Source organism: Salvia miltiorrhiza, chromosome 6 (genome assembly GCF_028751815.1).
Source record: "Salvia miltiorrhiza cultivar Shanhuang (shh) chromosome 6, IMPLAD_Smil_shh, whole genome shotgun sequence".
Classification (NCBI taxonomy): Eukaryota; Viridiplantae; Streptophyta; class Magnoliopsida; order Lamiales; family Lamiaceae; genus Salvia; species Salvia miltiorrhiza.
The window spans coordinates 36,727,373-36,788,320 of record NC_080392.1 but is presented as its reverse complement, the minus strand read 5'-3'; the positions used below and the strand labels follow the sequence as shown (position 1 = coordinate 36,788,320).

General features: G+C 36.8%; 5 protein-coding genes, 2 long non-coding RNA genes and 1 pseudogene across 13 annotated transcripts; 4 read left to right on the top strand and 4 right to left on the bottom strand.

Moving 5' to 3' along the window:
- Window positions 1-514: 514 nt before the first annotated feature.
- Window positions 515-4,260, top strand: LOC130989357 (cysteine-rich receptor-like protein kinase 42). Of its 4 annotated transcripts, XM_057913317.1 has the most exons (6): window positions 519-1,480; window positions 2,062-2,175; window positions 2,367-2,717; window positions 2,790-3,024; window positions 3,112-3,256; window positions 3,335-4,260. In XM_057913317.1, exons 1-6 carry the CDS (start codon window positions 739-741, stop codon window positions 3,710-3,712), a joined length of 1,965 nt encoding a protein of 654 aa, XP_057769300.1. In that variant the 5' UTR covers window positions 519-738; the 3' UTR covers window positions 3,713-4,260. The 4 variants fall into 4 exon arrangements, with proteins under 4 accessions (XP_057769297.1, XP_057769298.1, XP_057769299.1 ...); XM_057913315.1 differs by having other exon boundaries at window positions 516-1,480; window positions 3,112-4,260; XM_057913316.1 differs by having other exon boundaries at window positions 517-1,480; window positions 2,367-3,024.
- A 10,152-nt stretch (window positions 4,261-14,412) lies between these two features.
- On the bottom strand, window positions 14,413-19,476 carry LOC130989356 (cytochrome c oxidase subunit 5C-like). Of its 2 annotated transcripts, none has more exons than XM_057913311.1 (2): window positions 19,323-19,476; window positions 14,413-17,823 (listed from the first exon to the last, which is right to left on the bottom strand). In XM_057913311.1, exon 2 carries the CDS (start codon window positions 17,800-17,802, stop codon window positions 17,620-17,622), a length of 183 nt encoding a protein of 60 aa, XP_057769294.1. In that variant the 5' UTR covers window positions 17,803-17,823; window positions 19,323-19,476; the 3' UTR covers window positions 14,413-17,619. The 2 variants fall into 2 exon arrangements, with proteins under 2 accessions (XP_057769294.1, XP_057769295.1); XM_057913312.1 differs by lacking the exon at window positions 19,323-19,476 and adding an exon at window positions 19,140-19,272.
- Window positions 19,477-22,316: 2,840 nt separating this feature from the next.
- LOC130989355 (putative pentatricopeptide repeat-containing protein At3g01580) lies at window positions 22,317-24,077 on the top strand (annotated as a pseudogene).
- Window positions 24,078-24,846: 769 nt separating this feature from the next.
- Window positions 24,847-26,711, top strand: LOC130989353 (chaperone protein dnaJ C76, chloroplastic-like). The gene is made up of 6 exons (XM_057913310.1): window positions 24,847-25,005; window positions 25,127-25,288; window positions 25,361-25,550; window positions 25,720-25,826; window positions 26,140-26,341; window positions 26,428-26,711. Exons 3-6 carry the CDS (start codon window positions 25,379-25,381, stop codon window positions 26,550-26,552), a joined length of 606 nt encoding a protein of 201 aa, XP_057769293.1. The 5' UTR covers window positions 24,847-25,005; window positions 25,127-25,288; window positions 25,361-25,378; the 3' UTR covers window positions 26,553-26,711.
- Window positions 26,663-28,581, bottom strand: LOC130989352 (sirohydrochlorin ferrochelatase, chloroplastic). Of its 2 annotated transcripts, none has more exons than XM_057913308.1 (6): window positions 28,423-28,581; window positions 28,063-28,280; window positions 27,631-27,692; window positions 27,377-27,487; window positions 27,165-27,257; window positions 26,663-26,938 (listed from the first exon to the last, which is right to left on the bottom strand). In XM_057913308.1, exons 1-6 carry the CDS (start codon window positions 28,455-28,457, stop codon window positions 26,834-26,836), a joined length of 624 nt encoding a protein of 207 aa, XP_057769291.1. In that variant the 5' UTR covers window positions 28,458-28,581; the 3' UTR covers window positions 26,663-26,833. The 2 variants fall into 2 exon arrangements, with proteins under 2 accessions (XP_057769291.1, XP_057769292.1); XM_057913309.1 differs by having other exon boundaries at window positions 28,063-28,193; window positions 28,423-28,518.
- Window positions 28,582-32,106: 3,525 nt separating this feature from the next.
- On the bottom strand, window positions 32,107-33,064 carry LOC130990848 (uncharacterized). The gene is made up of 5 exons (XM_057915078.1): window positions 32,934-33,064; window positions 32,727-32,847; window positions 32,583-32,635; window positions 32,396-32,513; window positions 32,107-32,280 (listed from the first exon to the last, which is right to left on the bottom strand). Exons 1-5 carry the CDS (start codon window positions 33,062-33,064, stop codon window positions 32,107-32,109), a joined length of 597 nt encoding a protein of 198 aa, XP_057771061.1.
- A 121-nt stretch (window positions 33,065-33,185) lies between these two features.
- On the bottom strand, window positions 33,186-33,735 carry LOC130989351 (uncharacterized). Its single transcript, XR_009090574.1, has 3 exons — window positions 33,522-33,735; window positions 33,390-33,450; window positions 33,186-33,310 (listed from the first exon to the last, which is right to left on the bottom strand). It is a non-coding gene; the product is annotated as an uncharacterized LOC130989351 (long non-coding RNA).
- A 19,773-nt stretch (window positions 33,736-53,508) lies between these two features.
- On the top strand, window positions 53,509-58,150 carry LOC130989350 (uncharacterized). Of its 2 annotated transcripts, XR_009090573.1 has the most exons (3): window positions 53,509-53,589; window positions 54,006-56,907; window positions 57,700-58,150. It is a non-coding gene; the product is annotated as an uncharacterized LOC130989350 (long non-coding RNA). The 2 variants fall into 2 exon arrangements; XR_009090572.1 differs by having other exon boundaries at window positions 53,514-56,907.
- The last annotated feature ends 2,798 nt before the right edge of the window (window positions 58,151-60,948 follow it).

Below are 60,948 nucleotides of genomic sequence, written 5' to 3'. Positions count from 1 at the left end.
TCAATAATTTATAGGTAATTAATCCTAAAAAAATTTAGGAACAACTTTTAAATCAAGGTTATTACTGTTTATACATCAATTTTCTTCCAATTTTGAATTTTAACATGAACATTCAATTTTTTAATTAAATACATGAACTATAATATTTAGTCGATTTTGAAAACCGATCTCAATTTCCTTTAAATTGGATTTGAGATGGCATATCTAAAAGATGAATAAGACTCATAAAGAACAGGTACGACGTCGTACTGAAGTGTCGTTGATGAGTCCTGAATCTTTTTCAGATATGTCACCTTAGATTTAATTCCGATGAAATGTGGATTAGTGTTAAAAATCGAATAAGTGTTAAAATTCGTGTATTTTAAGAAAAAAAAATTAAAATTTATATTAAAATTCAAAATTGAAGAAAAATTGATATATCTAAACAGTAATAAGAACCCTTTAAAATCAAATGTGAACTTATTTGGTACTATAAATGATCTAAAATGACACATATACACAATAATAAATTATGTAAAAATGACTACACCTTTTTCTAATGAATGCGTTTCATCACAGTGCGAAAACGCAACTCCTCTTTGTTGTCCCTACAACTACCCTTCACTGCATCTGCACTAATTCTTCTTCAACACAATCATCAAACCCATCAACTAAATCAAAATCAAAATCAAACTCTCTCTCTACAACTTCTTCAACTCCCAACGCAATTCCGCGAAATCCACGAGATTTGCTGATTACATGCATTTACTAGCATGGATTACCGCTCTAATCTTCGTCGCCATCAATTTCCTCCCATTTTCCCTCTCCGACCCGCGAATTTCCGAGGCCCGCTTCTTGTGCAGCCTGGAGCGGCCGCCGGCGAACGCCAGCGCCTCCTACATCCCGCTCTTCGTGAGCGGGATGGAGGTCCTCTCGCAGCGAGTCACAGCAAACGAGTGGGGCAGCTACGCCGTGAACTCGACCAACACATCGATATACACCCTGGCGCAGTGCCACGCCGACCTCTCGCGCGACGACTGCCTCCAGTGCTACGCCGCCAGCCGCACGCGCCTCCCGCGCTGCCTCCCCGCCGCCGGCGGACGGATCTTCCTCGACGGCTGCTTCCTGCGCTACGACAGCTACGCCTTCTTCAACGAGAGCGTCGATCCTGATTCCGACGCGGTGAACTGCAACTCCACGGCGCCGAATTCCACGCTGCCGGAGGCGGAGTTCAGGAGGAGGGTGGTGGAGGTGATCGATAACGTCACGGCCGGCGCCGGGAGGTTCGCCGCGGTCGGGATCGGCGGCGCGTTCGGATTGGCGGAGTGCTGGAACACCGTGGGCGCGGAGGGGTGTAAGGCGTGTTTGGCGAAGGCGAATTCGGAGATTAGGCGGTGTTTGCCTAGCAGCGAAGGCCGCGCGTTGAATGCTGGTTGCTATCTGCGCTATTCTACGCAGAAATTCTTCTCCAATCAGTCTGATGCATCAAATCGTGATTCCGGTGAGTTGTTTTCAGCCAAAAATATTAATCGAATAATTCTCAGATGGCACCGGTGTTTTTCCACCATTTTTATGCTTCAAATCGAGCTCAATATTAAGATGATTATGGAGCTCAATACTCGTGAAGTTTGATCTAATTTTTGTAATAATAACACCACCTTCAATTTACAGCAAAATACAAATTGAAAAGTGATTTATTACCGAACAAATTTATAAATCGTATAGCCTCATTTTATTTCTCTTATTATGTTGGAAGACGAGTATGGAGTTTTCTGTGTGTTTTAAATTCTTAATGCTGTTTGAGTTTCTAGTTTGTCTTCCACTGTTCATTTGGCTTTCTATTATTGGTATTGATTAGTACTATGTCAACTATTTTTTTGGCTGATTATAGTTTACACTTCTATCTTGTTTTGATCAATTGTTCATTGTATCTTGTTCATGTTTGGCGGCTTCGAAAAGGTTAATTCCTTGACTTCTAGTATTGTAGAGTGATTTTTTTATTTTTTTTTAATTAATTCATGAGAAATGTCTGATCCATTGCATTCAAACAGTTGGTCAATTTTTGATTCTGGAAAACTTCAGGTGTTTCTAGAAGAGGAGTGATCGTCGCCATTGCTTTCTCTGTGGTTGCTTTCTGTATGCTCTGCCTCTTTGGTGGTCACGCCGCTTATCGAAGATGGAACCGACGTAAACAAGGTATTTTACACGATGTAGTTAGTTAGAGGCGTTTACTTTTGAAGATTATCCTAAATAAATTTTAAAAAATAGTATAGGCTAATGGTGAGATTAGAGAAATCGTAGTAATGAGGATATAAAATACTCAAATTGTGTATATTATCAATTGGATGGAAGAGTTGATATATTTGATTTCTACTAACAAAATGCAGAGCGTTATAATCTGGGCAAGATTTCGTATTCGTACAACAAGTCGAGCTTGAACTACAAATACGAAACCCTGGAGAAGGCGACCGACTATTTTGATCCGTCGAGGAAACTAGGGCAGGGAGGGGCGGGCTCGGTGTACAGAGGGACCCTCCCGGACGGGAAGACTGTGGCAGTGAAGCGGCTTTTCTTCAGCACGAGGCAGTGGGTCGACGAGTTCTTCAACGAGGTGAACCTCATCAGCGGAATCGAGCACAAGAATCTCGTGAAGCTTCTTGGCTGCAGCATTGAAGGCCCCGAAAGCCTCCTGGTTTATGAATATGTGCCTAACCAGAGCCTTGAAGTCTGCCTCTTCGGTGTGTTTTTCGTCTCTCTTTTTGTAGTCGTTGTTCTTCGGACTCATGAATTTCTCGTCTCCCTCGCTGCAGATAAGAATCGGGCGAAGATCTTGAACTGGAAGGAGAGGTACAACGTTGTGGTTGGGACGGCTGAGGGGATCGCGTTCCTTCACGGAGGCACCGAGTTCAGGATCATCCACAGAGACATCAAGAGCAGCAATGTTCTTCTTGATGAGAATCTTGATGCTAAGATTGCTGATTTTGGTCTTGCTCGGAATTTCGCAGCCGATAAAACTCATCTCAGCACAGGAATTGCAGGCACATTGTGAGGAAAATCATCTTAATTCTGCAAATTAGATACGTTTCTGATCGGTTCAAGAGTAACCCTAACGGCAATTTTGTCGATTTGCAGAGGATACATGGCACCCGAGTACATAGTGAAAGGGCAGCTCACGGAGAAAGCCGACGTTTACAGCTACGGCGTTCTGGTTCTCGAAATCGTGTGTGGGAGGAAGAACAACGCCTTCGTCGAGGACTCGGGATCTCTTCTACAAACAGTAATATCCCCTCCCGTCGTGATCATCTTTATAACGTTGTTTCATTTGGTTCATTTTCATAAACATCGATTCGTTCAGGTCTGGAAGCTCTTCAAGACGGATAGACTGGCGGAATCAGTCGATCCTTCTCTGGAGGGCGACTTCCCGCCAACGGAAGCTTCAAAGGTCTTGAAAATCGGGCTCCTCTGCGCTCAGGCATCCATGGCTCAACGACCATCAATGGCGGATGTCGTGAGAATGCTGACGGACGAAAACTGCGAGATCCCGGAACCAAAGCAACCGCCGTTCTTGAACACTAGCGCCCTCTCGGGCAGCACGACTAGATCATCCTACAGCAACAGTTTCACGTCGAACCCGATGACGCGGCCGGAAACATCCTACCCCACCACGGAATCCTTCAGCATTCAGAGCTCAGAAGGGCGGCAATCAACAAGTGAAGAGACCAGGTTAAAATAGAAGAGTCCTTTGCATGATTAAATTTGGCTTCATTTTGCCTAAGAGTTGTACCATGGGTGGTGAAAGTGAAAGTGAAAGTGAAAGTGAAAGTACAAGAGTTCAAAGCTTGTACGAAACATGTATGCAGATTTTGTAGAGTTTTTTAAGTTTAGAGAAAAGAAAAGAATATAAGATTTTGTAGAGTTTTTTAAGTTTAGAGAAAAGAAAAGAATATAGGTGAAATTTGTGTAGCAGTTGAAATGTCATTTTCTTGGGAGGTAGAGTTGAATTTTCCATGTAGATTAGAGAGATTGGTTGTCAAAGTTTAATAGTAAATATAGGGTAGGAAATGTGGGCGGTTGCCTGGACCCCATTTTTCTCTTCATGTCCTCATTTTGCGTCGAGGAGGCCTTGTCCAAGCGGCAAAGTTGAGGCACTAAAAACTCTCTCTTCTAAGAATTCATTGATTTACGTCCCACCGACGACATATGAATTGTATTTTATTTGAATATTGAGTTATAATTTGTTTGAATATTTAATTTAATTTGTAATAATATGATTGTTCTTAATTCATTAGTATAATACTTTCTTCGTCCCATAAAAACATATCTACCCCATTTATAGTAATAATTCTTTCACTTTATACCTTAATAATGTGGAACCCTTTGAGTGATATAAAATTTTTCTTTTTAAAGTTCTTCTTCCTTATTCTTTATTTTCTACAAAAGAAAACGCCGCCCCATTTTTATTCCCCCTTCACTCCAAGAAGGAACAATATTATGACATTAAAAATATAGGAATTTTTTTTATCCATCCTTTTCTAATTACCACAAATTTTGAAATTATATACTACACAAGTTTTAGTTGATGAAATGGACGAATCAATGTCGATGTCTTTGACATCATTTTGTTAATTGGTTCAAGATCGAAATAACTTCATTAAGACTTGAAATAATCTTTCGATCACATTGCTGCCCGTTCGAGCCAATTTTTAAATTTCACCAACTATAGAAAGCCGACTTTTGTTACCATTTTTAAAATAGACACGAGATATCTCAATCCAGATAAATTTGATAAAACTCAAAACCATCCATTTAAATAGGGCTATAAGCAAATCAAATCGCTCACAAGTCACAAATTATTTAAAACTCGGCTCGAAAAAAATTTGTTTAGGAAAACTCGACAAATAAACAAACTAAGCTTGAGCTTAAAGGTATTCTACTCGTTAACTCATGAACAAGTTCGTTAAACAAATCAACTTGAAAATATAAATTATTCGCTAAGCGCAACTTATATTTATATACTAGTATAAATTAATATTAATTGTATTAAATCTCTAATTAGTTCTTTTTATTATAAGAAAATAATTTATATTTAAATATAAATATAAATTTAAAAAATTCATTTAGACTTGATTAAGTTCGTGAACCCCGAGTATTCGATAAATAAAGTTTAAATTCGACTCGATAATAAACAAATCAAACCTGAGTATAGCAATATCTAACCCAGCTCGATTCGATTCCACTCCTAATTAAGTTTAAGCCAAATTTTGATTTTTGTGAACTATAGAGAGGTAAAGCTCCTTTATTACCATCTTTAATTAGAGAGGAAACATCTCAATCTAAATAATCACCTTATAATCAGTTCGTCCCTAAATTTAAAGATTATGAAGTACTATAAAAGATTCTTTTATTTTTAAAGTACAGATGAGATATCTCAATCACATTTTTGTCACCATCAAAAGCTAATTCTCTATTAATATTTTCCAACTCTCAACTGCAAACTATTGGAGTTTTAAGACAAATGCCGCTCTAATTAATGGCATCACCACTCATCTCAGATAAGAAAGTAACGTTAATCTGATCTGAGAGAAGATCAAAGGAAGACAAATTTCGAGTAATAACCTAAATTATTTCTATTGCAGAATTAATTAAGCCTAACAAAATTATGAATTTCAAATTCTTTCCCAAATAAGATAGGAAGCTCGATTACACATGTAAAAGGGAGAAGCCAAAAGCGGCAGAACTGTACAACACTCATTGCATGTGGTGCAACCAAGAGTTATTGGGGTTGGCATATGGGCCTCGATAATTGAGGTTGGCACCAAGGGGACCATACAAATTATTATTATTATTATTATTATTATTATTATTATTATTATTATTATTATTATTATTAATTTGCATGTAATATCACGAACTTTGTTCAGAATCCATTTTCTTTATGAGCTTTAGAAAATTCAAATTATATCAAATACTTTGATATATGTTCAAATTGCCCATGATTTAATTCTTGATTATTCAAAAATATTCCCTATTAAATATGGAATATTCAAAATTGACTCATTCACAAAATAAATTACACAACAACCCCACCTTTTGAATTTTTTCAATTTTTTATTTTTATCAAAATACCCTAATGAATTTTTTTTAATTATAAAACATACATCTACGCTCTCACCTAAAATGGTATCAGAGTGTGTTTTTATTGAGGAATTATATTATATTTAATTTATTTTATAATTAACCTATGTGGGAGGAGACTCCATTTAAAAATTATGGATCCGGACACTTGTCCGAGATGTATTATATACAAAAATTCTCTCCAACATTTGGAGAGATAAACCACTCATCTACTAGATGAGCTCAAATGGAACAATCGAGCCCTCGTAACGAATATTCGTCGAGGGGAAGATGGGAATAATATTCGTGATATCATCACGAGTATTAGATCTTATCATGACCACATATTGGAAATCGCCGAGACCAGAGCGGCGGTTGAACAAGCCAGAGCTGACATCCATCCGTCTCACGACTAATGAAACAGAAGGACAAGGCTAGTACCGCTTACCGGACGTACCAGCATCAAGCCAGATTCTTTCGAAAAAATTGAATTACGGGAGATTCAAAAGACGGTGGAATTTTATGGCAACAAGCTATATGACATTCCCATGGAGATGAGCCAGATATCAACCAAGCAAGAGGAAATCCTGACTCTCTTGCGTGATATCAAGAAGAGGGTGGAGGAGATCGAAAGGCGAAAACCATGTTCAAGAAGAATTCGGGAAAATACATGGTCCAAAGATCCAACCTATCCCTTACCACTCGATGCAAATGATAAAAAATTGCATGAGGCGTCAGCCCGATTCTTAAAAGGGAAAAATCATGAATAACCTGGAAAGAATCAAGCTGGATGATCTACAAGAGTTAGCCGATCTTATGCTAATCTCAAGATGAATCAAGGAGATCCCGCGCCAAAGATCGAAGTGCCACCACAAGAAAATCCACCACGTGAGGTACCACCACCGGTGGAGTCAGCAAGTTGGGGTCCCCAGAACTATGAGCATTCATATGGTCCTAGTTCCAGAAGAATGAGACCAAGACCAAAGACGCAGGATAATCCCGTTGGGAAGGTTATATTGGAACCAATCCACCCATATGGATTGATTCTAAATCTTGACGGAGCAAGATTCCAAGATTGGGAGACACTCATTGATGAATGGGCATCCTCAATGAAAGTTGTCATTACGTCAATTGAGTATAACAAGGAAGAATTCATCAGAATATTTGAGGCAAGTTTTTTCGGAATGGCGAAGCAATACTAGGAAAACACATTTATCCAACACAAGAATGAATTGTTTAAAAATGAATCTTCCCTAGAGATCGTCATGATTGCGACAATAGCAATCAATGATCACTTCCTTGGAAAAAGGATTTTACGATGAAGCAGGAGAGGAGAAGCGAATGAAATATTGCGAAGCATTCTTGAGCCTAAAACTGGTTGTTTTAGAGCCCAAAGCATTGGACAAATTTCTACGCCTCTGCGCTCTCATATTTTAATGCAGGGCACGTAGATGAAAAATTCGCCATGGAACTCTTCTTTCTGAAGTTTCCAAGTCCATGGAGAGAAATGTTCATCCGTGAATACAAGTCACCAAGGGCATACCCCATCGACAGTATTGGAAGAATGATGTCTTATGTCCACCGAAAGCTGTCAAAATGGTGCCAGCAAGCTGTGATCCAAAAGAATCTCAAGAAATTAAGACGGATCCACCAATGAACTCCTTTGATATGTGACAACATTGACCTTCCAATAGAAATCGAAGGGAAGTCCCTTATCAAAGAAAGAAGAACAGGTTCCAGCCCTACGTCAAAGAACCAAGAGCAAGGCGAGGTTCGTGGAAACCTAAAACCATGTGGTCCAAGCAAAAGGCCCGTTCCTACAAGTCAGGCCATAGGAGTGGACCATCAAGAAGCCGATTTCCATCTAAAAAACGAACTCCGGTGATAAAAACTTTGAGGCAAACTCAAGCTAAAACAAATAAAAGTTTCAAGGATTGCAACTGTTGGACGTGCGGTGCAAAGGGGCATATATCAACCAATTGCCCTGACAATGAGAAAAGAGGGATGAGGAGATTCGAATCCACACCGGATATCGAAGATGCCATCTACAACCAAGAACTGATACCAGTATATCAGTTTGAAGATATATCCTCTTATGAGAGTATATACGAACAAGAAAAATCTTCAGTTCTGAAGATTCAGACATGTCCGATGGATAATCTGGTGACGAGTCAGACTGAAGGAAGAAGTTATCCACATCCAATGTGAAGATCAGGAGGGATATTCTAGCCATTCCCAGATCCCACAGCAGAAGATGGTGGATAAAATTAGGAACAAAAATCTGAGTATACAATTATACCAGGGATTCTCAAGAGGAAGAATAGATCAAGCTATGCAAAGTTTGATACCATTTAGAAGGAAGCATCATGTACATTTCGGTATTATAAGCCGGGAGATGTCGCTTCCAATCGAGTTAACGGGTAATCAAGTGGAAATCCAATTGGTTACGACCAAAGATGTGCGAGGAGACCTCGCGAAGATGAAGCCGCACCAACGATGAAGCGGATTCATATTGGAGCAATCCAATTGGTAATCAAATCCGCACTTTCAAAAGGAATTGATTTACCAATTGATATTGCAATATGCAATAAGAGGATTACAAATTCTTGAGATGCAGTTCTGGGAGCGTTCTCAGGAAATCTCTACGCTAAGTAAATTATAACCGAATTGAACCCACAGATCACTTATAATATCCAAGACACAGACTTCAGCAGAGCCCTGACACTCTATCAGGACTACAAAAGGAATGAGCTATTGAAGGGAGGGAATAGGCCATACTCAATTACATATCAAGTATCGTATGCCCTATCCAATTCCCATCATACGGATTTATTTATGGGAAAAAAATTCATCGAAATATCAGAAATATTCAAGGAAGTGGCCAAGGCTATTAGCCCTGAGCAAGTCGAGATCCCAAGAATCAGGGAGATCGATATCCAGGTCAGAGACAAACAGGTGCTGGAGCACAAACAAAGTCTCAGAATGGGAGTAGCAAGGTTATCGTTCCAAGGAGAAAGGCTAATGTCTAGACCTTTGGAAATGAGTTTCTCTCATAACTACGAGAGAAAAACAATCTAGGAAGCACCATTCCAGGGTATAAGAGTGAAATCAAACTTAAATGCTTCGAAGGATGGAGAGGTGTTGCCACAAGATTTGATACAACTGAAAGGGAGATCCAGAAAGCAACCGATATTTCAGAACTTTGGAGGTTGGAGGCTTTGAGATCGAAATCGAAGGCAAGGCTGGACAAGAAGTTGGCGTCCTAATACTTGGATGAAATTTTCTTGACAAATATTTACCATGGTCAAGGAAAGAAGGAGGAATGGAAGTCACAATCGGCAGGAAAACATTGTTGGTCGAATGAAAAGTCCATTCTCAATTTACATCTCTATTGGGATGTTATACGAGAAATTTAAGGCATAATATTTTGCTGCCTACATCGATTCAGGTGCAGGAATCTGCACAGCAAAATGAGGGGTCTTCCCAACAGACGTTGAAGAAGAACTACCTCGAATTGCGGGAAGGGATTTTTTCAAGAAGATTTTGCTTCTATCAAAAAGAGTAAAATAGACGAAAATATTGATTGGAGAAGTGGGATAAACACCTTGGTACAAGGTCAAGACTCCACCAATCTATTTCCATGATATGGGGGCAGATATATTGCTGAGAAATAATTTTTTGCAAACCTTCAAGAGGTTTACACAGGACAATGAAGCCAGAAGGCTTGTGTTCACAACCAATTGTAACCACAAAATCATTGTGCAAAGACTCGAATGAGCATTCAATCAAGCCATGCCAGTCAATTTTCGCAGCAAGCTTGGTGATAATGAAGGTAAACTTTGGCGTCCACAAATGAAGGATCAACGAAGGTTCAGAGATGTTCTGCTCAAATGCAGAATAAAGGAGTTTCCAGATCTCTCTGAAGAAGAAACTCAAATCCTTAAAGTCTCCTTAATATCACACAAAGATATTAGGGAAGAAGAACGGGTGTCCATAGCCGACGTCAAAAGGAGAATCTAGAAATGTTATCATGAGGATCATTTGGCATGGTGGGACAAGAACCAACTTAAAGCAACCTTGAAGGTTAAAACCGGCAAGGAGCATGAGTTTGTGCGATTCAGACCAATCCTGATGAACACTCAAGATCAGTAGGATAAGAGAAGCATAATCAAGGAACATCTTGATTTGGGATTGATCGAGCCAGGAAACTCGCCTTATAGTAGTCCCAGATTTCTGGTAAGAAATCATGGTGAGATCAAAAGTGGTAAACCTAGATTGGTTATTAACTACAAATGAATTAATAACATTCTAGAGTTTGATGGGTATTTCATCCCAAGCCGAGAACACCTTATCAATTGCATAAGAAGTGCTAAGGTATTCTCAAAGTTTGATTGCAAGTCAGGTTTTTACCAGATTCGCATGAAAGAAGGGAGTAAGAAGTTCATAGCCTTCTCAACCCTTACTAAAGAAAGATGTTCCATTCATCTGAAAAGAGGAACATCGTGACGGTATGAAGAAATTGAAAGAGATTTGCAAAAATCTCCAAAAGCTTTCAATACCACAAGATGAGGACGATCTAGTTCTTTACACAGATGCGAGTAATTTCTGGTGGGCAGCCGTCCTTACCAAGATTACCCCTTATGGAGAAGAACCGTGCAGATTCTGCAGTGGTCTCTTTTTCGACAGTGAAGCAGTGTGATGGCACATCAATGAGAAAGAATTTTATGCAGTCAGAAAAGCGTTTAAAAAATAGCCGCTATTTCTACTTGCTATGAAATTTGTTTTGAAAGTTGATAACACTAATTAGGGCTATCAAATCTATCGAGCCGGCCCGGCCCAACCCAGTGGGCCTATGCAATTTTTTGGACCAGGTTGGGCCGGCCCAAAATTTCAGCGAGCCTCAGAATTTGAAGCCCAACCCAGCCCTACATGGGCCACCGGGCGGGTCGGGCCAAAACGGGCCAAAAATTGATAATTAAAATTAAATTTAAAGAAAAAAAGTTAAAGACAAATGTTGACTATCATTTAATAAAGAAAGCAAAAAATATTGCATTACATAATACATATCATTGCCAACTTGCCACCAATGAAATCAAGAATCAAGACATAAAAACGTTGGCATTACATAACATATCACTGCCAAGTGCCAACTAACAGTCACCATCACCCACTTCTCATAGATATCATAGCATATTCATCACAATTCAATAAAACAAAATTCATAGCATATTCATCACCATTCACCAAGGTCAACTAGGAAATCATAGCATATTCATCACAATTCAACAAAACAAAAAAAATATAAGTTTTTACTTAGTTTCAAAATAAAATTCATCACAAATCCACAAATCCAGTGCTTGAATCTTCCTTTGACACTTGCATTTCCTCCACCTCCACCTCCTCTTGCATTTCTAAAAGTAAAAAAAAGAAGTTAGTATTATTAAGGAGTAGTAGGCATTGAAATTGAAAAATTAAATGAATATATTATTATTACCCGATGTTGTAACTTCTTTGAAACCATGTAACCAATTGCGAGTACACATGAGAGCTTGAACAGGGTTGGGAAGCATACAATTTCTGTACTTTTGCAAGATACAACCACCAATGCTAAATGTAGATTTCAAAGCAACCATGGTGATTGGAATGCTCAAAATATCTCTAGCCATCCTTGCAAGTCGGGGTATCAATTAGCATTCACTTTCCAAAGCCATAAAATCAGAAGGAAAATTAGAATCTGTTCAAGCATTGGAAAGCAAAATTCAAAGAGAGAATGAGATAGAGATAGAGAGCAAACCTGGGTGTGGGTTGGCTGACCACAGCTGGAGCGGTGGCGCGCTGGCGGAACGGCGGTGGCGTAGCGCCGGTGGTCGGAGTTCCGGTGCTCTGGCCGGAGGAGAAGAAGGGTGGCGGCGGCTGGGTGTTCGATTTTGGAATGGGAGGTAGTAGGGTTTTACTTTTTTTGTTCATCTTTAAGCTTAATTAATAGATAACTAAATTAGAAATAATTTAATAATGATTAGTATTACTGATTAGGATAATATATTGAATTTTTAAGCCTCTTAATGACGGGCCGATTTAATCCCAAAAGCCCGGCGAGCTTTTTGGCCCGCGGGCCACGTGACCCGACGGGCCGCATGGGTCGGGCCAAGGAGGCCCGGTTTTCTTTGGGCCTTGAAAATCTTAGCCCAGCCCGGCCAAAACTACGGGCGGGCCAGGCTATTTTCGGCCCATTTTGACAGCCCTAACACTAATGTTAAAGCTTTCTTAACCAAGAAAATTGAATCTAAACCTGAAAAGTCTAGATTACTAAGATGACAAGTTGAATGTCAATATTATGATTTTGATATTGTCATTTTGAAATTTGATGATAATGTTCTTGCAGTAACAAGAGATGGAGCCAACTGAGGTTGACGCCATCATAACAAATCAAAGGTAACTTAGGAGAACATGGAGATGCTACAACAGGAATGGCAAGAGTGTGTCTACATGCCAAACAAGCATGAAAGATACAATCGGCTGATGAAGCCAAAGTGTCTGACCGCATAAGAGAATGCCTCAAGAAGATGATAAATCTTCATGATGCAACAACAGGACCGCTCCTACGCGGAATCAAGGAACCCTTGATTAAAGCAGGTACCGACCGGATTACCGGTAGCAGGGGATTCAAGTACCCCTAGCACAGGTCATGAGGCTAAGGTTTCAAAATTGGATCCTCAAGGAAAAGATGTTGCTAAGGAATCACTTCCTGAACCAACATATCAACCCTCCATCGCTGGGGAAAAAGAGGAAGAGATCAGCCTTAGGCCGATGACTGGCAAATCTAAGGTTGATACTGATTTTGTTGAAGTGTCTTCTTCTTGGCAGTTGTACCAAAGCAGATAGGAGATACTCAACACAAGGAAGGGCATTAATCCGGGAAATTGTCGGGTTGATGTCGGAGGAAAATATCCTCAGGTATGGATGACCACCGGCGCCAATGCACAAGATGTCAAGGAATGGTATGCGTTTGGGGCTTTGACCTCAGTTTATACCATATCCCCAGCATTCACCGAAATCAAGAGTCTACCAAGATGGATCAAAGAAACGGTGTACGCCGCCTGAGCAAACAACGAGTCCCTCAAACGAGGGGATGTTTTGGAGCTATATTTTTTCAGTGCAGCGCCAGAACCTGCAGGGAAGGGGAACCATGAAGCTTTCCATTTCATAAAGCTTCGGAGACCCGACAACAGGCCCTGAACCGAGTCAAGGCCCCTGATCATCAGTCCTCAATCGTCGCCACATGCACGGAGGATAAATCTTCACCAGACGAGCATGGAGATTATGGGTCTGTCTCACAGAAATGGACAAGGTCAAGTCCAGATTTAAGTTATTCCAGAATTCAAGTTTGGGATTGTTCCTGTTGAACACTATAACAGGAACCACCACCAAATTTGCCGAGAAGGCCTTTAAAGAAAAAAGGCTAATATTTTAGCAAAATAAGATCGTAGGGAGCAAATAGACTCGTCGCAAGTTTTGTAATATGGCTCACTTGGGTCATTGGATCGAGCACATCTACGTGAAATGTCCAACACAGAAGGAGCCGAAGTTCGGAAAGGGGGTTTCCTCCTGAAACCTGACCGAAGGAGATTTCGGTCTGATGAACACGAGCACAAAACTCCACATGGACGAGCACCTCGGGCACCAAAAAAGTAAGATGCCCGACACAAAAATGAGTCATGTGACTCACAACAAGAATCTCACTCACCTAAAAAAAAACGACAAAAAATGAATGGACAATCATGTAGGCGGACAACCCACCAAAAGAAGATGACAAAAGTGGGTGGAACTAGGGCTGGTAAACCGGTCGGTTTGGTTAAATCCGAACCGGTTTACCGATTAACCGGAACCAAATAAGGCCCAGTCACCTAACCGATAACCGAATCGGTTAATTCGGTTAATCGAACCGGACCGGTTATTCGGTTAACGGTTAATTTCCAAAAAAATTGAATTTAATAAATTTGTAAGCAATGGGATTCGAACCTTGCCTTTTCAAAGAAAGGATGAGGTCCTATCCCCACCAACTAATGTTTTATGTTTATTTAGAACCAAAATATATTTTATACAGACTTATAATGTTATATTTTAAAAAAAAAGAAACAACTCTAATTCTAATAAACAAATTCCCAACCTAAGCAACAATTTAACCACAATTAAAGTAAACAAGATAACACACATAGAAACAGTTTGCTTTTAGATCAAATTGGTATAAGTTAAGATTAGGGAAATTTTTGTTCAAACATACCTAACAAAATTAAAATACTCTTTCAATCAATTTTTACATATCGAAACCAAAATTTATCAAAGCCATAACAGCAACTATTCCACGAAATTATTTACAGCAACTATCTATAAAATTAAAATACACCAGCAACTATCAAGCCATTATTTACATCTAACATAACTATTTACACCAGCAACTATTTTACAAAATTAAAATACTCTTTCAAAGTCTCACTCTATCACAATTCACAGCAACTATTTACAGCAGCTATGCACACAAAAATTTACACTAATCAGCAGCTATTTTCACAAAATCTAGTAATTTACAGCAGCTATTTACAGGCTACAGCAGCTAACTGATTTGCTTGATGAGCTATTGACACAAAATTTACAATTACAATAGCTATTTACACAAAACTATGAGCAATTGAGCACCCAAACTCCAATCAGCATTTAGCAGACAACAATAGTATATCATCTCCAACACCAAGTCACCACCTCCAAAATCCAAATAGGACGATGCCTAAAAAAAGAAAGAAAAGAAGAGATTGTTATTCGTTAATACCTGAATGCACAGCAGCGATGCCGGCGGAGGGGGCGATGCTGGTCGCTGGCGGAGGGAGTGACGCTGGCGGAATGAGTTATCGCCGAGAAGAAGAAGAACAAGGCGGAGGGAGTGGCGCCGGCGGAGTGCGGTGAACGAGGTGACGGTAGCTGGGGTGGCGGGCTGCGGTCGGTGATAGCAAATGCAGCGGGCCAGCGGCGGACCAGGGACTGGGAGAGCGTCGGCGACTCGGCGGAGTGCAGGCTGACTGGCTGAGCACCGGGGGGAGACAGCGACGCCGGTGCTGGTGGGAGGCAAGGGAGGCGCCGGTGGGAATGGGAAGCAAGCAAGGGGAAAGACAGACTCAATTTCAAAGTCTCAAACCCTAACTATTTGTGGGGTTTTTTAAATTTTAATATAATATAATATTAATTAATTAATTTAATTAAAAAAATCGGTTAATCAATTTAACCGGTTAACCGACCGGTTAAACCGATTAACCGGTTTAAAGCTGAAATACTAATCGGTAACCGAACCGGGTCGGTTACGATTTTAACCGAAAAACCGGCACCGATTTACCAGCCTTAGGTGGAACTACAGACCACTCACCAAAAGCAGACGACAAAGGTGAGTGGAGGATGGAAGTAGTTGGCCCCTACCAGCATTATCACAAGATAACAAAGGAATGGTCCACCCCCATGTGAAGGCACTAACAAGTGTCGGCAATCATGACCGACAAAAGAAAATGGCCATCACATTCAACACAAGCTGGCCACTTAGAAAATGAATCCAAGGCCAACCACCAAGGGAAATAGATGGCATCAAACCTCTATAAAACTCAAGCTTTGGAGAGAAAGGAGGATCATTGAAAAATCATCACAACTTCACACAACACACTCTCTCTAGAAATATATCTTTGTAAAATTAAAATTTTAGTTTTCAAAGTTTTTTTTTTTTTTTTAAGTTTTAGTTCTTTTAATTTTATGTACACAAGTGTTAGCTACTAATGAGTAGCTAAACATGTTTGTCTCCTCCCTTAGGGAGATTTTATGAAATAAATTAAATATTTTGTCTCTTTAAACGCTTTGTTTTTGCTCAACTTTCCGATTTAGTAAATACGTCGGAACTTAGTGAAGGAGGAAGGTTGCAACCATCCCTTGCGAGCACATAGTTGGACGGAGCCTTGAGGGCAGACGGTCCGTAAAACGCAATAGGAACTGACTACTGAAGAAAACCATTCGACTAAAGGTATAAAGTTGATTTATGTTTATATTAATTTTGAAGTGATACGGAAGCATGTTGGGCTATTTTTATGATTTTATAAAATTGCTTTATAATTGTAGAAAAATTCATGAGGATAATTTTGCCTAAAATAATATCATGTTGGGGTTCTTTTTTAATTTTATACGAATATTGAACATATATGGGGGTCTTTCTATAATTTGTATGAATGCAGGGTAGATTTGTAATTATCATGAAAGTTGACATGGGGAGTTTGAAAAGTTTTGAAAGTATTTGATAATTTTTTAAGTTTGTGGGGAAAATTGATTTTTTTCAAAGTTTGTGATATTACATGCAATTAACCTGCAATTGTTGTTGTTGTTGTTGTCGTCAGATGTACCGATGGGACTATTCTTTAAAGATTTTGACATACTTATAGGGCTCGATTGGTACTAATGATATAATATATCTATGTCACCCCCAATATCTTGTTTGATACAAAGCACACGACCCTTTATAAATCAAAAGCCTGAAAATATTAAATAAATTTGAGTAATTTTGTATACCGCCTAAGAAGATGATATACGTAATACAAATCATAATTATAAGTATTATTAACTTTATATCTGAATACATCATACCAAACAACAAATATATTTTACAAATATTTTGATGCATTCTACGAAACATGATATTAATATGACATAGTAAAAGGTTAGTATTTTAGTTAAACATATCATACCTTTATTTCATACTATTGCATACCAAAATACCCATAGTTAAAAATTTTAATTATATAAGTACTCATTTTAAAATAAATCAAGAATATTTATCTAAAATTCTTTAAAATTATGAAAATTTAACTATTTGATAATGTATATTAGTATATATAGTAAATTTATACCTTTCAACTAGTAGCACTATAAACTTAAAGGTGAACCAAGCACGAAATCGGAACATGTTCCGATTGCAACTGATACGACATATCTTCCTAAAATCTACGGGTAGATACTATGGTTCCCAATTTTATATACAAGTATGTGCACATGTTCGTGTTCATAAAGGAACACGAAACGTGCACTGATAAAATAAAAAAGAAAGCACCTAGGCCAGAATTGGAATATTTATCAATTTATTTAGTTCTCAAACACACTAATGTGTCCCACACTATGATGCCTCCCCGATGAAATAATATATGAACCTGAAATACGATAAGAAAAGGAGAGGTCTCTATACTAGACACTAGAATCTAGATTGTTCTAGAAGTTACCATCTTCGAGAACACAGCCTCCCCCTACTTGTTAGTTCAACAAATAAGCAAAAGGTAACCAAACATTTGAATCTATGGATTTGAAACTGTTGTGTCATTGCATAATCAAGCTCTTATTGTAGGAGCAGCTAAACTACAAAGAGATCGGGAAACAAAGAATTTGCAGCTATGCATAGCAATTGATTTGCGAAATTATTGCACGAGCAAGAATTAAAGAATTAAGGGATTTAGTCTACTCATCTTCTCTAACGACGGTGATCTCACCCTTCTCGAGAAGATCATAGAACTCCCTAGTCTTCCGTTGCTCTTCCCAGTGGTACATTTTAAAAAATCCTCCGGCCACCATGCCGAGGCCGATCCCGATAATGATCTCCTTTATGACACTCGGGCCCTTGTAAACTATATGACCAGCCATTGTCTTCTATGAAACCAAAACCTAACACAAGTAGATAATAATTTGTTAGTGCAATACAAGCTAACTCATGATTGATCATAAAACAAACTATGTTCATTATTTTATTTAACTTTTTTTGGGGGGCCCAAAACTTCTCCACACAGAGTCGAGCCAAATACCATTATGCTCAAGTTTGGTTTGATTGTTATTGAGTCAAATCCCAAATTTTGTTTGCCAAATACTTCGAAACTCACGAGTATAACGAGCCTAAGTGAACTTTTTAAATTTATATTTATATTCAAAATATTAATTATTTTATTCACAATAACATAATATAATAATGATTTTCTTATAAAAAATAGAGTTAGAGACTTGATACACTTAGTACAAATTATAGTATATATAAATATCAATTATACTAAGGCTGCGTTTATTTGATAGATAAATTTATCCATGGAAAATGATGGATAAAAAAAAATTATGCCTTAAATGTCTTATTCTTTTTCCAACATTTGACACAAAAGAGATCGCTCACCATTTTTCCTTCCTTATTTTCACTTCAAGGATGAATACTATTATCACACCAAAAATGGAGGAATAATATTATCCATCTTTGAAGTGAAAATAAGGAAGAAAAATGATGAACATCATTTTTGTGTCAAATGTTGGAAAAGGAATGAGACATTTAAATGCATAAATTTTTGTTATCAATTCTTTTCCAGGAATAAATTTATCCATCAAAGTAAACGCAGCCTAAATAATAATTTATATTTTCAAGCTAAATTACTTAACGAGCCAACGAGCCGAACACTATTAAGCTCACTAAACTAGCTTTTTTCGAGCTAAGGTCACTAAAATAGCTCCGAATAACTTGTGAGTTGTTCATTACTTTTTTTTTTTATAAATTACATAAGTAAATAAAGAAATTTTAAAGACCGCACGACGGAGGACTCGAACCGAAGACCTCATGTCTTGGGCATTAACCTCCTACCACTAGGCCAACACACACACACACCGCTGTTCATTACTTTACTTCTATGCAATGTGGCTTGATCGATTTAAAATCCTTTCATTGGCCATTTGGAGCTAAACCTAATTAAATCCATTAATACAAATTCTCAAAATTTACCATCTTAAATCTAATCTAATTAAATAAACGATTTTTAACCAGTATTTAGCAACATTATCAAAATATAGAGCTCGACAGTGTTTTTATACAATGTGAAACAAAATCAGCAAATCTGGATATATTCTGATTTATATCAAATACAACAAAAAAAATTACAATATTTTTTTTCAAAGCTCTAAGCGGAAACAAATGATGAAATAGAAACGCAGATAAATCAAATTTTACTCACTATTTTGAGCATAACACACAGAAAAACAAGAATAATAATTGAAAAAAAATCGCCGAACCAAAACCAAATTCACGACGAATAAAATGAAATTGATGAACGCTGAAGCAAGCTCAAAATTATACAAAAAGAAACACGAAACATATAAGAAACAATAAGATCATCAAACAGAGAAAGGAAACTCACGTTTCGATGCAAAATTGTTGAGGCGACGACTACGAGATCCCAAAATGTCGAGAGGAAAAACTCAGAAGAAATGGTTAATACGAAGTATCTCGAATCGAAACGTGGAACGATTGTATGCGGACGCGTGTGTTTTTTTTTTTTTTTTTCATATTACCGGTTTAATTTTGGAAAATTTACCCTTTTGCACCAAAAGATTCGGTCAAGTTTCATTACTTTGAGATTTGAAATATTAGTATATACCAATAAAAATAAATCTATTTCGTTTTCATATTTTAGGCTAAATAAATTTTTCGATAACCAAAAGCAGGCAGCCTATGTTCCACGCAAATTTTGCAATATAGAAAAAACATATATCTATGAATTTTGCAAATTTCAGTCGACGATGATGCTCGTGCTACGGTGGTGATCGAAGGAGCCGAGAAGGAGAACACGATTGAATCATTTAATTTGATTTCTTCGCTAGTATTGCACACATCAATAAACATTAAGCCCACGTTTGGTAGGGCGTTTTAAGAGGTTGAAAAGGGAATCAAGTAATTGAATTCATTACTTATTGTTTAGTTTGGATAATGAGATAATCATTACCCTTATTTGAGGGTACTCAATCATCCAACTTGTTACCGCTCAAAATAAAGGAGAAACAAAAGAAAGGGAATCCCATACTAATGATTCATTTCCATTGTTAAACCAAACACTCAATAAAAGTAATGATTATTATTATCATTCCACTTTTTTATTTGATTTCATTCTCTTTCCATTTCTCTATTTGAACCAAACGAGCACTAATTGCATTTTAATTTTTTAATCACTTTAAACTGAACTAATTTGAGTTGGACTTAATATAATATATAAATGGGTTAAATGCATCTAAATTCATGAAGTTTAATCAAAATTCATTTCTAACACGGATTTTTAAAAGTTCATTTTTATACTCCAACTTTGAGACCCTATTTAATTTTAATTAACAACAAATTTATTTTCGACGATTTGAAAACACTCGTGGCACTTTGGGTAGGCTCATTACCCTCTCCAAAACACACGGGAATACTGATAGGTTGGAAGATAAAGGGTAGTAAGCTCACACGTCAGTGCCATGTGTGTTTTTAAATTGTCGAAGATGAATTCGTTGTTAAAATTGAACAAAGTCCCAAACTTGGTGTATATAAATGAATTTTTGAAAGTTCATGTTAAAAATGGATTTTGACTAAAGTTCATGAATTTAAATGCATTTAACCCTATATAAATATAAGAAAAAATTTAGGATTTACACTATGCTGAAGCCCGATGTAGTCCCTTAATACATCAGCCCATGTCCGTACCAATATGTTATACCCCCTTCGTCCCATAAGAGTGTGCATCACTTTTGGTGACATATGTTTAGTAAAATGTTAGATGAGTGTGCTAGGAGTGGAGAAAGTGATTCATTATAAAGTAAGAATAAAAAATGAGGAGTTAGTGATGAGGTAGTGTTCAAAAATGACAATGCACACTCTTGTGGATGTTCCAAAATAGAAAGAAATGCACACTCTTATGGGACGAAGGGAGCAGTAGAAAGTGTGTTCTAAATTTAAAAATTGACCGAAATTTTAAACTTTTCTTTTTTAGAGAAATGCCTTAAAACACAATATATATATATATATATATATGGAGAGGTTCAAGAAAGAACCACTAAATAAAAGAAGAACGGAGAACCATTTTCAGCCATTCGATCATCTTGTTGGATGAATGCAGATCCTGGGTTCGAATCCTGAATGGAACAATTTTTTTAATTTTTTTGAATGAATTAATTTTTACAGTGGATGCATTAGATTTGATGGTTCTCACGTTCTCACAAATAATGTAGTATTCTCTAGAACCACACCATATATATATATATATATATATATATATATATATATATATATATATATATATGGAGCCGCTCCAATGAGACCCCCAAATTTTCGTGTAACATGAGGCACGATCTGGTGCATTTGTTTAATCAATCCTATGACTGATATTGTATCTGGAGGGAGATTTTTTTCCGCAGGGTTCGAATCCTGGAGGGAGCAGAATATTTTAAATTTTGTTATTCATCAGTATATACTGCATTGTTCATCAGTATGTAATGTATTGTTCATCAGTATATATGTCTTATTCATTACCAATTTTTTAAATTTTGTTTTTCATCAATATATACATTTTGTTCGTTAGATATACGTCTTGTTCATTAGTATTATATGTTTTATTCATTGTCCTCATGTTACACGAAAAATAGGGGGTCTCACTGGAGTGCGCCCTTATATATATATATATATTATATTGAGTTAAAATAATAATTTTCCAAATTCAGAAAATAATTATTATATTACTCCCTCCGTCCCATTAAGTATGACTCCCTACTTTTAGGTACGGTAAAAGAAGAAAATTGATTAAAGGATAAAAGTGATAGATAGTGGACCTAGTGGTGGAGTCCACAACTTTTTGTAATATAGTAGTTTTCTTTTTTGAAATGGGCCATTATTAATGGAACAGACGAAAAATGAAAAATAGTCATTATTAATGGGACGAAGGAAGTAGTAATTTGATATTAACACAATTTAGAAAATTATTAGAATATAAGTAAAATCATTGTAGCAATAAAAATGCCTTGAGGACCAAACACACTCACTTAATAAGATGCTCTGGAATAGATTGGGGATTCAAAGATTTAATAGTCACTTTGTTGTATAAGTAACTCTAAGAAAATAAATTAAACCAAAAAAGCAAAATACTGAGGATTTTAAGTATATATTTTAGGATAAATGTCACTTTATGTCCCATCGTTTGACCGAATTATCGATTATGTCCCAACCTTTCGATAATATCTAATTGGTACTCAACCTATCAATATTTTTTTAATTGTGTCCCGTAAAAAATTTTCCATGCCTGGGAGCTGACGTGGAACGCCGGAAATTTATTGCATGGAATTCTGAATCCACATGGAATTGACAACATTATAATTCTTTTTTTTTAAATCATAATTCTTATGTGGCACTCTAAACGACACAACATTGAGGGTTTGAAGAAAAATCCCAAATCATAGTCAAAATCAGCCACGAACGCGGTGCTTGCCTCCATTCTCAAACTTCAACTCTTCGGTCTCCTCCCAGAGAACTAACCACCGATGAAATTCATGGCATCGTCAATGATTTTAGGGTGGCTGCTCGCAACGCTGTTGAAGCCGGATTTGATGGAGTCGAGACTCCGGCGATTTGCACCACCAGAGTCAGCTTTACGGCGTAGGCGGCTAATCTTCCGTAAACACCGGCAGGAAAATGCCAGATTTGGTGAGAGAAGAGGAAGAACCATGAGAGGTCGAGGAACAAGGAGCAGAAGAGGAGGAATGCGTATGTACGGGCGAGGCTATGATTGCTGCTCTCCACCGCCACCAGACCGAAGAGCGAAAACCCTAAATGGAGGATCAGGACGCCATTGTAGAGCGGGGATGAGTGTTCATGGTTATATGATAAGGGTGGGATTGCAGAGGGACTTAAATTTGTCGAATGCATTGCTAAACTTGTATGGAAAGACGAGTTCAATTGATTCTGCAACGAGATTGTTTGGAGAAATGGAAGAGAGAGATGTGATTTCGTGGGGTTCTATGATTGCTTGATATGCTCATCAAGGAGGTGCTGAGGAAACACTTGGTCTTTTCGATGAGATGGTGGCTGGAGGAATCGAGCCCAATGTCGTTGTTTTGATAAGTGCTTTGCAAGCGTGTGAAGCTACTTGTAGGTTAGATGAGGGGAGAAGGATACACGAACTTGCTGCAAGAAACGAGTTGGATGCGGATTTCTTGGTTTCCACAGCTCTGATTTCCATGTAAATGAGTTGCACTGTCCCTGATGAAGCGGCTGAGCTGTTTGAAAGACGCCTGAGAAAGACGCGGTCTGTTTCTCAGCAATGCTGCACGGATGTGTTCAGAATGAGAGAACGGGCGAGTCCATTGGAGTTATACGTGATATGCTGGCTAATGATTTCGACCGGATGCTTTTGATGTACTTAAAATCCTGACTGCTTGTTCGGAGCTAGGTGTTCTTCAGCAGAGGAGATGCTTCCATGGTTTTTGTGATCAGATGTGGCTTAGGCGATAATTTATTCGTTCGTGCTTCACTGATAGAATCTTATGCAAAATGTGGTAGCTTGGATGGTGCTATTGCAGATTTCGGACAGGTAAAAGATCGAGATGTTGTTATGTGGAGCTCAATGCTAGCAACATACGACATCCATGGGAGAGGCAGGGAGGCTCTGAATTTGTTCGATGAGATGATCAAGAACTCGGGAGTTAGGCCGAATAAGTTATCATTCATTTCCATCTTGTCTGCATGTAGTCATGCTGGTCTGGTTCAAGAAGGCATTCACATGTTCAATATGATGGTGATGCCGGTGTCTGGGGAGCCTTGCTCGGCTCATGCCGGGTTCATCGAAACAAGGAGATAGCAGAAATTGCAAGGAAGAAATTGGTTGAGTTGGATGCCTCTGATACTGGTTATTATGTTCTGTTATCAAATATGTATGCTGCTGATGAGAAGTGGGGCGAAGTAGCTCGAGTTCGAGGATTAATCGAGGAGAAGCGATTGAAGAAGTTGTTTGCGTTTTTTACTAGAGAAATAATGACGCTTTAAGCTTTTTTTTTCATTTGCATTTTTTCGTTTGAATTGCAACATAGGTTTGCCACATAGGTATTAGGTTGTTTTTTTGTAAGTTTAATAATGTTTTTTTTTAAGTTTAATAATGCTGCCACGTCACGTAATAGTTTCTGGCGTTCCACGTCAGCTCTCAGGCGCCGGAAAATTTTACGGGACACAATTAAAAAAATGTTGGTAGGTTGGGTACCGATTAGATATTATCAAAAGGTTGGGACATAATCGATAATTCGGTCAAACGATCGGACATAAAGTGACATTTACCCTATATTTTATTGTGTTGAATCCATATATCTTTTCCGCACTTTATCATTTGTATTATAATCGCTGTATCAGCATGCCCAAATCCATCAAATGAAATCTACAAATATTTAATTTTTTTAATTGGATCAAATTTGACAGTAATATAATTGCAAGTTGAAGAAAGTCGATTAAGTAAAGAGTATCATAAAGGGTGTTTTGTCTCAGCTAGTGCTTATTGTGTTGCTGCAGAGACGAAGCCAAGGCCCGAGCTCGACTTAATGATTATCCAGTCAAATTCTTGTTTTAGTTATTATATTTAAATTGTATTTTATATTTTTTTTCAGCTTTTTATATATTGCCCAAACTTCTTTTTATATACAAAAATATAATTTGATCACTAGGATTATATTTAGGTTCCTATGCATGAGGCGGTCAAAATTTGGTGTAATCATAGACAAACTACTACTTAGCTTGTTATGAATGAATCTTTTCTTTTGGATGTTCCTAAGATAACATAAAAATAAAAAATAAATTATTTGGATGCAGAAATTTTTAAAGTCAGTTCCTGAAAGTGGACCCATGGAAGAAATGTGACACTACTAAAATATCTACTTCTCAAACTAGATATATCTACCAAGACCAAAAAACTATAATTGAGAAAACCAGAAAAATAAAATGTGGGCAGCCTCTCTTTCCCCTCATCAACAATTCTTGAATCCAAACCCTTTCATAACCGATCAACACTGCAATTTCAAGAATTCCTTCTGGTGGAGGTAACATAAACTATTTTTTTTTTTTTTTTTCATTTCGAACGTGTTTCATCTTTTATTCTCGTACGATCACTAAAATTTTGAGACAAAACACGATTCGATTGATTTTGGTTGTATGGAATAGGAGGCGACGTTCAGTTCGACGCTGTGTTGTGTGAAGAAAGCAGCAGAGGGCAAGAACCATTACGAGTTGCTAGGAGTCTCAGTTGATGCGAGTGGCCAAGAAATCAAGGATGCTTATAGAAAACTGCAGAAGAAACATCACCCAGATATTGCTGGGGAGAAGGTTTGGGGCTTTGTAACATAATTTTGAGCTTAAGTTTTTGTTTGTGCAATTGGAAACGAATTATGTTTGCAGGGTCATGAGAGCACAATCATGTTGAATAAAGCGTATGAGGTGTTGGTGAGAGACGAACTCAAAAAAGAATACGATAGATCAATTGGCATAGTTCGTTTCGGGTTCGAGATCGAGGGGAGCACGCCCGGTAGTGTGTGGAAAGAGCCCTTGAGACCCCAAGCTCTATTTGTCGATGAAAATGCTTGTGTAGGTAAATATGGAATCTATTAGAAATCGAGGAGAGCGGTATAGAAACCCTCGGGCGATCAAGGGTTTCTGTGAGGCCCCCCTCGATGTCTCCAATGATTTATTCGTGTTGCGAGTAAGATCACGACGAACATACTCAAACGGGTGGTCGGGTCAAACCGGACCATTTTCAGGTTGCTGGAAATGCGTGCACCAAGCGGGCGACACATTCACCATGGACGAAGCTTCTGGAACCGCGCGCGTCAAGGTTCAATACGGCGATCACTACACAAAGATTGAGGTACCGGCCGTTTCATTTTTAGTCGCTCAAACCAAAACCATCACATTTGTAAGAGTCAAGGAAAAATACCTTGTCAATACGGGGACAACGGCGTGAGAAGAGTGCCCCAAACCACCTTCGATCTCTAGCCCGAAGAGACCACCTACGCACTCTTCTAAGGCCGTCGTCCCATTTTGACAAATGTATTTTTCCTTGTTTGTTGTGAGAGCTTTGACCTAACTCTTACAACATCATAGTCATCGATGATAGATATATCGCGATTGCTATATCATACGAAAGAATCGAATCTCGATTATGGACACTTACCTTTCAGATGTCAGTCGAGTCGTGCCCTGTAAACTGCATCCACTGGGTCGATACAGAAGAACTAGCAGTTCTTGAGCACCTAATCCGGCCCCAACCAAAGGAGGGATATGGAATATATGGACAAGGATGGGAAAGACCTGCAAATGTATTCATGGCTGCCAAATCCTTCAAAAAAAAGTTACAGCAAGAAGAAAGGCAGCAGAGACAGGGTAATCACATTCTTACATCATAAACGAATCAATGTCTACAGCAAGATTCATGTGCTATTAGTTAGAAATTTTACCTGGGATTACAGGAAAATCAAGGGACGAGAAAGAAACTCCAGCTCAGGCAGAAGCCCGCGAGAATGCATACAAGGAACTGAATATAGGAAACTTTGCAAGAATTTGGAGCTGGCTGAAGCGAAGCACTAGCAAATGAACAAACAAGTAGAGATGAATACAGTAACTATACAATCTGAAGAAACGGTGTAAGAAGGCATGAAGGAAAAGTGTGTATCAACTATCAATTCTCCAGATGTAATTTCAGAATGAGTTTGAAAATTATGTATGTATATATGAGAAGCTAGTTAAACATCAACACAACCAAATGGATGTTACAATATGTAGGAATTTACACGAAGAAAAATGAAGTAAAGATACACTGGTTCATCTCTTCAAAATTTGTAACAGGAGAGCATGATAAAGTCGAAAACCATCGCACTAATTATAGAGCCGGCATTTTCCTGTTCCGGCGCATACTGAGCACTCGTCCTTCTCGCCTGCAACATGACTCAAGCAATAGGTGATTCTGTCGTTCACCACATCCTGTGAAGAGTAATTGTTAGCGGGCCGTGTCACTTTCAGCTAACTTGCAAACCATAAGTAACTAACCCACATAAAACACCAAGGTCAAATTATATGTATATGAAGATTATCATGATATCCTATACATAATAAGTATGTTTATTTTCCAGAGAAACAATAAGAAAAGGCATTAGCATAAATGTAGACTGCACGCGAAAATAAAGATGGATAAACCAGAGCCTCGTACCACAAGCAATTCGTGCAGACCAAGAGGCGCAGTGATGACATAGGAAACCTCTGGATGCTCCTTGGCAGCTTCAGCCGTCAGAGAAGGAATATCCTACAAAATTGCAACAGAAAAACTTGGCTCGTGTCACATTCCAAAATCTTTCGATTCAGGTGTTGAAAATACGAAAGAGGCCAACTTCATTACATGTTTCAAGTTCTCTTAACCATTACCTGGTTCCAATGTCTTCCAGGAAACAAGAAAAATGGGCTGACTATAACACGCCTTGCCCCTTGTCGAACACACGAATCAAAAGCATCCTTGATAGATGGCTCAGCCAGTTCCTAATTACAACAGAAGAAACTGGGAGGAATCAACAAACAATTCTAGACGTCTCTTTGTCATTAAAACAGAAGTTTCATTATCAATTTACAATAAAAGATGAAGTCAAAAGAGGGGAGTCGAGATCCATAGATGTGATCAATACCATATGAGCAGGTTCCACTATCGGATATTTCGTTTTATCTCTGAACATAACCACAAATTCATCTGAACAAAAAAACAAAAAAGGTGTTAACTATCAACAAAACACTGTTCTACATTATATCAAGCTAGACAGCAGTAACATCAATGAATAAAATTGGGTAAGTTCCATTAATTTGAAGAATTATATAGATAGCAGCTGTAGATAGCTTGAAGAGATATACTATATTTAGAAAAAATCACATTATCCTCTCATGAAGTCCAAATTTCATGAATAACCATTTTTTTTTCTTGTAGAATTTTTTAATGATTCACAAAAATATAATTCCATGATTTACCAATTACCATTAGTGCATCAGTCCTAAATAAAGAAACAGCTCAAAATTCACCGAAACAGAAAATCAACAACATAAAATTAAGCAAAGGAATTTCTTACTCAGCATAAGATTGGATTCCTTTCGACGCGAACCGTGGTCGACGATGATGACGCCGTCACCTTCAACAACCGGTTTCCTGAATCCACCGCCATTCGCGGCGGATGCCACACACAACTTTGACGGTAAATATCTGATATTTGAGGGGTCCCGACGCATTTTCAAAAAATTAAGAACCGACCGATCAGGTCTTCTCCCCAATTCTAACCTAGTTTTTGGGCTTAATTCATGAAAAAATAAAAGAAAAATGGAAAAAGGCGGAGATTAAGTGAGACATTTAGAGTAGAGATTTTTTACTTGAGGAGGTGAAGATAATAATATGAAATTATAATGAAAAAGTCATAGAGATAGAGCGGATTTACCTGCTGAAATTGAGAGAAGAAGATGATGCCGCCATTTTTGCTAGCTCCCAGCTCTCTTCCCCTCGCAGTAAAATTGAATTTTCTTTTAATTTATTTCTCTGTTCAATAATGGGCCTTTTTTATGCTATGGGCTTCTTTTGCTAATCCATAGATTATAGATATCGACTAATTGGGCCGTGTTTTGGATGCACCAATTTATATAAAAAAAATGGACTGAAAAAATATAATTTCATAAACGTGGAAAAACTCAGTCTCGGACTCTCAGTTCCGATTTATGCTATACATAAAATTATTTTTTCTTTAGTTACAAATACATAATTTAAAATTTGAATTATTATTTTTAATTCCTCTCTTCAAATGAAAGACGGAAAAATAAATCAGACTTTAGTTTTTGTCTGATTTATAAATTTAGTGATTTTGATCACAATTCCATAGATATAGTCATATAGGGAATTAAAAAAATTACCTGCATGAATTAAATGTCAAAATATTTACAATTTGTGCTTCTAAATAGTACTTCATCCGTCTCACTCCAATAGGCACAGTCTTAATATGGAAATATTTAGTGCTTTATTAAGTAATAACAAAAGAATATTTAGCCTTTTCATAAAGGGGTACTCTTAAAAGGTTAATTTTTAGTGGATCACACACCATTTAACTATCAAAAAGTGAGTTTCTTAATTTTTGTGCCGAAAGAAATGAGCCTATTGACCTGAGACGGAGGGAGTAGTTGTTAGTATATCGATTATAATATATAGATATAGAGAGATGATCAGGTGATCCTAGGTGAGAATTTAAAATATCCATGAAATCTAAAAATCCATTATTCTAAATCATAAGTTTGATTTGTCATAAAATTAAACGCTTAGAGCACTCCCAGTAGATCACCTAAATGCATCACTAACTTTAAATTTAGGCTAAAATAATTGAAAATGATATAAAAAATGCATCCAGCAGATTCCCTAAATTGGATGGGGCCCACAAAATTTTTTACACCTACCTAAATTCAATCTTAAATTTACACCCACCCTAAATTTATTTTAAGCTTATAATTAGTAGGGCCCACACATAATTATTGTTTTTATGTAGAAAATAGGAGATCTGGTGTATGCATTTATAAAATCGAGATCCTAAAATTAATAGGAAAGCTTTAGGAAAGAATATATGAGCATAATTTTAGGATTTCTGCTGGGAGTGCTCTTATAGTGGTTCCCTTCCTAAATGAGTGGGATTCATAGTGAATTTAATTATGAAATTTTTAATTAAATAACCATTCATTTGAATCGTGATTATTCGTGGTCAATCGATATTTATTCACAGACCATGTGAGGAATTTTCACTATAAATTAATATGGGTAGAATTCATTTTATTTTATCGTCAAGAAATTGTGATTTATTCACAATCAATCAATATTTATTCACGAGAATTTAATTGAAAATGACTTTTACATTTTACTGAAAACTAGTGTAGCACCCGTGCTATGCATGGCATGTAAATTTCATACATTTTAATATTTAAGTTTTTTATATTACAGCTAAGCTCAACAAAATACCCTGTAAATACTATTCAAGGGCTTATAAGGTCTTTCAAAGTGTTTGAAAAAAAAGCTCTTTAAGTTTATAAGCTGTAAAATTAAGCAGATTATAAGTTTATAAAAAAATAAGTTCCTCTACGATAGTTTTTTTCTTTTCTTTTCTTATAAGTAATACTCATTATTATAAAAGAACCCAATTATGATTTTTTTATTATTATATTTCATTCTAATTTAATATTTTTTCGATTTTCTACCTCTAATATTTCAGCTGCACTCTAAATCCTAAATTGTAAACCTGGGCCTATATTTCTATTCTATCACATTAATGTCATATTAATGATTAAAATTCTTTAGCTACACCCTGAACCTCGGCGCTATATCCCATTTGAATTCATCTCTGCAAATGATAATTAAGAAAATAATATTAATACACTATGACATCATTAATTAACTTCTTTACAATTTATATTGCACTTAAAGTCAATAACTATATTCAAACTAATTTATGATAGCAAACTGTTCCCTCTGCCTTTTTTAAAATGTTCCAAGCGGTCGAAATATATATAAAAAAATGGAACATTTTTTTCTTTCTATTTATAATTATTATATTCAAAAGTCAAACATATAAAACAATTAATATTGGTAGAATGGTAAAATATATAAATAATGCATTAATATTGGTAGAAAGGTTAAATATATCAAACACGTCATTAATATTGTGTTGAAATTAAAATAAACTTATCAAACACATCATTAATTATTATCATAATTTAATATTAAAATATTTTAAATTTCTAAATGATACAAAAAGCTGAATAAAAAAATCAATAATATATCTACACTATTAATTAATGCTGAAAACCCTAACAAAAGTGAAAATGTACATTTTTTAGTTGTACTCGCTGGAACCTTCCACCTTTGACACCGACCCTGCTCCTTGTAAATTCAGCGGCGACAACCACTACTCTCTCGACAAAACTCTATCTGTAAGCGTTATGTTGTAGTACTTCTATAGTAAAATTCATTGCATTTGAAGAAACTACCTCTGATTCACAGTTGATGTCTTATTTCATCCTCGTTGTTCATGCTATCGCTAGTTTCGGCGCGCACCGGTGGTGATACTTGTGAAATACAACTGCCTCAACTACTACTCTTCTAAAGGTATTTTGATATATTATTACTGAATAATTCAACACCCCCTTCAGATGCACTCTATAATACCACATCTATATTAAAATTTATTGCATGTTAAGAAACTTCCTCTAACTGCCAGTTTCTGAACTAATTGTCTTCTCAATTTGATACTCGTTGTTCTTCTGCACAACTCTTCACATGCGAAATTCCCTACTCTGAAATTTTGTGTTAACCATTATATGTTAAAAATGCGTTAATACATATGTTTGTTCAACATAGAAATTAAGTGATTAAATCTCAAATACTTGAAATGATAACAGCCATTGCAATCTTCATTTTGATGATGAAAGAGATATTGCAAACTTATACATATATAAGCTTACATTGTCTATATAAATTTTTGCCCTCAAATTATGAATTTTCTTGTACCTACACACTGAGTCACTGACATTGCAATTCACAAAAATAGGTGAATTCTTTGTTTCAAATACTACATTTATATTCTTACTTCACACATCTTTATCTCATCTATATACCAATCATGACTATAATATTTTGAGATTATGCGTTTTACTTTACTCTGAAAATATAGTTTGACTCTCGTTTTCCAGAATCAAAATGGTTTTTTCTTCCTGTATAATAAAGTTGGATTTCTCATATCCAAATCATGAAGAAAGAAGCCTATTGGTGAGCCATTTAAACACTGCAATATGTGTTTGCAAACAAACTATGACATTCAACTAAGCTGTCATTACATAATTACATAATAAGTACTAATAAACACAAAAACCTGTGTTTAGTCTCCACAGATTTTAAACTGGCAGTCTTCATGGCATCTAATTATTGACCATCTTACTAACTTGACTACAATTTAATGATGCTAATATAGTAATGCATCAACTACGACAGTCAAGTACTAAAAAAAAAACTAACAAAAGTAATATAGGATTAAACAATAACATGGCCATCTCCAATTTACTTTTCAAAAAACTAAGACTGCCTTCCAACTCCCAGATCACTCCTTCTCCACTTTCACCTCCTTTAACTTCACCTTCTTCACTTTTACACTCTGATCAAACAAATTATCAATCTTCATTTTTCCTGTCTCAATTAAATCATGCCCCTCCTCCAGTATTTTTTCAAAATCACCACCATGTGCCTCAATAGTTTCAGAAACAGGAATCTGCTTCTACAACATTAAACAGTACATAATGTTAAAAATACTTCAGGAGTATTAATAATCACACATTAAATATACAAAAATGAATCATACTTAATTAATACATCAGTCACAAGATCATAACCAACTGAAATGAAATGTCAGACAATGATTTGGCATAATCATTCTGACTTTTAACATCATTCAAACTTTCAACAAAATCAGCAGCATGTTTCTCAATAATTTCAAGTGTTATGCAAATCCTTCACAATATATGGTTGATCGAACCTAAAATCTGCATCATTCCTCAGTTGCACCTTGAATAAGATCACCTTCTGAAGAAGCTTCTCTGAATTTCTTTTGGAATGTTGCATGAATCTCCTGTCTGGACCATACAACACAACAAAAATACATTTTCAGCTTTCATCTTATTAACAAAAAAACAAAAACCAATATATTTCTTAATACTCTAATACCTTAACACCAACACCATCAATTTCAGAAGCTCTTTTACCCAAAAGCTTAACGCATTCACGATCCCACAGCAGTAGAGTAGCATTGCTACTGGCATCAATGACATTGACCTTCAACATGAATCTGTGAAATACAAACAATAATAAAATTTGAAATCTATAAAATATCTCATTTCTTGTATAAAAATAAGAATTATTCAAAAAAATTACCTCTTGTTGGGCAGCCCATCATATTTCTTGCAACGATCACAATAGAACTTGTTGTCAACTTTCATTACTTTTTTGCCACAACGCTGGCAAGCCGGATACCACCATTCACCAATCGCTTCGACATGATCCATTTATCCACATATCCAGTAAGAGCCATCCTGAGTGTCACAAAAAGATAGAAACTATAGGCTGTATAATTCATATATATGCAGTTTCAACACGTTCTATATACTTAGATTTTGAGAAAAGATACCTCCAAGCAAAACACCTCTTCAATAGATTTCACCTCCAGATTTTCAGTCTCATCAACCATCCTCTTGGATTCATGGTTGAAAGTTATGTTTGCAGTTTCGAAGAATCGAATGTTTCCAAAAATTCTAACACATAAAACAATAATAATAAGTTTCTGCATAATTAAATAAACTGCTTTATGAAAACATAAATCCTTTTGTTTACCTCTGTCTGAACTCATTCATTTCCGGAGTGTCTTTGTAAGAAGTAGAGATTCTTACCTCCCCTACATAAACAAAAAAAAAATCTTACACTATGCATATTCAACTTAATAACTTATAGAACATGAACTATTACCCTGGTATGAGATTGGCCTGCAAAATTGAATTAGCACTACTGGAATTTGTTTGACATTTGGATCAATTTGACTTAGAAATTCATCAACATAATCTTCTCACAAAGTACACACAACAGAATCATGGCTGCAAAAAGTATTTAAAACATAAATTAAACTTTATGCAATTCAGCAGCAACAAAAATACAGAAATAAATATTTAAAAACATCAATTTTACTTTTCATCCTCAATTTTTAACTCCAACATCTTTACATTAGGTTGATTGATCACACCTCCACTTTCTACAATAACCCCAATGACACCTGCAACATATAAAGTAAAATAAATGCACTTCACAAATGAACAAATATTTACCAAAAGAACAAATGATTACCAAATATTGCAGCATCCACAGCACTTTCTATTCCTGCAATTTCTGCAAATATCTTAAATGAAAACATGTCATTAATTTGGAAAATTATCAACATTCATTTCATAAATCTGGCTCTTCTGTGTCATTACTATGCTAAAATCATAATCTATGGTTTTGAAACGCATGTGATTGGGCCGCATGTAGAATTTGTGGAAGACATAACAGCAGCCCTCCCTGATTTTCGATGCAGCACTACCAGCTAAGTTACGTGCGAACGAAACATGAATCTTCACACGCTGCAGAGTGCACACATACCATACTAAGCTTTGTATTTAGATACAAAAAAAGGTATGTCTATATTTAAAATTTTGACAAACCTCTTGGTCTTGAACAATGCATTCGAAGCTCATCATATCTTGTGAATTCCCATTAAAAAGAAGGCCATATGCATGCACCACCTTGATTTTGATTGCTGATGTTGTCACAGAAGGATGCAAATCATTGACTGAACATAGCAAATGAGCCATCTTTAAGAATTCCCGGAGATCACAATAGCTGCAAAATACAAAACAGTTAGCATTACTTCAGAGAAACATAAGCTTCATAAAAGAAGTGCAAGAAGTGAAGAGAACAAACCTTGATTTTGGGTGAGTATAAACAAATGTAATGACGATCTATTTATAGATGAATTATGTGGATTATGCTTCCAATGCAATGCCCGAAATCTCTTTGATGCAATGCCTCAAATCTAAGTTTGCTCATCCATAATCTCTTTGATGCAATGCATCAAATCTCATCATTCATCTTCGTACATTGTGGGCTCAAGAACACCCAAATATGAGATATTTATTCATCTTCCATCTCTCTATATTTCTCTGTTGTATTATATTGTACACCCAAGAAATCATGACTCGGTGAACAGTAATTTGAACACCATTCTTACATACTAGCGGCAAAAACACATCCCCTCTGTGATCCTATATATAAACGTTACTGTATCGTACATGATTTGCAGATTTCAGGGATTTCCAAAATCTGCAACATTAAATGATTTGTTGGAATGAATAATAAATCTTAACCATATTAGGTCCAGAGGGTCTCGAATAGGTGTATGGGGGGGGGAAATACACCTATGGGCTATTTTCCAAATCCTCAATCAGAGGGATCTCAGTCAGAGATCAAAACGAAACTTTGCATGCAAACACAGACACCTATTTTTCTGAAAACAGTTTTGACCAAACATGGTTGACGACTGATACTGAAAGCTCTTCAGTAAAGAGTTATCAGTTAAGTTGATGGAACTTAACTGATGCACGTAAGGGCTTCAGTCGTGTTTGCTAAGACAGAGATGATAACACTCTTCCTGACTATCAAAAGATAGATCAGTCAGACTGATATCATACGCAGCGAAAATTAAACTTAGTTTCGAAATAGCCTTGGTGGAGCACGTTGTTGGTTATTAGGTTACTCTTTACAGTTAATCAGTATTCAGTTTATCAAATGAAATAACACAAGTAAGAATGAAAAACTGAAAGCTGTAAACAACACAGAGACTTTTACGTGGTTCAGAAAAACCCTTTCCTACATCCACGGTCGGTTGATCAGACCAACAATCCACTCCGCAAGTGCTTAACAGGTGCACTACAAACCAAACCGTGTGCTTGTCGGGTGCACACAACCGTACCACTGAAGAAAACCCTTCTTCAGGACCCACGCTTCACTCGCGTCGGATTTCTCTGCTCAGCACAACCCGTGCTAAGACTTCTCACTCAGAGTCAGAGTACCTTCCTGAACTCCGAATTACTCAAACACTCTTTTGGGAGGGAGGTTTGAACGAGTGTCAACTTCACTACAAAGAACAAGTTCTTTGAAGCAAGTTTGACCTTTGGCTTCTGGGTTAACAGAGGTTTGCCTAAGGTCTAAGAGAATGTGTGTAATCAGCAGTGACTGATTTTGGCTTTGGAATTCTCTTCTTCGATTCAAGCTTTGTGGAGATTAAGCTTTAGGCTGAGTAGCAATTTTGGCAGAGCTTCAGCTTATGTCGTTGAATCGGCGAAGGTTGAAGTGATCCTCGAGCGCTATTTGTAGAAAAACTCTTGAATAGATCCGTTGGCGTAGAACGTCATCAAGATTTCTTCCGTTGGAGAGCAATTCGAATTTGGGCTGAGGCTTCAATCTTCGAGGTTCCTTGTCTGGGTGGAAACGGCTCTCTTTGATGGACAGGAGATGTGACGTCTCTAAAAAGTAACCACCAGATAGGAATGACCTCTGCAGAGATAAAGATATCCTGAGATCTCTGCATTTAATGCGGCTGTACTTGGTGAGTACGTGGCTTCCTTTGAACGTTGGAAGATCAGTCCTAGGAGGAATGTTCAACTGATACTTGACTTTAGTATCAGTCCATTGCGCGTATTAAGTAATCAGTTTTCAACTGATTCTTCAGTTGGTATCTGCAGTCTTCAGTCTTCAGTCCTTCGTTCTTCAGTCTTCAGTCTTCGACACCGCAAGCTAAACTAGAACCGAACTCTAACACTTGAGTTCAAAGCAATTCTAGTCTATTACAATTAAGTCCTATGAATTTTGGTATCATCAAAACAAGGGTTAGGATATTCCACAAGGTTCCCAACAAACCAATTACTTATTTGTTATTTAAATTTATGTTTTTTATAATTATAATTGTAATTAATAATTTATTTGTGGTAATCATTCCTAATCTAAACCATTTCCTATTTATTAAGTATCCAAATATCTATTATTTATTTATATTTTTTTTACATTCATTATATTTAATAGTGATAATTTTTAAGAATTCATTATTTATTTGCACCTCGAAATTTGTAATTCATATATACCTGTAAAAGCCCACAAAGTATAAGCGGCGCGATCAAAGAATATAATTGGGCTGTAAATATATATATTGTTCCATCATATAGCTAACATTAAATTCATCATCAACTACTCTCTTAAACACCACAATCATTACTACTCTCTACTTCCAACAAAAAGTCATCATCATCTTCAACTTCACAATCCTTCCTCTTAAACACCACAAAAATCAAAATTTATCACAAACGAAGAGCAGGAAGCGCCACCACCGTCAAACTCACCAGCGTAAACCGGAAATCTTGCACACCTTCGAGTTGAGTACCTCATATATTGTCTGATTTCTTCATCGTTATTTCTTGTTCTAGCAAATACATTGTCTGATTCTTCTTCTTAGAAAACAATAAGTTTGCTATTGAATGTTTTTGCCATTTGCTCTTTCATTATTCATGCTATATATAACTTGTATTTCTATTTAGTTATTCGTTCACTGTAATGGCATAGAAGAACACAATTTCCCAGTTAGTTTGAAGCACAGAAACTAATGAAAACTAAAAAAAACCTCACACTTTACCTTTACCAATGTCTAAGTAATAAATTTCATATTCACTTCTGTTCAAAAAAAATCTGAAAAGATCTTAAGTCTTATATTGAACAGATTCATTTCATCATCTTCCTCTTTGTTCCTTAACAGCACCACACCTAAAAGACTTCTTATTTCAGTCTTACTTAAACCTATGAAAGGAAATAACGGAGTTTGAACAGAGCAAGCACATAATCATTAAAACATATAGACAATACTCATCATATACTGCTTCTGCAATCCACTTCTTCATTATGTGCGTTATTTGAACATATTTGTGTGCATTCATCATTATTAGACAAAATATTTGATATGGCAACAGTTGTTAGTGACTAACTTTGAATATGTATATCAATGCTTTTATGTGTTACTCATCCTGTTTTCTGTACAGATAGCTGAACAATGAATTTGCCATCAATTCTCATCAAACTCTCCTACAATTATCCTCATGTAAAACGCAGAGGAATATTGGTATTTAATACTTCAAACACTAAACTGCATTTCTAGCTATTTAATTTTTAATTAGGTTGAGACTTACAACTTTTGTTTTTTTAATGGTATTTTCAGATTATCCCCAATGACTTTGTTAAAAAGAATGAACACAACTTGAATAGGTCAATAAAGTTAAAACTTCACTCTCCTAAAAAGAAATGGAACATCAAACTATGCTACCATGAAAACCAATCTGGAAGTGAAAGAATTTGGTACTTGAGCAGGATTAAAGAATTTGAAGACTATGTTTAATTGTCTGCAAATGACTACCTTGTGTTGCACCTCGTTGCTGAAAAAACTTTTCTCGCCACTGTGTACGATGAAAATGGATTTGTTAAGGATGTTGAAGTGAAACGTCAATCCCTGAACAATGGTTAGATAAATCTAATTATAGTATATACTTCAATCATTGGAACAGTGACTAAATAGTTTTCATTTTGATCTTATCTCAGCTGCTGGACCTTCGCAATTGCCCTCCTCAATATCGATCAGTGAGATCAGTTATTAATCCATCTTTATACATTTTTTTCACTTACAAAACTCATACTACACTATATGCCTTGCAGAAACTGAGTTCGAAGATGCTCCTCAGTTTGAATTCAAATATACAAAGGCGCAACGCTCGAGATTGGTAACACAAACTATATAGATTTTGCATATCGTGAAGTTTCACTTTAAATGATTTATATACTAACATAAATGACATAACAAAACAGGCATTGCGCAAGAAATTTGTTCTTGAATCATCTTTGCAGGATAGAAAATTCATCACAGTTCAGTATGAAGCTCAAAAGAAAAAGTGGAACCTGAAATTGCTAAAGAGACGTCCACAAAGCATGATTTATGAACTGACTTGTGCATGGTCGACTTTTGCTCGTACCATCCCCCTCATGAACGGTGTTCACTACAAAGTAATCTTCGATCACGCAACACAGGTTGTCATTGTGCAGAAACAGAGGTCTCTAGGTCTCTATCGTAAGAAGTTACCTAAACCTTGCTTTAAACATCTGCAATAATTGAACAACCTTTACAAAGCATGTTAATTAGACATTTTTCTCCAAATCTACTCTATATATAAAAACACAAAAAAAAAAAAATGCACCAAAAAACACACCTAAATTCCCGCCCAAATTGCATTTCATTGTATTTTTTTTTTTTTTGTCTTATTCTGTGATGTGCTGAAATCCTTCAATATATGGCTGCATTTAATGTACATTTAATGTTTTGCCTTTTTTTTTACTGTTCCATGTTTTATGTTGCTCATACATGCTTCAGATAATGTGAATTGGCGGTTGCAAATTATCTGCTGGGATTTGGTGGCTGCGAATTTGAGGGTGCATTTAATGTTCAATAAATGTTTTGACTGTTTTGTAGTATTTCTTTGGTCACATATTTTTAATTCATATATTATATTCACATATTGTTTTATAATTGTTATTTGCAGAATAGATTAAATATTAAGTTTATAGAATAAGAGAAGTATTTAAAGAATTTTGTAAATAATTAAATAATTATTATATAATAAAAAGAATCACGTAAATATATGCATATGTTGTTATTGTTTTGTACTAAACAATAATATATAGGGGTTATTGCCAGAAAATACATATACTTTGTCAATTTTCTGGTTTATATCATGACTTTATAATTTGGCCAGAAAATACATCAATTTTCAATTTAATTGCAATTATAACATGACTTTATAGTCTGGCCAGAAAATACATCAAATTTCAATTTATTCTCAATTATAACATGACTTTATTTTGATTATTTTTTATCATAGATGTATTAATATTTATTGTATTTATATTAAATTTTTATGTATAAAATATTTTTAATTGATTGATTAATTTTTATAAAAATTAAGTTAAATGATTAATTATTTCATAATATATATATATATATATATATATATATGTGTGTGTGTGTGTATATATATATGATGGCTTAAATATATCTACATTTTCAACACACAAATGCATATATATATATATATATAAATATATATATACTTGCTTTTAATATTCTATTAATATATTATATATATAATAGGTATTTATTTATTTAAATTGTGAAATTATAAAATATTAGGACCAATTAAAAAAATTACGTACATATATAATAGAAACTATGTTAAAAAAGTAAATAATATTATATATTATTTACATATAGATGTATATTTATCAAATATATATGTATTTATATATAGTATATTGTGAGATGAAAAGAAAATTAAAAATATTTAATGTATTAAACTTGATATTATTATACTAAATTAATTACAAGGTCATGTTATGATCGAGAATAAATTGAAACTTGGTGTATTTTTTGGCCAAACTATAAAGTCATGTTATAATTGCAATTAAATTGAAAATTGATGTATTTTCTGGCCAAATTATAAGGTCATGATATAAACCAGAAAATTGACAAAGTATGTAACACCCCGATAATTTAGATTTATTTTATAAGTTTAATTAATAGTATTTTCTTGTATAGCTTATTTTTTTTAAATAATTACACGATACATATAGATATGCACCGTTAATTTTATCTAGACTATTATTATTATTATTATTATTATTATTATTATTATTATTATTATTATTATTATTATTATTATTATTATTATTATTATTATTAGTATTATTATTAATGATTCCTATTAGAATTAGAACTCCTTTTATCATCTTTATTCTTTATCTTAGTAGGAGATATACATAGAAAATAATTTTTTTATATTTATCAAAAGCTCTTTAGAAACTAGTATAAATATGGGATCTATTTTCAAACCCTAAAGGAGACGGACACACTAATTAATTAGGGTTTTAGAGAGCAGAGAGGGCCAGAAACGTGTAGAGTCAGATTTTCGCAGGAAATCAAGTTCTGGCAGTTTCGGGAGAACGGCCATAACTTCCTCCACAGAACTCCGATTCAAGCGAAACAGGCGGCCACGGAAATCTCTCTCGAAGAGGAAGAAGTCGTATTTCTGGGCAAAATACGATTTGAGGACGTTTGAGGCTTCAAACGAAGGCTTGAAGCTGACTGGTCTGTTCAGCTGCGATTTTGACGATTTCTTCTGGTGCGGCGCTATTAAGACCTTCTTTCCGGTTTTGATTTATTTAGCTTCGACTTTAAGGTGAGGGATTGTACGCTTATTCATATGGTTATATATGTTTTTTTATTATCGCGTTTGATTACTTGTTTACGTGCATCTTATGACTATGATATTATGTGCGATCATGGGATCTAAGCCATTGATCTATGTTATGTGCGATCATGGGACCTAAGCCATTGATCTATGTTATGTGCGATCATGGGACCTAAGCCATTGATCTATGTTATGTGTGATCATGGGACCTAAGCCATTGATCGATCATGGGACCTAAGCCATGATTTATGTATGTGTTTGGTCATGGGACTTAAGCCATCGACTCAAACTATGATTATGTTTGTCAATGGGCTCTAGTCTCTTGGCGTATGTTTGCAAGTATGATAATGTGATTTAATTATATATGTGACATATATGAATATTTTGTTATGTTCCTCACTGAGTATATTTTCAATATATGCTCACCCCTTATCTTTTCAGTTTTGCAGTTTTAGAGTCGAGGTGGCCATGGAAGTCGAGAATGACTAGAGATTTAGTATTTCCATAGAAATTTAAGTTGAAACATGTTACTTTTTAGTTTATCATTTTATTTCATGTTACTACTTTAGTTTTGACAAGTTGATTTTAAATTGGTTTAAACTTTTATAATTCAAGAAATTTTATTTTTATATATTAGTTTTCAAAGATTTTATATTGAAAAGTTTATGAAAATTGGGGTGTTACAAAGTATATGTATTTTCTGGCAATAACCCCTAATAGTGTATAAAATAGGAACAAATCCTACCCCTAGGATCATATAATGTGACGGTTATGATTGAAATTTAGATTAGTCTTTAATTCTAATCTAAATTGCTGCCGATTCATGCATATTTATCGACAAATGGGCAAATTGGTCCTATAAATTTTGACTTTATATCATGAAGAAACATATCCAATATTAGTGTGCATTTAAAAAGGAAAATAAATCTTGAAATCATTGCAGAGGAGAAAAAAGCGGCACCTAATTAAAAGATATGGAATTCAGTGTGAATCAAATCCTTTCTAATCAAACTTAATTAAAAAAAATAAAAAGCAGTGTATGAACATAAATAAAGTAGGGTTAACTACGAATCAGTCTGTGCTGTATAAATGTTTGGTTCATACACTTCGGACATGAATCACCAATATATTTAGTGTGAACCGCAAGTTGTCAATATGAATCATTATATAGATTTGCATGAATCGGTATACGATCAAGATGAATAAATGAAATTTTTACGTGAACCAGAGATTGTTTCGTGTGAACCAAAATGACCATATCATAATGAAGTTTCTGTGTGAACCAGAGATTGTCAATATGAATCATTATATAGATTTGCATGAACCAGAGATTGTTTCGTGTGAACCAAAATGACCATATCATAATGAAGTTTCTGTGTTAACCAGAGATTGTCAATATGAATCATTATATAGATTTAAGGTTTTCTGCGTATGCGTCTATGAAGATTGAAGAATTGTGTTTCAAAATTGAAGATGCTTCAGACGTTTAGTTATTTATCTATGGTATGAAGATTTGATTTGATATGGCAATAATGTGTGATTAATTAAAAAAGATATAGTAACCGATATAGAATAATTAAAATGACATGAATATCCTTTCAGCATCCAGGCGTGTGAATATAGGCTATTAATTAGGATTAAATCTGGCCATAGGATCTAAACAAATCAATGGGTGAGATCGGTTCCTATTTTATACAAAAAATACTATTTTTATTTTAGCCCAACTCTCCCTCTCTCTCTCTCTCTCTCTCTCTCTATCTATCTATCTATATCTATCTATATCTACATATATATATATATAGGGGGCCGCTCCAATGAGACCCCCTAATTTTAGTGAGATCTAGGGCACGATCTGGTGCGTTTATTTTATCAATCCTATGGATGATATTGTATCTGGAGGGTGATTTTTTTTCGCAGGGTTCGAATCCTGGAGGGAGCATAATATTTTAAATTTTGTTATTCATCAGTATATACTGCATTGTTCATCAGTATATAGGCCTTGTTCATCAGTATATATGTCTTATTCATTACGGATTTTTTAAATTTTATTTTTCATCAGTATATACATCTTGTTCATTAGATATACGTTTTGTTCATTAGTATTATATGTCTTATTCATTGTACTCATGTTACACGAAAAATAGGGGGTCTCACTGGAGCGCGCCCATATATATATATATATATATATATATATATATATATATATATATATATATATATAAGGTCGCATTCAATGGAGACCATTCCCTTAGATAAAGAATAAAGACCAAATCAAGGTCATTCATCTCACTCCAATCAACGGTTCATATAATTTCTTTATTTGATTTTTCATGTAATTAAATATTGGTTTATTATATTTATTTAACTCGAAAAGGGCATATATGTCCACTCAAATCTACTAAAATTTGAGATCACGTTGAACAAATCCCGAAAATTCCTCTCTTGCCATTCTAGGACCTGATCTGTCAATGAACATAACAGGTGAACATTAGTATGTTCATTTGTTTTCTTACAAACATATCGACGAACATTAGTATGTTCATTTGTTTTTCTACGAACATATCGACGAACATTAATATGTTCATTTATTTTTCTACGAACATATCGACAAACATTAGTATGTTCATTAGTATTTTCTACAAACACTAAGTCGATATGCAGATCTGTAGATCCGCCGGCGGCGCGGCGGTCGCCACCACAAGCGTCCATGTGACCGCTCTGGACGGCCTGGTGACGTGAACTCCCTCTTCACCATCGCCGTCTTCGTCGGCCGCTCCTTGGCGACGCCGGGGCAACACAGCCTGGAGAACTCCTCCGCCTGCGACGTCGGCGGAGATTGGGGAGGGAGAGAGGCGAGGGAAGGGGCGGCGACGACAACTGCCACATCTGGAAAAGAGAGGCGGCGGCTGTGTGGGAGAGAAAAAGAGTGTGAGTTGGGAGAGAGAGAGAGAGAGAGAAAGTGTGAGTTGTGAGAGAGAGTGATAGAACGTGAGAGAGAGAGGGAGAAAGAAAATACAAATGACAAACCTAACCTTTATTATATAAAATAAATGAAATAAAATCATAATTAAAGATTAAATTATTACCCTTAGATTAAGCAAGATCAACGCACAGAATTTTGTCTTTATTCTTTATCTAAGAAGTCTTCTCCATTGAACTCTCCCCTATATATATATATATATATATATATAGGGTTGGGTTCATGTGGATCCCTATGCTTATAATAGATCCGTAGATCCAAATCTAGACCACACATTTATGACATGTGGCGCATCAAGATGGTGACACGTGGCAAGGTATTTCAAGGCAAAATCTGGAGAGGGGTAAAATTGGAATGTAATTTTCGGATTTAATAATTAAAAAAATATATTTTTTTTAGATTTTCTCAAAATAGATACTCTTTCCGTCCCGTTATTAACGGCACGTTTCTTTTCGACACGGGTATTAAGAAGAATTGTATTAGGAGAAAAGTTGTAGGGACCACATGTTTAATGTTACTACTAATTAATTTTAACTTTCTTCTTCATCAACACCCCTCTTCATCAACACCGGCGAGGCCGCCACCGCCGCCGCCGCCGCCGTCCCTTCGCCTCGTCAGATCTCAACTCAAGCCTCGCCGGCATTCTACTGGGTGTGGCCGACACAGAAATGCCCACACCAGCCCTCCCCTTTACAGAACTCCGGCGGCACAAACACTTCCTCCGTCGAAAACTCAAATCCCACCTTTCCTCCGTCGACCGCCACCGCCACTTAGATCCCTCCACCATCCAAACCATCTCCCACCGCTTCTACAAACTCAACACAAACAATAGGAAACCCAGATCTACGAACAATATTCAAAATCTCAAACTTCCATGGCCAACAAACTTCAAAAACTCCAGATCTCACAAATTCAACATACCTCGCAAAAAGCGACCATGGGAAGAAAGGCTGCAAGAGATAGACGAGCCCTAATTTCTGGCGAGGTGGAGACGGGCGAGGGAGAGGACGTCTCCGACTTGTCCGACGAGTGGTGCTTCCCGATCTTCCTGCTCTCCCACTCCGCCGGCGCCTCCGCCTCCGACTCCGTCTCTCTCTCCGCCAGCGGAGGATCCGCTATTGTCATCTCCGCCTCCGGATTCTGGAGCAGAGCCGACGGACGAGGGAGAGGACGGAGGTCACCGGACTTCGAGTAAAGAGAGGGACGGAGGCTACGAGATATATGCAGTCGTCGGACTTCGAGCAAAGAGAGGGGCTAAGGTAGCAGCGACGGCGAGGCTGGGAGCGCGGAGGTCGGAGGCGAGGCTGGAGGGTGGAAGCGGCGGGAGGGTGGAGGCGGCGAGAGGGAGAGACCGAAGTGGGAGAGAGAGAGAGAGAGAGAGAGAGAGGGAGAGATAGAAATTGCGTGTTTAATTTATTAGGCTTTTAATTAGGGATTTCATTAAAATTAAACACTCCCTTATTTTTTCTAAAAAAGGAAACGTGCCATCAATAACGGGACAACCCAAAAAGGAAAACGTGCCATTAATAACGGGACGGAGGGAGTATATTTTAGAGTAAAATTTTGGAATAGCCAAAATGAATCATAAAACATAAATTATGGCCACTCATTGAAAAAACATAAATTTTGGCCATTTTTATAGCTTTGGGACGTTTTTGCCCTTAATTGGGCGGACTGGGTAGGGTCAGGAGCGCGGGTCGCGTGTCGGGTAGGATCAGGCACGCGGGTCGGGTTAGGCACTTATGGCACTATTAGTGCCATAAGTGCCAACGAAATTTTTTTTTACTCCCCTGCCCTGTCTACCTCCCCAGACCCCCGACCCCACCCACCCCCAAGCCAAAAACAAAAAAAAAATTTACTCCCCCTAGATAAAAATAAATCAAATTTTACTTTGGTTATTTTATTTTATGGCACTAATAGTGCCATAAGTGCCAACGAAAATTCAAAATAAAATAAAGTAAAATGGTCTTTTTAGCACTTATGGCACTATTAGTGCCATAAGTGCCAAACATGCAGAACAAATATAGAAACAACAACATCATCTAAACCCTAAATGAATAATCTAAACCCTAAATGGAATATCTAAACCCTAGGGGAAGTGTTTAAAAAGTTCCTTTTGGCTTGGGGGTGGGTGGGGTCGGGGGTCCGGGGGGGTAGACATGGCAGGGGGAGTAAAAAAAAATTCCGTTGGCACTTATGGCACTAATAGTGCCATAAGTGCCTAACCCGACCCGCGTGCCTGATCCTACCCGGCACGCGACCCGCGCTCCTGACCCTACCCAGTCCGCCCAATTAGGGGTATATTAGGCATATTGCCTAATTAATGGCCATAATTTGTGTTTTTTCAATTAGTGGCCAAATATTGTGTTTGCATGTTCAATGTGGCCATTTGACACCATTGTTTCTATATTTTAGATGCATATAGTTTCTCACGAAGATGCATAAAGTTTTCATATGAAATGCATAACTTTCAACAGAAAAATGCATTTGATTTTTACAGTTTTGGTATTTTCACCACCCCACCCCGCACCACCCCCCAACCCTCCCCATTACCACCCCGCAAAATAGTCATGTTTCACATGCATATAAAATCAAACAAAAGTGCATAAAGATTTTACATAAAAATGCATTAAATTATACAAAAAATGCATTTCATTTTAATAAATCTGGTATTTTCGCCACCCCACCCCCACCCCCACCCCCCACCCAAATTTTGTTTTTTTAAAAAAAAACTGATTTTCTGACCACTGACCCCCCCCCCCCAATTTTTTTTTTCAAAACTGATTTTCTGATTGTTGAGTCGCTGACCCACCCACCCCCCGCACCCCCCACCCACCCACCCACCCCCCCAATTTTTTTTTTTAAAAAAAAACTGATTTTCTGATCGCTAACCACCCACCCACCCTCCAGCCCAAAAAAAATTATATTTTTTCAAAAAATGTAATGCATTTTTGTGTGAAAGTATATGCATTTTTGTGTGAAAGTATATGCATTTCTGTGCGAAAGTATATGCATGTAAAACATGTAATTTTTTTATGCATGTAAAAATCATTTTTTCAAAAAAAAAAAAAAATTGGGGGGGGGGGTCAGTGGTCAGAAAATCAGTTTTTGAGAAAATAAAAAAAAATAAAAAAAATTTGGTGGGGGGGTGGGTGGGGGGTAGGGGTGGGTCAGTGGTCAGAAAATCAGTTTTTAAAAAAATAATTTTTTTTTGGGGGGGGGGGGGGGGGGGGTGGGTGGGGGTGGGGTTCAGGGGTGTGGGGGGGGGGGTTGGGGTGGGGTGAAATCTTATGCATTTTTATATGAAACTTTATGCATTTTTATATGAAAGTTCATGCATTCTCGTATGAAACTTTATGCATCTAAAATATACCTATTTTGAGAAAATCTAATTTTTTTTTTTTTTATTTCGAAAATTACATTCCAATTTTACCCCTCTCCAGATTTTGCCTTGAAATGCCTTTATGCATCTTGATGCGCCACATGTCATAAATGTGTGGTCTAGATTTGGATCTACGGATCTATTATAAGCATTGAGATCTACATGATCCCATTCCTATATATATATATATATATATATATATATATATATATATATATATATATATTGGTTTTGTACTAAATAATACTCCCTCCGTCCCAATAATGAAGACACACTTCATTTGGGCACGGAGGTTAAGGAGAAGTGGTTTAAGTGATAAAGTATTATGGCCCACCTCATTAGTGTATTTAATTAAGGAATTGATTAGGAGTTGTATTTACTTTTATTTTAAAAACATTCTGAAAATATAAATATTTAAATTAATAAAATTTGAAAATTTTAATTAATTAAATAAAATGATTTTTTTTTAATTTACTGTTATGCGGTTTTTTTTAATTCTTCTACTATCAACAATTCAAAGCCAAATTCAATGTGATTCTAAAATGAAAGCTGGATTCAGTTGCCTTGAATGCTGAAATTAAAATGAAACCCAAAAAGAAAACGAAAATGGAACCAAAAATTCATAAATGGAACAAATTCACAAATGGAACAGATTAATTAAATGGAACCAACAAATTCATAAATGGAACCAACAAATCGAATCCAAAAGAAAACCCAGAAACTGGAAGGAAGCGGCGGCAGCCGTGACTTGCTGCTGCTCGCCAGAGATCTGGAAGGAAGCGGCGACGGTCAAATGGAAGTCAGCAGCAGCGCTCTTCGCCGGAAGAGGCTAGGGCGGCAGGCGCCGGAAGTCAGCCATCGTCGCTGTCCCCTCACCCCCTTTTCCCTTCGTCTCTGCTTTTTTCTTCACAGACGCGATGGCGCCGCCGCCCTGCAAACCCTAGCTCCCAGATCCGCCGGCCTGTAAACCCTAGCTCCCAGATCCGCCGCCCTGTAAACCCTAGTCCACTGGCGAGGGGGGGAGAAGGAAGGAGATGAGGCAAATGATTTCGTCGGGGAAAGCGAAGCCAACGACCTCACCGCTGCTGTGCAGTCGAAAGGAAAAGAGAGGGGGACGGGTGGCGGTTGTTCAGCCGGAGAAGAAGAAGTAGGCAGCGGCGCACCGCTGAACCAGCGTTTGCCGCCCTATTTCTGAACGAGAGAGACAGAGAGAGGGCAAGATGTTGGTGGATACCGCCGGCTTCGTCGGGCGGTGCTGGTGGCAAAAGAGCCAAGAGAGAGAGAGGGTCGTTTGTAGGTGAAGTGGGAGAGGATGGGAGAATGAAGGAATAAATTAGGATTTTAGGTTATTTTAGGTGTTAAATTAATAAGTTTTAATTATCTTCTAATTATTTCCATATTTAGAAATGTGTCTTTATTATTAGGACAACCCAATAAGGAAAGTGTGTCTTTATTATTGGGACGGAGGGAGTAAAACAATATAAAACAACATATTAAACAATCAAAATTTAAGGCTTGATTAGTTAATTAAACAACATCCTAATTAATTCACTCATCCTACTCTCTCGTCTCTCTCACCCTCTTTATTTCTCACTCATCCTACTCTCTCGTCTCTCTCGCCTCTTTCCACCGGCGCCGCCCCCGTCTTCCCCCTCTGTTCCGCCGCCGCCGCCGCCTCCGCCTCCCCCCTTCCCCCTCTGTAAATCTGCTCCCCCATAAATGCTCTGCCGGCGCCGCCCCCCTCTTCCCCCTCTATTCATGGTGCTTCGCCTCTCCTCCTCTGTTCCGCCGCCGTCGCCGCCTCCCTCCTTCCCCCTCTGTAAATCCGCTCCCCCATGAATGCTCCGCCGGCGCCGCCCCCCTCTATTCATGGTGCTTCGCCTCTCCTCCTCTGTTCCGCCACCGTCGCCGCCTCCCTCCTTCCCTCTCTGTAAATCCGTCGAGCACAGATCTAAGCCCTAAACTCCCTCTTCTCTTGCCTCGCCATCAGCTTCCCTTCTCCGTCTCCACCTCACCGCCTCCGCCTCTCGCCTCTTCGCCACCACCTGTAGAAATCTGAGATCTGAGATGTTGCGAGGTGTTGCGCTGCTCTGAATCTGAGATCTGCGCGGCGGCGGGCGGCGGGCGGTGGTGGCGTTGCTCCGCTGCGCTGAATCTGCGATCTATGTCGGTCTGTGAAGAATGATCAGTGAAGAATGATGGTGTGTTTCTTTAATTTCTTGAATTTCTATAAACACTTCTTGAATTTGGGGGAAATGATGTGTGTTAAAAATTTTTGTTGGTTGTTTGAATGATGGTGTGTAGTGGGTGGAGAGAGACAGACGAGGGGAAAGGAAGGATGCCGGCGCCGGCTTGCCGGAGTTGAGAGCGACGTCGGCAGCATAATTTTGAAGAATTAATTGTTGCTTTGTTATCCATACTTAAATCAATTAACAATATAATTAAACATGTGGGCCATACAACTTAACCTCTAATACAATTCTCCTTAATACCCGTGCCGAAAAGAAACGGGACAAGATTACCGGGACGGAGGGAGTAACATTTTTTAGCCCCACAAAACATTTAATATTGCAGATTTTGTAAATACAATCGAATATTTGTGTTTGAGCTGGTAGATAAGAATGTAAGAAGAATAATACTTCCTACGTCCCACGAATCTTGACACGTTTTTTCTTTTTGGGCCGTCACACGAATCTTGACATGTTTCCATTTTGGGTAATAATTATTACATTCTCTCTCCTACTTTATCACTTTTATTACATTCTCTCTCCTATTTTATTACTTTTATATTTTATTAACTACATACTTAAAACACTATTCTACAACTCCTTAATTCTCGTGCCGAATCCAAACGTGTCAAGATTCGTGGGACGGAGGGAGTAATAAAATAGTAATATTATGAAACAATACCACAGAGATATAGATAGATGAAAGATGAAGAGGGATTAAGAAATGTAGGTCTTCTTGAGCCGCGCAAATGTTGCATCATGAACAGGGATTAAGAGATTGTGGATTTGAAGATAATAAAAGAGATTGTGGATCTGAAGATGCACAATTTAAGCTATATCAAATATCAAATTGGCACCATAGATTTTCCAATCCATCTATAAATACCTGTGCATTTCATTTGTTTTGACACACCGAAACTTTAGGTTCCTTTTCTTCACTTTCTTCATTTCTTCATTTCTTTTATGATGCATAAAACACATAGAACTAATGTTTTGTGTGTAATATCCCGTTTCCTTGTAGATATGTTTAGAGTAATTTTGAACTTAGAGTTAAAGATGATTCACGTCGGATAAAAGAAAATAAAATTTATTTTTAATACCAACAAATAATTTACAAAAGCATTTTTATAAAATTTAGTTTTTGATTTTTATGCATTGCATAAATTGAATTACATGAATATGTGATTATTTTATATGTTAACATTTATTTATACATATGATTTAAATTGGAGTCTATGTTAGACTTTAATTATTTATGTGTTTAATTTTGATTATTTAAAATTTGAGCCTCATAGTTAAGGATAATTTGATTATATGATTGTCAAATTTTAGGCAAGGAAAGTGGCCTATACTCTTTTTAAGTTGTAGTAATATTTGGGTCATTGATTGAGGTACTCGAGTGCACGACTTGTATCAGCTCAACCCATGCCTCCTTTTCAGTCCTACACCCATGCCTCAATGCACTATTCACCCATCTCTTCACACTCTTCAGCCTCTCCTTGGAAGATAGTTACCCAGCTGCAAGAAATTTTATTCGGTAAAGTTTTCTCTCCTCAATTCATTTCTCCCTTATTCCCATCAATTATATAATCACCATTTCCTCTACATTCTTTACAGAACCAAAGCAAGCAACATTGCAGACAGATCCTACACAATCTTAAAAGGTTCTACCTCTTAATTCCCCTACTTATTCATTTATGCTTAACATCACAAAATGAGTAAAACCAACATCAATGCATAAACTGTTATATGCTAGATACTACAATGAGGTGTTGTTGATATAGAAGAAAATATCTAAATGAAATAGAAAAGAAGAGGAATTTATGAACTGGAAACAATGTGAGTAGGAACTTGCTGCATTTTTGTTGCGTTGAGTGTGAGTCAGGGTGGCAACGGTGGTGGCTTTTAGCTGCTGCTGTCTGCCGGAGTCACGGAGGGAGGAAAGGGGGCGGTGAGGGCGTAGAGAGAGGGAGGAGGTTGCTTGGTGCTTCTGTCGTCCGACAGAGATCGATAGAGAGAGGGGGTGAAGACGGTGGTCTTCGCCGACTGGAGGCGGCGCTTGGGCTAGAGGTGGTAGATTTTGGGTTTTAGTGTGATTCAGAGAGAGAGGAAGGTTAGGAGAAAGGGGGAGCGATTGGCGGCTTTGGGCGTTCAGAGGGAGGTGGTGCGTCGTGTGTGAGAGGCGAGAGAGAGGGGACGAGGGAGAAGGGAGTCAAGGTGGAGGGTGTATCTGGCGTGTGTGAAATGAAGAAGAAAGGGTGTTATTATTGGGCCTTTTTTATTTGGGTTTGATTTTTATTATTTGAGCATGGGCTGATTTATTTTAATTTATTGGGCTGCAAAAATTCTAAAATCTTGGGCCCCGATTATTTTGGAAAAATGGGCTGCGTTTTAATAGGCATTTGGACTATTGCCATCTAATTAAATTGGGCTGCATTTTATTTAATTAAAGAAATCTCTTTGATTAATTTATTAATTAGACTTTATAATTAGTTTAATTAATTATTTTAAAGAGTAAGTTACATAATAATAATAATATTATTATTATTATTATTATTATTATTATTATTATTATTATTATTATTATATGCGTATACTAAGTGTAATAACTTATTATATGACTTAAGGCATGAAATGAATTTGCATATGCATTTTACAAATGAAAGCAGCTATGATTTAAATTGATCTTCTTAAATCCATTATTAAGAAAAATCGAGCAAGGATATTGTTGGTGTCCTTAGCTCAAGATTTTAGTTTTCAGTATTTATTTTTAAATTTGAAAACCCAACGTGACTAATCATCAAATGTTAAGCACTACACTATGACTTAAGATTAGATTGAGGAGACCTATTAAGAATAGAATTTCTTGTAGGCTTTGTGGACCAAGGAGATTAGCGGTGCTTTTCTAACACAAGTTTATGTGATTATGATCTTCAAGCTTTGCCTATCCAGGTGGGCTTACTTTCCAAATATATAAAGTATGATTGAGTTATTAAACTCTAAATGTTTTTATGAAATGCAAACTGTTTATAAGTTCAAAAGAAATGCAAACTGTTTATCCAATAAAATATTTTGTGCACTCTGTTCCGTTTAAGGTTCGTATAAGTTAATCGATCGAGGCTCTCTCTTGACCTAACACGTTATTTGATAATTGTATACACCTATTAGCTGACCTGGTGGGTTGATCTCCATCGGGCACTAATCATGTATGAGGCGTTATAAGGGTGCTCGACGGGATGTGTTCCCGAGCATTGGGTCCCAAACGAGAACTTGGCAGGGTTCTGCCCTCAGTTCAAGTAAGCAGGAGTAATGGATCCGTCGGTGACTAAAGGTCCGGGATCACCGCGAGTAACGAAAGGGAGTGTGACATGTGTGCACAAATGAAAGAAATTATTTTAATATACTTAGAAGTTTTTTCAATTTAAAATCTTCTAAGTTATGTCAATTATGATTGGATAAACGGCTCTTACGAAAATATAAAATATTTCAGAAAATACTTTGCCCACTGAGTACATTAGTAGTTAGTCCAAAAATACTTTCAAATGTTTTCAGGTTGGCTGGCCGGTGCTAACGGGACTGAGCTGAGGTTATGGTTGAACTTTCTATTTAGACTTCCGCTGTAGCAATAACTCTTATTTGTCTTTTATTTTCTCAACTTAAGACTTTCATGTTAGATTTAGAATGACATCTATATTCGAGCTTAAATACTTAACTCCTAGTCTTATGCTAATGAATACTGGTTATCAGAAACATGAAACAAAAATTGTGATCTAAAGGGGACTAGCCCGACTTGTTATCTTATTATTCGGGTTCAATAGGGATTTTTCCTTATGTTATTTTTCTAAAATGGTTGCACCTCGATTGTATTTATTCCTTCAAGAATTGGGTGTGACATTGTGTTTTTGTATTCTGCAGCTATTCTCGGTATCAGTTTGAAGAAAGATGGCGCCGTTGGTGTGTATGATCAATGATCTCCATCCTTCGATTACCACATCTGCAAGTACTGCGTTCATATCGAGTTCCTTTTAACGGGAATCGGCAGGATATAATGAGCTTCGAATGCATACTACATGATAAAGAGGTTTGTAAAAATACAAAATATAGACATACATTTATTTTGTACTGTTAACTTATCATAGTTTCATATCTGTGCATGGGTCTAAGACACATGCTTCCTTCGAAAGGAATTTAGTGAATAGTGTTGTGGGGAAAATCAAAGAAGGGCGTTATTATGTGTTCCACAAATTCTACATAAGGTCAAATCACATGCGTTTCAAAACCACAGATAATGATTTTCGTATAATAATGACACAAAACAGTCAGATCTGTGCTATTGAAGCTAATGAATTTCCAACTGATAAGTTTTCATTCAAGACATTTGGTGAAATTGTTGGAATTGAAAATGTTATAGATACAACGCTATTTGGTTAAAATTTGAGTTTTTGTAATTGTTTGTTTATGTTGAATGGTAGTGATTTTACTTTAAATGTGCTACAGATGTTATTGGAGTTATTGTGGAGAGTGGTGGTGTTGTGAATCAACCTAACGCCAAGATGCTTGAGCTGAAACTTGAGGATGAGAAGTAATATTTATGTTTAATAATATTGTTATATGTTTTTTTGTTTCTCATTTGCTTGATGATGAATTTAAGTTTTTAATTTTTTTTGGCAGTCATAATTCTATGGTTTACACTTTGTGAGAAGAATTTGTTGATAAATTTTTGAAGTCAAGTTGATCCAAATATGAAAAAAAATACCAATAGTGCTAGTACAATTCTGCAGGGCACACATATACAAGGATAATGTATTTTTGCTGTATAAGTTATAAGCTTTGATATATATAGTTTTTGAAGTTTTGTTCATGGTTGCAGGGGAGGTAAGAATCTCAACTTCTTACAACATTTCAAAGGTTCTACTAAACACAGACATCAAAGAAATGAATAATTTCAGGCAGAGGTAAGATCTTTTGTTTTTTGAGCTGATTAAGCATTTTATTTAAAGAGTGCAGAATTGGTTTTTTTTTTTTTTTGTTATATGTTGTAGAATCTTTGGAAACCTTCAATTCTTCGAGACTATGGACATTGTTTTCAACAATCAACCTAATAGGTAGATTGATGAGACTGAAAATCTGGAGGTCAAATCTATTGAAGATGTTTTTTGTTTGGAGGTATCATTTCTAAAAATCTAAATTTATGGTTTCTGTTTAAACTGCAGCATTGAAATTTGAAAATTAAAGTACCTATATTTTGTATCTTTTTGTGAAGCTCAGGATGGTGCTATTGGATTTGTGGAAAGGTTGATCATATTGACTCAAATTCTGAATGGTGGTACATGGCATGTAAACGCTGGTCTAAAAAAATAGCTAAAGTTGATAGTAAGTTCTTTTGCGATAGATGCAAGAAATACGATGGGATAGCTAGCAAAAGGTAAAATTTTACAATAATTCATTATAGATTCGAGAGTTGTTATAATTTGATATTTTATAATTGTTTTTGTTGATAGGTTTATGTTGAGGATCAATGTGGTTGATGCGAGTAGCAATAACTGAAATAAAACACTCACTATATACCTTAACACCTCCACCATTTATCTCCTAAGCTCTTTTTCCCAAGAGTTGAACAACCTCACGATCCCACAACAAAAGAGTAGCATTGCTACTCGCATCAACCACATTGATCCTCAACATGAACCTATCAATAAAAAATAATTATAAAATATCAAATTATAACAACTCTCGAATCTATAATGAATTATTGTAAAATTTTACCTTTTGTTAGCCATCCCATCGTATTTCTTGCATCTATCGCAAAAGAACTTACTATCAACTTTAGCTACTTTTTAAGTATAGCGTTTACATGCCATGTACCACCATTCAGAATTTGAGTCAATATGATCAACCTTTCCACAAATCCAATAGCACCCATCTTGAGTTTCACAAAAAGATACAAATTATAGTACTTTAATTTTCAAATTTCAATGTTGCAGTTTAAATAGAAACAATAAATTTAGATTTTTAGAAATGATTACTCCAAACAAAAAACATCTTCAATAGATTTGACCTCTAGATTTTCAATCCCATCAATCAACCTCTTAGGTTAATTGTTGAAAACAATGTTCATAGTCTCGAAGAATCGAAGGTTTCCAAAGATTCTACAACATATAACAAAAAAAATCAATTCTGCACTCTTTAAATAAAATGCTTAATCAGCTCAAAAAACAAAAGATCTTTACACCTGTCTGAAATCATTCATTTCTTTGATGTCTGTGTCTAGTAGAACCTTTGAAACGTTGTAAGAAGTAGAGATTCTTACCTCCCCTGCAACCATGAATTAAACTTCAAAAACTATATATATATCAAAGCTTATAACTTATACAGCAAAAAAACATTACCCTTGTATATGTGTGCCCTGCAGAATTGTACCAGCACTATTGGTATTTTTTCACATTTGGATCGACTTGACTTAAAAATTCATCAACAAAGTCTTCCCATAAAGTGCAAACCACAGAATTATGACTGCCAAAAAAAAAAATTAAAAACTTAAATTCATCATCAAGCAAATGAGCAGCAAAAAACATATAACAATATTATAGAACATAAATATTACTTCTCATCCTCAAGTTTCAGCTCAAGCATCTTGGCGTTAGGTCGATTCACAACACCACCACTCTCCACAATAACTCCAATAACATCTATAGCACATTTAAAGTAAAATCACTGCCATTCAACATAAACAAACAATTACAAAAACTCGAATTTTTACCAAATAGCGTTGTATCTGTAGCATTTTTAATTCCAACGGTTTCACCAAATGTCTTGAATAAAAACTTATCAGTTGGAAATTCATTAGCTTCAATAGCACAGATCTGACTCTTTTGTGTCATTATTATACGAAAATCATTATCTGTGGTTTTGAAACGCATGTGATTTGGCCTTATGTAGAATTTGTGGAACACATAATAACGCCCTTCTTTGATTTTCCCCACAACACTTCACTAAATTCCTTCCGAATGAAGCATGTATCTTAGACCCCTGCACAGATATGAAACTAAGATCAGTTAACAGTACAAAATAAATGTATGTCTATATTTTGTATTTTTACAAACCTCTTCATCCTGTAGTATGCATTCGAAGCTCATTATATCCTGCCAATTTCCGTTAAAAGGAACTCGATATGAACACAGTACTCTGACTTTTATTGCAGATGTGGTAATCGAAGGATGGAGATCATTGATCATACACACCAACGACGCCATCTTTCTTCAAACTGATACTGAGAATAGCTGTAGAATACAAAACACAAAACATTTGTTCTACGTGTTTTATGCTTCATAAAAGAAATGAAGAAAGTGAATAAAAGAAACCTAAAGTTTCGGTGTGTCAAAACAAATGAAATGCACAGGTATTTATAGATGGATTGGAAAATTTATGGCGCCAATTTGATATTTGATATAGCTTAAATTGTGCATCTTCAGAGCCACAATATCTTTGATTCTCTTCAGATCCACAATCTCTTAATCCTTGTTCATGATTAACATTTGCGCGGCTCAAGAAGACCTACATTTCTTAATCCCTCTTCATCTTTCATCTATCTATATCTCTGTGGTATGGTTTCATTATATTACTCCCTCCGTCCCAATAATCTTGTCCCACTTTCCTTTTTGGTTTGTCCCAATAATCTTATCCCATTTCATTTTTAGGAAAATTTTAGGAACTAATTAATTTCTAATTAAACACTATCATAATTAATCCCCCTCTCCCCTCTAAATCATCTTACTCGGCTCTCTCTCTCTCTCTCTACCACCTCCCTCATTCCCCCTCTCTAAATTCATTCCACCGGCGCCGCGCGTTCCCTTCACCTCTGTTCTGCCGGCGTCGCCTCCCTCTTCCCTCTCTGTAAATCCGCTCCCCTCTTCTCCCTTCTATAACTTTACAGGTGTCGTCTCTCCCTTCACCTTTGTTCTGTCGACGCCTCCTTCCTCTTCCCCCTCTGTAAATTCGCTCCCTTCTTCCCCCTCTATAACTTCTTAGGCGCCGCCTCCACCCCTTCCCCCTCTGTAAATCTCACCTCTGCCCTCTCGCATCTCGCCGAAATTTGCTGAGTATGTCTGCATTCTAGGGTTTATTGTGTGTATTTGATACGTATGATTTAATGTGGTTGTTTCTACTTTGTGCTCTTGATTTCGTTTTGTAGTTGGGTGAATTTTGCATTCGTGAAATTTTGTTGAAGAAAAATTAGGGGGCTGAGGGTTTCGTGGAATTGTTGAAAGACACAGAGAACTTGGGGCTGAACTAGGGGGAGAGATGAGGCAGCGAAGAGGAGAGAAATCAGGCAAAAAGGTGGGGCTGTCGGACTAGGTCTTGCACGCAGGTGTGGCTCCGCCTACTGTTGTCATCGCCAGAGTTAAATATGGTGTCGCCGGCGGCGCGACGTCTGCATAGTGTATGATGAGGGAGAGAGTGCCGAGAGAGAGAGACATGTTTGGGGAAGGAGTTAAGCTATACTTATTTTTTCTTAAACATGTGGGACCTTCTATTTTACAACACTAATTTCGCACTCCTTAATCTCCGTGCCCAAAAGAAAGGGGACAACATTATTGGGACGGGAGCAGTACTATTTTATTATTATTCTTCTTATATTCTTACATTTACCAGCTCAAACACAAATATTCGATTGTATTTACAAAATCTGCAACATTAAATGTTTATTACAAAATCAATATATATATTGTTTTTATTTTAATATATTGTTTAATATATTATTTTATATTGTTTTATTGTTTAGTACAAAATCAATATATATATTGTTTTTATTGTTTAGTACAAAACCAATAACAACATATGCATATATTTATGTGATTCTTTTTATTATATAATAATTATTTAATCCAATTTAATTTAATTATTTACAAAATTCTGTAAATACTTCACTTATTCTATAAACTTAATATTTAATCTATTCTGCAAATGACAATTATGAAACAATATGTGAATATAAGATATGAATTAAAAATATGTGACCAAAGAAATACTACAAAAAAGTCAAAACATTTATTGAACATTAAATGCAAACATTAAATACACCCTCAAATTCGCAGCCACCAAATCCTAGCAGATAATTTGCAGCCGCCAATTCACATTATCCGAAGCATGCATGAGCAACACAAAACATGGAACAGTAAAAAAAGGCAAAACATTAAATGAACATTAAATGCAGCCATATATTGAAGGATTTCAGCACATCACAGAATAAGACAAAAAAAAGAATACTGCTGAATTAAAAGTTTATTAAAGAGGAAAAAGAAACCTAAAAAACCCAAAGAGAAGACCAGGGCCGGGCCTCATTAAAACCTCAAAACGAGGAAAAAGAGTACCCGTCTAGATACAACGAAAACAAGAACACAACACGGTGGGGCGGAAGCTGAGGTGAGGAGACTTCAGAAGTTCTGGTCGGACCATCACCCCCAAGTCCCCCCGGTTTCCACCGAACACCGAAAAAACAAAAAGAAAACCCAAGGAGAAAGGGTCAAACAACCAAACTAACAAACTCACACGCACCCAGAGCAAGGTATCGCACCATGCGAACAAATGAAGAGTGGACATCATCGAAAACCAACTGTGCAATCTCAGGGATAGAATGCAGCCAAAAACCTTCCTGTGAAAGAGAGGAAGTAAGGTAATCGGCGACGCGGTTACCTTCCCGGTAGTTATGAGAGCAACAGAGGTTGTACTGCTCCACGCCGTTGAGCGCAGCATGCCATCTGCTCCGGAAACGCCAAGGGATCAGAACCTCATGATTATTGAAAACATTAACAACATACATCGAATCGGACTCTATCCAAAGGTTATACCATTGATGAGCAGCAGCCCTCTCAAGAATGATAATAAGAGCAAAAAGTTTCGCCTCAAAGGTGAAACCAGCCCCTGCCGAAAAGTGAAAACACGCCACAACCGAATTAAAGGCATTTTTTACCACACCACCAGCATGCATCGCCGTAGGATTACCACGAATGGACCCGTCGATATTAGCTTTGAGCCAAGATGGGGGAGGAAGAGTCCAGCCAGAATCAATGTTGACCGAAGCAGGCCGCGGATTGCCTGCAACACCGAGACGACGAAGGATCCCGAGCTCGAACACCGAGTTCGCCATGCTTCCTAATTTAAAATTGGTCGTAGCCTCCAAAAAGGAAACCTTAAGAAGTTTCACCATATCATGAGGGGAAGCCGCAACATTTTGAAAAATCAACTGATGGCGAGAGTACCAGAAACCCCAAAGAATCGTTACAACGCCAACACGCCAAAGGCTTGTCACTTGAGCACTTGCACTATATTGTATAGCAAAGATAACCGGAACCTCAATCTCAAACCAAGAGAAAAGAAAGCCCCATAAATGCTTAGCAAAATTGCAATCCCAAAAAAGATGATCTATATTTTCCTCGGCATTAAGACAGAGGCTGCAAATATTAGGCGCAATGAAACCACAACGTTGAAGCGCATCCATAGTGGGAAGACGGCCCAAAATAATACGCCAACAAGTGATAGAACGGCGCACCAGGATGAAAGGCGCCCAAATCCATTTCCCCCAATCCACCGAAGGAAAAGAATGAGCGAAATGATCAAAAGCCATAGCAGCAGAAATATTACCAAACCGAGAGTGCACCCATGCTCGATCGTCATCCACATCCCCAATCGGAATCGAGATAATGTCGAAAGCAACCTCAGGAAACGCTTCCAGAAACGAGTCAGTGAGATGCCAAATATCATCAAAATAAAGATCTGACACTTTGTGCGAGAGAAAATGAGCCATGTAGCTCGGTATACGTAGGCACGAGGAGAGCCTATACCCGAGCCAATTGTCATGCCAAAAAGAGATGGAATCCCCCCGGCCAATAATACAGAACGTGTCCTGCACAATCTGCTATAGCGGCTCCCGAACACTAAGCCAGATAGAGGAAGAAAACCAGCAGGAGGATGGACGCAACAACGGAGAGAGATAACGCCGGCGAAAGATATCAAAACCGAGAGTTCATTCCTTAAGGATTTGCCAACCCAAACGGAACATAAAGTTGTTGTTAATATCAGAAAAGCTATTCACACCCAAACCACCCCTCACCTTAGGAGCGCAAACCCTATTCCAAGCAACCGAGGAACGAGCTTTTGACGTGGTACAACCAGTCTAAATAAAAGAGCGACAAGCTTTATCAAGCTCATGAAGCAGTTTAGCCGGCCATTGATAAATGAGCATGCTGTGCACCGTCGTACTCTGAATCACCGAAGCAACTAAACAAACCTGTCCGGCCATAGATAATTGCAAACCCTTCCACCTAGAGAACTTTGACAGAATAATATCTTTAATCTTGACCAGATGAGAAGCCGAGACACGGCCCAGGAAAACCGGAACCCCCAGATAGGTGAACGGAATGGAGGCAATAGAAAAATGAAG

What these genes read in the sequence shown, in the direction of transcription:
- LOC130989357 (XM_057913314.1), top strand. Translation starts at nt 739, where the DNA reads ATGCATTTACTAGCATGGATTACCGCTCTAATCTTCGTCGCCATCAAT. An exon ending in TGCATCAAATCGTGATTCCG is followed by an intron (nt 1,481 to 2,061) that starts GTGAGTTGTTTT and finishes GGAAAACTTCAG; the next exon opens with GTGTTTCTAGAAGAGGAGTG. An exon ending in ACAGGAATTGCAGGCACATT is followed by an intron (nt 3,025 to 3,111) that starts GTGAGGAAAATC and finishes GTCGATTTGCAG; the next exon opens with AGGATACATGGCACCCGAGT.
- LOC130989356 (XM_057913311.1), bottom strand. Translation starts at nt 17,802, where the DNA reads ATGGCTGGTCATATAGTTTACAAGGGCCCGAGTGTCATAAAGGAGATC.
- LOC130989353 (XM_057913310.1), top strand. Translation starts at nt 25,379, where the DNA reads ATGTTGAATAAAGCGTATGAGGTGTTGGTGAGAGACGAACTCAAAAAA. An exon ending in CGATGAAAATGCTTGTGTAG is followed by an intron (nt 25,551 to 25,719) that starts GTAAATATGGAA and finishes GACCATTTTCAG; the next exon opens with GTTGCTGGAAATGCGTGCAC. An exon ending in AGAAAGGCAGCAGAGACAGG is followed by an intron (nt 26,342 to 26,427) that starts GTAATCACATTC and finishes CTGGGATTACAG; the next exon opens with GAAAATCAAGGGACGAGAAA.
- LOC130989352 (XM_057913308.1), bottom strand. Translation starts at nt 28,457, where the DNA reads ATGGCGGCATCATCTTCTTCTCTCAATTTCAGCAG. An exon ending in TCTTCTCTCAATTTCAGCAG is followed by an intron (nt 28,281 to 28,422) that starts GTAAATCCGCTC and finishes TCATGAATTAAG; the next exon opens with CCCAAAAACTAGGTTAGAAT. An exon ending in CTGGAAGACATTGGAACCAG is followed by an intron (nt 27,258 to 27,376) that starts GTAATGGTTAAG and finishes GCAATTTTGTAG; the next exon opens with GATATTCCTTCTCTGACGGC.
- LOC130990848 (XM_057915078.1), bottom strand. Translation starts at nt 33,064, where the DNA reads ATGGATCATGTCGAAGCGATTGGTGAATGGTGGTATCCGGCTTGCCAG. An exon ending in GATGGGCTGCCCAACAAGAG is followed by an intron (nt 32,848 to 32,933) that starts GTAATTTTTTTG and finishes TGTATTTCACAG; the next exon opens with ATTCATGTTGAAGGTCAATG. An exon ending in CAGAGAAGCTTCTTCAGAAG is followed by an intron (nt 32,514 to 32,582) that starts GTGATCTTATTC and finishes TATATTGTGAAG; the next exon opens with GATTTGCATAACACTTGAAA.